This window comes from Battus philenor, unplaced genomic scaffold (assembly GCF_028537555.1).
Source record: "Battus philenor isolate CCGP_79_NKW_IND1 unplaced genomic scaffold, ilBatPhil1.0.hap1 SCAF_8, whole genome shotgun sequence".
Classification (NCBI taxonomy): Eukaryota; Metazoa; Arthropoda; class Insecta; order Lepidoptera; family Papilionidae; genus Battus; species Battus philenor.
Genome location: NW_027181748.1, coordinates 3,844,943 through 3,915,160, shown reverse-complemented (window position 1 = coordinate 3,915,160; position 70,218 = coordinate 3,844,943). Strand labels below are relative to the sequence as shown.

Genomic DNA, 70,218 nt, shown 5'->3' with positions numbered 1-70,218 from the left:
TGTTGATTCAATCTTGAACTAAGATTTATAAAAGAATAATTAACATATTTTCACAGATCGTTAACATCGAACATTTTATTTATCTTACTTCATCAACATATTACAACCTTTTAGTTTTTCGTTAATTGCAGCAATCTGGCGTATAAACATCAGAAGTATCAAAAACTTCCATGAGGCCGCTTCATTGAACACCATACCATAGCAAACAATCAATTTTTACTAAAACGTAACACATATAAAAATAACCGTTTTCGTTAAACGAATACATATAAATATTGATGATTCTTAATTTAAATTTTTTATTCCTTTCAAAAAACTAGTAAATATTTTAAGTTTATAAGCTTACAAAATACAATCACAAAGTACGGAATTATAACCTCAATTTAATTGTCACATATGTCATTTTTAGTCATATTTACTTTAAAAGTTAATTATTCTTTTAAATAAAAAAAGGTTTGTATTGGTTAAAAAAACGAATTGGGTAAGTAAGTGTAATACTTTTATTGGCAGTCATTAATTTTTGATTAAATATAAAAAACAATGGCAAAGAACTTGTTGCTTATTGGCACAGAGGGAGTGGAGACAGTCCACACATTCACTTACCTTGGTAGCGTAGTGTCGGAATCAGTAAGGAGCGAAGAGGCCATCGCTTCGAGAATCGCCAAGGGAAAGACAGCCTTCATACAGCTCCTTTCTATATGACAATCACGAAAACTAACTAGGAGAGTGAAACTCAAAATATTCCGGTCCAATATGAAAACCGTGTTGCTATATGGACGCGAGATGTGGAAGGTCATAAAAGATATCTCGCGTCGGCGCCCAATCTTCGTTAATAACTGTCTTCGATGTGTTCTCGGTATATACTGGCATGAGAAAGTCGCCGACGTAGATCTCTGGAAACGCTGCGGTGAGATGCCGATCGACCAGCATATCAAATACCGCAACTGGAACTGGATAGGGCACACGCTCCGATGGGACCAAGATCACACACCGAGGTAAGTTCTAGAATGGAATCCTCTAGGAAAGCGAAGACGTGGCCGCATACCAAACCTGGCGACGCACGATCAAAAAACTTGTGGTAATGTGGCCCGTGTCCAGCAGTGAGAATTCAATAACTAAATCGTGAATAGTTTACCAATGGGATAGATAAAACAATATAGATCGGTAACGACTTGTAAACGATGTAATGTCTGACGTCACATAGTCCAGCATTTTGCTGTCTTTACCCGGAAAACTTTTGGTCACCTTTTTAAACAATGACACCATCAGCTCGTATATACCCATAGAATAGAAAACAGCATGAATAACAGCACGAGTAGCAGGAAAATGCAGCGGAATAGCAAGGCATCTTTTGCGTTTCTTATGTCTCATATATAGCAAAATAATAAAGTTTTATTGCAATATTTTGGAATATGGATACGATTTCTAATAATTAACTTATTAGGTTTATATTGAAGTTTTCAGATTTGATTTTGTTTTAGCTATATGTTGTTAGATAATTTAAAAATATGTCTAGAGCAGGTTCTGCAATACACACTTACGTATTAAAAACGCAAACTATCAAAGAAATCAATTTAGATTCATATCAACAGGTATATCAGAAAATTGCATCATACACCATCACGATGTTTCTAATAGCCATAGCGTTAAAACCGATGTATGAATTAAATTTAGTCTACACTACACCAGTAAACTGAACAGACAACGTCAATGATGGTTTTAAATTCGTTTTGTGTTAATTCCGTTGTGGTTTTATACCTGTTGATAAATAAAATAAATTCAATTTCACATATTTACGAATCAGCAACTGCATCTTATTACTCCAGTTGCATCATTCAGTTAATGAATATCTATTTTGATAAACCTGGATATTTAGTTTTTGCAAGTTCATATAATGGAACAAGAACAACTGAAAGCATACGATCTGATCTTCTAAGTCACATTAATGGAAATAAATACTTCAGTGTGCAAGTAACGAGTCCGTTAAACGTAACTACGGTGTGTAGCTTTGATAATGAACGTATTGATGTCATACATACAAATCCATATTTTGAATATAAAGGAGATTACTATATTGCCATTGCAGAAAGTTATACTGAATTTACCTATCTGGCGAAAGTAATAACTCAAACGCCGAGTTGGAACGCAAAGGCGAAATTTATCGTAGTTTTATTTAATTTTGCTGGTTCCAGTAAACTCGCTATGCTTGGTGTAGAGAAGATTATGGATCATTTATTTAATTTTAATGCTATTAATGTAATAATTTTATCTCCACAACCTGAGAATGTACGAAAAATACCCATATACGCCTGGAAATTAAATGAATATTCAAAGGCTTGCGGATTTTTAAGTCAAAACTCTACTAACATGTATATGATTAAAAATGTTTGCTCTTTAGGTGTGATAGAAAATGATACAGATATGTTTACAAACAAAATTCCGTCAAGCTTGGAAGGCTGTAATTTACATATTCTTGCATTAGAGCGGCAACCTTTTATAAGTGAGAATGAAAATGATCCTAATATAGAGAAATTATACATTAATGAAATGGCTTCAAAACATAAACTGCAAACAAAGTATTCAATTTTAAAAATGAGCCGTGGTGAGCGAAATCCGTATTGGAACGGTGCTTTGAAAGAATTGTCTTTGCAAAAAGGACATGTGCTTTTAGGGGGAATTTTTCCAGACTATGATGTACACGAAGATTTTGAAAGCAGTACGACGTATTTGGGGGATTCTTATGCTTGGGTTGTTCCACGGGCTTCTTCTTCACCTAGATGGTTGGCGTTAATACACATTTTTCAAAAATATGTATGGTTTTCAACTATTGCAACATTTGGTTTGTGTGTTCTGGCTTGGAGGATACTTGGCCAGTTAAGCGGAGATTCATATTACCATATTAATATCTTCCATTGTTTACTTAACACCTATGTATCGGGATTAGGATTCCCTGCTTATGTACGACCAGTCAAAAACAGTTTGCGAGTTTTTTTTGCTTTTTTCAGCATTTTTTGTCTTATATTTGTGACGGCTTTCCAAGCGAAATTAATAGCCATGCTACGACATGTAACTTTTCAAAATCAGATTAAATCCGTTGAAGATTTAATTGACAGTGGACTAAAATTTGGCGGACCAGAAGAATTACATGACTTATTTGATAACTCCAGCGGTGTTGTTGATACACAAATTGAGAAGGAATGGATAAACGTAGAGAACGTGGCTAAAGCGTTGGTAGATGTAACTGTTCACAGAAACTTTTCTGTATTATGCAGTCGTCTGGAATTATCCTACCTTTCATCTGTGATGCCTGAATTACGTGATAATTTAGGGCACCACAAGTTCTTCGTGTTCAAGCAAAATACTTTTACAGTACCTATTGAAATGATTGCTAGGAAAGGTTTTCCAATTATGGAGAGAATTTCCCATACTTTTAATTTATTAAATCAGATTGGTTTAAGTGAAATATTACATAAAAAGCTTTACTTTTTTAATCAGCAGAAAAAAGCACTTGTTATATTGCCATCGAAAATCCATAAATCGAACGTAGCTGCGTTGTCAACTAAAGATTTGCAAGGAGGATTCTTTGTACTAGCATTAGGCGTTACTTTTGGTGTAGTTGTATTTGTAATTGAAATAATAATTGATATTATCTTTGTTAAAAATACACATTATTAAACTTACTATAATTAATGACAATAATTATATAGTGAGTTGATTTATTTTAATAAAAGTTTTAGCGGTTCAGGCCCTATAGCAAAGTTTTATATTCGATATCTAAAATTTTATTGTATTTACCTTCCAACAGTTGTTAATGATAAAATCTACTTGATAAAATAAATAAATACACCTGCTACAGCATGTTCTTCACAGATTTCCGATACTTATCATCCGAACAGGTAGTTGACTCCACTTAACACGCATAAATGTATAAAAAGATATGTAATCTGTCAATTTTTGAATAAACAATCTTGGAATTGGAAAAAAAATCATGTAGTACCTAGGTTTTACAATAGATTATCTTAGTTAAAAATAATAATATGATTTAGTTTAAGTAAGTCACTTTAACTTAAACGACAGAATTTGAACACGACATTTGTAAAAATTATTAATTAGGAGCTAAAACTAAATAAATAAATTGACATATGGATGAATGATTAAACGACTCGACCAATGAATGAACGGATGAACATATGAATGAAAGGAGAAACAAAGGTTAATTAAATAAAACCCTATGGAAGCTTAACGTGTGTAAAACAGTAACATGTAACAGTATAATGCTATCGATTTTCACGGGAAATATTGCAGGTGATCGTTACCTTCAAAAGAATCGAATGTCACAGGAATTGAATATTCAAGCTCCTATTTTATATTGAGAACCAGTAAAGTGCTACTTTGTAGAGTGCTAGACTGAAGATAAATTTAAAAGTAAGACTAATTATCTCGGTCTATCCTTTAGGTAAGCTATCCTTATATAATATAAATTAAACTTAAGTTTAACCCATTTTTACCTAAAATAAAATTCTTCGATCTTTTCAATCTATCAGAAATTTTATAACATGAAAAACACGTGCAAACAAAATATCTAATTTAAATTTTTAAGAAAAATGTAAAGTATTTTTAATTGAAGAATTTTTTCCGACATCTGCTTCCTGTATTAATATTAATTTAATTAATCTGTACTATTTTTAATTGAAAGTTATTAGATCATTAACAATCAAACAGTCTTCTTACTATTTTACAAATATTTAAAGTTTTGTTTGACTATTGAAGATTTTGTCAATAAAATTCCTAAAAATAGTAATAGTTTTAAATTTTAACTGGACCTCGGGCGTTACCTTTTTATTTGATACTTTGTCTAATAAATATAAGATAATTAAAATATGTTTAAAAAATGAACTTATATAGCTTAATCAGTTTGAAGCTACCGTTATTCTTGTTGATACATATTTATAATTAAGGCACACAAAAATAATATTTATTATTTTATGATCATCAAATGCACTAACGCTGTTATATCTATCTTATATGCATCACCATCACCATGGCAGTCTGTTTTTGCTTCTTCAGCGTAGCCGAGGAGAAAATTTTAACTGTCGGTAATACAAAGCCTGTCTTCTAACCCTCTGCGGTTAGGCGTATTTAGAATGGGGCAGCGTTGGTACTGCGGAATTTTGACTCAGAGCATAATTTAACCGGGGAGGATGATTCGTCATCATTTCAGCTGATAGGCACCAACTGCAAGGCAAAGGTGTCTCCCATAGATCGAAACGATGATCGATCTTGCTCTGCCAGCATCCAGCGATCACCTTCAACCTTGGTTATATCGTCGGTCCACCTAGTGACGGGCCTACCGGCACATGATCACACGAGAACCTATCTGTTAACAGCTATTTTACTTGCATCTAAAACTCGGAATGACATCTCTCTGTTTTACTGCTTACAGCAGTGATCTTGTTGAGATTTTTTTGAACCTATAGAAACCGATTGATACGTTACTTTCATATATCCACAGCATATCGATTTTCGATTAAAATTTAATGAGATAGTGAATAAACACGATTTACTATAGTTATCGTAAGACATGTAATTTTTGAAACTTAGAAATAGACCGTTTCGCCATACGATAAAGTAGAAAATCGCGTATAAGTTACGTTGCAAATTGTTGACTGACAAATATTTTCGCGCTTAATGTACATTTTCACTGCGGTTTGTCTATTTTTTAATTTGTTTTATTTATCCGTTTTTAATAAATATAGCTTTAAAATAAAAATAACATAGGAATAAATGTTTATACTATTATGACGTAGTTCATCCACAGATCATTCTCTTCTTCTTCTTTCTTTCTTCTTCGATTTTTTACTTGTCTTAGGGAGTCCACTACTGGACGTAGGAGTCTTACAGATTTCTATAAGTACCGGTTCGAAGTTGCCTGAATCCAGGGTCTACCTTTGCGGCACTCTCATTGTTTTTAATACAACACTTATGGTTAGGTCATGTTATGATATCTTGTACATAGTATGCAAAAATTACAAGCATTTTTTCATCATTTATATAAAAATAACATGAAGTCATGCAAACATGAAATGACGATGAGTCATCATCATTTTCATCACATGTATGACATATTTTCACATGTTCATAGAAATGTCGAAAGCATCGACTGAAAATCATATTTTGTTGAACTTACTGTAATATCATATTCGCTTTATCTTTACACATAAATTATTTTATAATCACAATTCCCAAAAAAAGAAGAGGAAAAAGAGGCATCTTTTTACATTCCAACTTTTATTTACCCGAAATCATACCTAAATGTTATGCTAAAATTAATAATAAGAATAGTGTGGTCTTATATTCCATGATTAACATGTCAGCCGATAGACGCCCACTGCCAGGCATAGGGAAACCAAAAAAATCCTCCCCCAAAGATTACCAAGATAACCAGTATAAAAACTTGACCTATATATATTTTGTTATTCTATTCCATTTTATCTACTACTATTAATGTTGTTCCTGTTAGCCTGAGGGTTTTTACAACTTCATCGGAGTTAAGTTCACGTAACGGAGGGGTCCGTGAACTTTAAAAAAAACATAAGCTGGTCGGGCGCGTACCTGTTGCGTAAAGACGTTCGCACGTAGTAAAGTGCTGTTTGCGTTGTTGTTGTGTATATGCAGCTTGGGGCGGCAGCGTGGACTACAGGCGAGCCGAGAAGGGATCCGGATCAAACCTCGGTTCACCCACGCTGTTCGTCGTTAGGGATCGGGTGGCCGCTCTCTAAAAACGAGTGTTGGGATGTGGTGAACAGTGTTTCGTTCTATTGTGTAAAACTCGGTGACGTGTGTGGAGTGTCGTATGTGCAGTGGATTTATTCTAACATTTCCGGGATATATATTGTCGGAAATACGATCAATCTAATATTCTAATGCGACAATGAAAACATACTTAAGAGCTGATAGCGCCGCACGTGGTCAATAATCTTATCGATTCTCGGACGAATGCGTCGCTCTCTAGATTATTGATAGCATGACGCCGTAATCCCTAAGGATAAAAATGATATATTAACTCTAGTAGACCATTCACATTACATAACTTGTAACAAACATAAGTGGCGCTGGAATTGTTAGTATTTACTACCTTTATTGTAACGGTATGAAGATATTTTTTATCAATGATCTGTAGGTACAAATAGTGTCCTTGTGATATATTTACGTCACAATTGCTGGTTTAGTTTACAGACTCTTTCATTCTGTGAACTCGTGTCAGACGTAACTGTTTATTGTATATATGTAACTGAATTACCCCTAGAGTTAATATCGTTAACTTCTTCGGAACTATACATACAACTATCGTAAATATTAGTTGTTTCTAATTTCTGGGTAATCCAGGTATTATTAAAATAGAGCCTAGTAAAGATTTTATTATTACGACTGCTTAGTATTAACTGTTTTGCAATAAAACCGTCACTTCAGAAAAGAACTGTTACTATTTGTTTCTATGGTAATATCAAGTCTTTTGGACAGAATTTTGTAAATTAAAATGCAGGCATAATTTTTGTTAATAATATTATAACGTTTTTTACGTAGTTAAGAAACTTTTTTATGTACAGAATGTTGTTCTAGCAAAAAATGTGTAAATACTTATACTTATAATTTAACTAGATGGGCCATTGGCATTATTTTCACCAACAAACTTTTTAGCCCTTGCCGACCTCCGCCTTTGTACAGTGGAGATTTATCTCGAATTAATCGGAAAAATACCTTTTTTTTTCTCTAGAGGAAATCCTGCACAATGGGGTATACCCTCACAACCGAACTTCTACTCAAACCCAAAAGTCACGTAACGCCTTTTTAGTTCTTACTGCGATAGCCTAATGCGTCTATTCCTTAGAATAGAGCTGCAGCCGAAATAGAGAGCAGCACGAGATTTAGCTTAGCGCGCCACCATAGGGGCCTAACATCCATGCGACGGATCAAAACCAGAGAACATTATCCCACCTTAATCTTCTTGAGCTAATGACTCATATTACGAACAAGCAAATCTTGGAAACATTGTTATCACAATCAAAACCTCTCGTTTTTTCTGCACGTTGTTGATGGCTATTAAAAAATATTGGCAAAAAATGATAACAACTCAGATTTTATTAGTATATTTTATTAACATCTATTAAAACAACTCAGAAAAGATGCACTTTATTCTTAAAAATTAACGGATGTCCTGAACAAATCTTTAACAGTAATTAATCTGGTCAATTTCAGATATGAGTTAAAAGGTAAATAAAAAATATGATACCAAAAACAGTCCCTAATTCAAGGAAAAGGAATAAGCAATGTTAATGTAATATGAAGATCAATGTATTTATATAATCTTTTACTTTCATTAATTACTTAAACAATTTTTGATATAATTATGTGTCTTAAAAAAATTGTTACAGTGTTTCATCGGACTATCTCAAATATGTGTGATGTAGTGAAGTCGTAAACGTAAAGTTATTCAAAGAATTCTGTCACCAATTTTTTTCATTTATATCCCATATATAATCATTTAAAACGATCACTCATGAATCAGAAGAATATCAGAAAAGTCCATTTCCATAGAAACTAGAAACAGATTGAACTCTCCAATAAAACATCATTTAACTTAAACTAAGGAGCGTTCCAAAACCGCCATGGCCTTACAAGAGTCCACAACAAATTCATACATGTTTTTAATAGTATCTTCTTTAACATAATATCTTTTATCATGAATCTAGCTGGTTACGTGTATAGCAAGCTGGTTATATCTGCTTATTATACACAGAGGGCTGTGTTCTACCCCGTAAATAATTTGATTTTTTATTTTGATAGATCTATCCCGGCACTGCAGTGTGTCAAGCATGTTTGCCAAAGCAAATAAATATTTTTTTTATTTTTACGCAAATAGAGGCAGTTCCTCAACGCTCTGCGGAGTATAGGGTTGTCTACATTGAATTCTAAAGATGATTGCTGGCTGGTATGATTTACCTCTTTTATGTGCGGAGATGTATATCTACCGTTCAATAACAAAATAATTTTGAAAATTATGTTACTTTAAAATTGCATAAGACACTAAACTGATACCAACATTATGTTTAAGTCAAAATTATTATTAACTTACAAGTTATGATTTAAATTTTTTGGACTCATTGAGTTTGAAATTAAATTTATTATTATTGTTATTGATAAAAAAACATTTTGAAATCACTGTGTAAATATGTAAGAGTATATATGTGAATATCTCCTAGAAGATCTAAAGTAATATTTATTAATTTCCATCTCTTACAAAATTTTCAAAATAAAGAAATTTATCTTTTGCATATGTGAGCTACACTATGAAACTTTATATTAGCATAAAGGTTTGAAGAAATATTTTAATACGTAATCGATTTGACGGCCACAGCCAATAGTAATTTTTCGATAACACGACCTTATATCTAATCTAGATTATTGTAGCTTCGCCTTTGAAACAACTGTTTTCGTACAGAAGTACGAAGGAGAAACGTGTCTTGTGCTGCGAAGTGTAAATAAACTCGAAAATGAACAACAAAATTATACATCTTAACTTGAAGTCCATGACCGTGACCTCTTCGAAGACGGCTGCATCAGAAGGTAAATATAAAGTGAAATTAATATAAAACATCAAATGTATGTAATATCTATGGTAATTTTATATAAAAAATCTGAATCACTTAGATTTCGATTGCACTTTTATTGTTAAAGAAAATATTTTTCTACATAAATCCTCATTTCCTACCAGGACTTCAGAACGACTTCGCCGATTTTATTAATTTTTTTTAAAAAATTAGAAGTCTCTAATGGAAAAACATCCGAAAATATAACGACTGCGCACTTTTGATTATTTGCCCTTAACTTCGCGCATTTGACAGTTCATGCGTTGCAATAGCTACTACTTTGATCAATACACATCTACAAAACAAAAGAAAAATTATTTATTTCACATTTAAGCAATAAATGAAGAGATAACTCCGTGATATGTTACATTTATTTTTTTATACTAAAATGCAGCAGGTCTTTAACTTCTGGCAGTATTTTTCGTGACTGCTTTAGAAAAATATGGTGAAGTTACTCGAACTAAAAATTGTTTTATGTATTGCCATTTATCTCCATATAAATAATAAAAAAATATATATTGTTTGAAAATGGTTCTAATTTATGACTGTAATTTCAAAAGAGGCTTTGTGATCATATTTAAATACATCGGTGTTTTTTAATATGATTGCCCAAACAAAAGTTAGACAAATTGCCCTCGTTGTTTTAATTCAGTGTAAGTTACACTTCGAATCTGTACCAGGAGATTATCCACCATTATATCGAAAGCATAGATTTAGACCCTTTATATAAAAGACAGGACTTGACCTTAAGTTTCATGGAACGTTATATACATTTTGACCTATATTTGCTACACCAAGTTTCAAACTGCTACCTACTCGTTTTTCTTTAATTATTTTATCCAAGATTGTGTAAATCTGTTATTCTTTTTACCTTATAAATAAAGCAGAACGTTGAGAAAGTTTCTTATTAATAGATAACTAACTAGAAAATGGGTTCAGTAGTGTTTTTCTTAAGAGAGCGATGTGAGCAATTTTGCTATCTACAATATTACTAGGTAGGTTGCGAGTTCGATTCCCGGAATACAATTTTATATAATTCACACTTTGTACATGCAACTGCTCACAAACAATTTTCCAAAGGAGAGGCTGCAAAAAACTCGGCGAACAAGAGTATCACGCTGCGATCGCCCGCCTTTCAAGTGTGGTGATTACGGTATATCCCCCCAGGAATATCTTTGAGAAAGACCTACACCTTGCGGTCGGCTTTTAAAGGCTGAAAAGACAACGATTACTACACACAGAATAGCATAGTTTCTCAGAATCTTCTTATATTATAATAATTGCGTAAAAATATCTTTAGTGATCTAAATGTTACGTTGATTCAAACTACAACTGTATTGTTATTGTGTCGTCAGTGTATTATAACTTACTTAACACCGGAGTTTATTTATTAATTACTGAATACGATGAGAGATTATCGTAAATATCTTCTAATAGAAAAGAGAAATAATGTTCCAGACCCAACGTATACTCTGCAGCTATTGTTAATCTTCAACCGATTCCTCGAACAACCCATGGGAAATAAAGGAAATTTCTATGTTATCATTAATTCTTATATTACTTTTGTTACGAAATTACGGCTTCTATTTTAAATTCAATAATACTACTTATCGATTTTATGATTCTATTTTTATTTCATACATCTTTCAATAAAATGCAAAATAGCATAATAGGGCTATCATTAACAAAATTCAAAACACGTATTAAAAATAAATTGACGGAAAAACTCAGTATTCAATAAATGAAAATTTAAATGATAAAAATCCTTGCCAATGATGTACCTTGATTATTTTGATTTCATTTAGGCTGTATCTGATGGGGTGTATAATGTATAAATTCATGTTATACTTTATTAAAAGATTTGTTGTTGTGGAGTTTCTTCCTGCTTCTTCTTCACAACTACAACACCTTGCGAAGCGGAATAGAGTCAAAAATAAAATAGATTAAAAAAATAAATAGATGATAAGATGACGATCAATAAGTTCTCTTAAAAGTTCTTATGTCTTTGAAGATTTTAAGAATGAAAAAATAAAACAGTCATCTTTCAAACCGTGCAGGGCCCTTTTGAGCTCTTGAGAAGGTCCGCCTTGCAGTGATGGATGAGCATAAATTCTTTTTTATACAAGCGTTATAAGTACTTTGTTGTAAGTGACACTTTTGTCACTTTATAAACGAAGTATTGCATTAATCGATGCGTTTTTAAACCGGTACTTAGTATATATCAGAGGTGGCCAAGCCCCCTTTATAGTGTAGTTTTTGAAAATTTTATAGCGACCCGCAATTGAATACGCGTTTAAAACACGCTAAAGAATAGGTTTTTTTTTTACAAAAGTTATATTTATTGAAATAAATAAAACAAAATATATATGTCATTATATCTAACTTTATAGATATAATGACACACGTATAGACAGCACTCGTAATAATACTTAAGATGCCGGTCAATTAATTATGTTCGGTGTTTGGATTTCGCTAATCTTATGGTGGAATAATAATTATTATTATTTGCACCAGTAATTTATTTCTATTTACCAGGAGCTGACATAGGTAATATAAATTTAAATATTGAAATAATTTGACAATCAATTTAGGCCAAAATAATCGAGAGAGCCACTTGTGACTCACGAGCCGCAGTTTAGCCATCCCTGGTATATATAGTAATCAGTATACTGTTTACATATTCTTTTTTAATGGTCCTGTTTATTGGAGATTTCTCGATAATATGTTCGCAATAAATATTTCACTTCGACTTTTTTATTTTCATCATCATCTTTTATTCTTCACGTTATCTTCTACAAATCTTTCTTTTAATTGTCACATTCTTTTGCATTCTTCTCCGTAGTTTTTTGTCTTTTTTACGTCACCTTTCTTACTTGGTCTTTACCTCCAGAGTACTACTTTTACATTTTTTAAACATTTACTTTTGTTTATTACAACATTCATTCATTCATATCGGCGATCTTTGGGGCAGTCTTACGCCTTGCAATGTGCAGCTATTGGCTGATATGACAATAGTACATATTCATACTACTGTTTAACTTATGTGGAACTTAGTGATGGTTTTTAAAATAACTATGACAACCTCGTATCGTAACTATCTCATATGAGATCCGAATGCACCGGTAACTATATAACTCAATTTTTTTTTTACAATAAACATAACAATTAAATATGACTCTACCACACAATAATATTTTTTTTAATAATCAAGCGAATTCAAGACATTATCACTCTTACATATATTTTTATATTTCTTGGATTATTCATGGAACCACCACAGGAATCCTTTTGACAAGTTTACAATCTTAAAGATTTTCTTCTCAAGAGCTTATGAGTTTTATGTCTCTGGGTAATAAAGGATAATTTGACCTAAAGCCACATATATGTACATTATATGAAACCTATATTTAGAATCAAAGAATGTTTGTACAAATTATATCAGAAATTTATAAGCCTAATATTTGTTAAAAATTATTTCTTCTTATTAAGTAACTAAAAAGTGTGTAAATTTACGCCAATAGTTATCATTAAGTAAACAAAGCAATTCAGACGAAATTTAACGAAGAGAAAACATAGCGTTCAATATATGGTGACTAAAAGAAAAATATCTAATAAAATTGAAGAAATTTGTTATTGATACCAGCCTTTTGTATGGCTGCCAGACGTAGGTCTTTACAAACAGCACTAAACATGAGATTCAAACAACACATAAGCCTACGTATAAGCACGAAGCGATACATACCTAGGGAAATAAAAATACACAAAATTAAATCAATTCTGAACGATCGTTGAACAGCCATTACTTGTCATCTATTAGCCTAAAATGGATTTCCTCCTGCAGAGCCTTTTTTATTTCATATATTTATAATATATGAAATAAACATATAATAAAGTTACACAAATAATATATAATAAAGTTACACAAAGTATAAAAAATTCACTTCACTTAATTTTTTATTTCTTAGTGCGTTATAATGATAAGATGAGAGAAAATAAGTATGAAGGTAAAAGTTTAGAATTGTTTTTATAAATATTAGATTACCTGTCATAACTGAAGTGATAAAATGCGTTATGTCACTGTCAATATATCAGGCTGAGATCCTTGAACTAATATGATGGACAGAATAATTTGCATTTTACATTTATGGCCGCTATTTATATTAGAGATACCGGAAAGTAATGTCGCTTTCTTAAGTTAAATTCACACGACTACATTTTTAACAAGTATTTATTTCTAATCAATAATATATACGCCATTGTTATCAAAATTTTTGCTAACTAGTATACAATTTTTAAATGCCGGGGCGGTAAAAATCAATCGATTTTTCTGTCAAATATGTCGACAAAGACGACATTACTTTCCAGTCCCCCTAATATTTGATATAAAATATTGCTTTCATACACGCGTAAATATAACGTGATTGTTTATAGGTGTAAAATGTTTAAAAGGGTAAATGTAGTTTAATGTGGGTTCTTAAAATAAAATTAGGAATAACGTAATGAGAGCCAGAAGAAAAACACAGTCGCTTTCAAAATTCGAATTACTTCATACTATAATTAATAAAATTATAATACAGTAAAATCCAATAAAACAGACCACAAATGAGCTTTACATTCACCTCTTAAAATCTTTTATATCTATAACCAATTACCTCGAATCAACATTAGAATATTTTTGAACATAGATTTTTTAAACACTAAATAACATTTCAATGAAAACTATACGGTACTATACTATGGTTGTTTCTTAGCTATCCATTTTTATCATTCTTAGGATTCCAACCTTATCGCAGTAGTAAATTTTCAATACAGATAAGAAAATATTTTACTTTCTGTTGTCATTTATATTTTATTAAATATGAAATATATATTTTTAAATAAAAGTGATTAGTGAGCTATCTCTCGATTTGTTTGGTGATAAGTAACATAATTAACTTAAAGAAATTAACGTCTCTTATTTTATTCTCGTTAACTTTCAGAGAAATTTTAATATATAATTTCTCTATAAAATTATAATTTACAATGTAACAATGTTCTGTTTTTCCTATACTCGTATCATGCTCTCTATATGAAAATAATAATCATAGCATGCAAATTGGCAAACCATATGAGTATTGGCGCCTTGGATGAATTGAACTTGAATTTGAAAAAGGAATGAAGACTAGGTCTTTTTAAGATCATCGGAAGACGCTGGTGGTTGCTTACTACCAGTCTAACTGGAAAGATATAAGCGAAGTCTATCTGGCAGTGAATGTCCTACGGCTAAATTGATGATGAAAATGAATAATTTACGTAATTCCAAATTCAAAATCTCTTGAAAAATTCAATAAGTTAAACAAGAAATATTCGAACAAGTTGAATAATAAAATTACTAGATTGAAAAAAATTTATCAAAGATAACGGGTAGATTATTAATAAGTTATTTAATTTGTCTTAACATTACTAGATAAAACACGTTGTTAATCGCATTATTTGCGACATTTATCAACACTTTCGCACATAACAGAATTTTATTGAATTATAGACAGTTCTTTTTATAAAAAAAATAAGTATCGACATTGATATTTCGCTCGGAAATCATCATCTACTTTCATGTTGAATTGTAATGATATTCCGATAGTCTTAGTATAATTAAAAAAATAACTTACTTTTTAATATGTGCTCTTTACCAAGCAGTTTTTTTTAAAACTGGAGGTGTTGCGTACTAGCCTCGGCTTTTCTTTCTGATTCCATAAAAGAAATTCTTTTAGACAGAATGCCACGCTACATGAATTTTCAGTCACTCATTGGTCGTCTTTAATATTTTGTAAGAAACTCTTGAATTTTGTAAAACGCGCACGTGTTTTTCATTATCGTATCTGAGCGCACAGGTAAATTAACACAAGTAGCAAAGGTTAGGAAAATATTTTATGACTCGTTGGAATTATCGATGCACGTGTCCATTTCGCGGGCTTCCCCGAGTTTACTTTAGTGCACGATAAGCCATCACACACCACGCCCGTGAACTTGAACTCCGTAATAATTTATAAAACGCACTGGTGCCTCAATACCTTACCTGAGCAGTTTCGAGAGTTTGAGAGTAACTTTAAACCTTTCTGGAAACCTTTAAATATCACTCGAAATTAATTTATATTGCTATAGTCCTTGAATTTGCTTTATTTATTTATTTATCTTTTTTATAATTTGTGTACTAGCAGACAATGCCTTTAGGCGTTTTTTAATAGTCAATCCAAAGCTTAAGTGAACAGTAAAGGCCCTCGTCGTCAAAGTGCGAACTTGAAAACACTTTTAAACTCTAACACTTCTAGCCGTTTATAAAAAAATTGGTAAAGTAACAATATACCGGTAATTTCCATGGCGAGACATACTAATAATTTTTGAATGAGCGTCACATTTACACGTCTCCTTACCTCTTATCCCTGCATCACTTTAGGTTGACTGCTAGAAAATACCTATAAGGAATTAAGTCCGTTATTTCAACAAGAGTCCTTGTGGTGTCGGTTCATCCCGTAGACGCCCAGTGCAAGGCATATGCCTTCCCCAAAGATATTTATAAAGGGATATATCATAATCGTCACCCTTGGCATACGGGTTGGCGATCGCAGTTTAGTAACGTACGAAAAGGACACCACTGCCCAACTTCTAGAAACTCGTTTATGAGAATTGGTGACCCTATATACGAAATGTGAATTATAAAATATTGTTTCACAGGAATCGAATCCGCGACCTAGGTTTGAAAGTCTAAATACTCTATCGCTAGGATACCACTGCTCGATACACTTGGTGTAGAAAGCGTAAATAAAAAATTAACATATCGATAGAGACCATATTATTCTACGGATGAATAATGAGTTGAACTAGCTGTATTAAATTTGTCGTCAAATTTATTTAGTCACTAATATACAATTCTATTTACCAAGAAAAAAATTTTTTTTTCAGCTGAACAGATATCGAAACTGAGAGCTTCGCAATCGCCGTTAGCAATTTCAGTACAACGCTGTCCCACGTGGTCGTCACTGGATCCGCTGCAATTTCGAGGATATTGGGATAACAGTGCTAATGGCACTTTACACAATACCGGGCAAACAGGTACACACCCATTTAACCTTCCTTATCCTTGCTTTAACCTTGGTGATGTCTATGACATCACAACAACGGCCACTGCACCTGAAACACATCACACCGTGTTCAACACAACAGAACAAAACATTTAGCATTAAACCGCACGATTCGTTTCCGGAGGCGGCCTCCCGCCCCCTAATCGCGAACAACGTAGACGATCCGAGGAAAGATCCGGATCCTCCCTTAGATTGACGAGTGGTCCACACTGCCACTCTAAACCGCATACGCAAATCAACACACGCGCCAACGTCATTGCATAGAGAACGAGTGCCCGAATTTAATTTTTTGCAAAATTCACGGAGCCTTCCCCTTTGTGATCCGTCCGTAGTTAAATTTCATAATCGATAAGTGTAACTTGTTTACTCTCTGTTATTATATTTATAAATTGCCATATTATCAATAAAAAAATGAAAGAAACAAGTGTTAACTTATCACAGTTGCAACATAAACATATACATGCAATATGAAGCGACATAAAAATAAAACCGGCTAGTTGCGGCTGTGAATAATATACTCGGCATAATGTTATAATGCGGTACAAATCAAAAAACAATGCTGATTTTCAGTAATCATATAGGGAGTCAGCGAATAGTAAATTACAAACTAGATATGGTAAATATACGACTAAACACAGCGTATACATTGCAAAATACGACCATAGCTGCCAGCGGCTTTAAGGTTAAAATAAGCCTATTTAAGCATAGCTTTAAAAAAATAATGATGTTAAACTGGCCAGTCAAAAATAGAATAACCATATAGATTTTACAGTAACTATCCATAACCTAATATAAAGGCCCTTTATACGAAATTATTATCTATATGCTTCTAAAAAAATAAAACGCACTGGATTTCGTTTCAAGCTAGAAAATCACTGAACTAAAATGACATGCTCCTGTGTTAAGTTTAAAGCGTAGTTTAACACGTTCACTGCGGGCCCAATTTTGAAGAACTTTCAGCTGGTGCGGCTGAGGTCGAATCAGCCTCAAGCTGAACTTCCTGGTAGTGCGGTTGAGGCCTTTTCTGCCTCATGTTTCAATCATTTTTTACAATATTGAGTCAATGCTTCGCAGACATAAAGAAAGCTATATTTGTCTTTGTACGCTTTGTACAACCTCATACGGTTGAGTGTAAACAGCCGCCGCACTAGAGAGAAAACACGAGTTTTACGCGCCGCACCAGTGCAAAGTCTACCATGAGGCTGAATCGGCCTCAAGCCGCAGTGAACGTGTAAAATTTACATATCTCAAACCGGCATTGACACAGGTTTACTGCAAATTTGTGTAGCCAAATTTTGTGTGCTAACTCAGTAATAATTCAACTTTGTAAATCAAATTTTAATCGCACGTTCATATAGAAGTGTCTTATAAATTAACGTCAAACAGAAATCGGAAGAGAAAGCGGACAGTATCTAAGCCCAGAATATCAATAAAAATCTTTATCGTGTATTTTTAAAGATTCAGTTTGGATGTTGTGATAATTTTGATTACGTATATCACTAAGAGTGCTGTTTTCTTTTAGGTCGTAGTAATATCTGTCTTTTACAGTACAGGTACGATAAAGTGAAAGTAAAAAAAATAGTAAAGTTAAGATTTCTCGTCATACAAATAAAAGCATCACATGACACACAGTGCATAAAATTAATATATTTATTTAATGGCAATAGTTTTTAAATTACATTTCAGATTTGATATTCTTCCGCTGTAGGGACAATGAAAGGATTAAGATTTGTACCGGCTTCAACACTATGGTATTTCATGACACTATTTGCCAAAACTACTAAAACGTAGCGCTTACTGTAGTATGTAGTGTTCAGTTTTAACGCCTTTGGCCTTATGCCTCAAGGTCTTTAGGTAAAGGTGATGCTCCTCACCCATTATTTAACACAGGCAAAGCTAGCTCGTATGCCACAAAGCTAGTACATACGTGAGGTAGATTTGTCTGAATCGGCCATTAAAGGGTTAGCCAATTACAGCGTGACGTTGATTTATAGGAATTCTTATATAATACGGTACTAGAACGAGTTTGAGATTTTTATTGTCTTCGAAGATATTGGCAACTGATGTATTTTTATGAGCCGTAAAGAAAAGAGGCGATCAAAATTTCCACATTACTATTCGCATTTTTTAATGAGATACAATCCAGAATTTTACACAAAATCAGCGAACAACTCGTTTTGCTATCGTGAGACATTAGAAGTTAGTTAGATTTAGTGGTCAATTTTGTTACTAATAATTCGTTTTTCAATTTACAGCATACTTTACATTTGATGCGGCGCCTAGACCACGTTTAAGCGGAGGCCCACTACTGGGAGAGTATATATTCGAACAAATGCACTTCCACTGGTCCGTCGACGATTTCACCGGATGCGAACACGTTCTCGATGGACACGGGTATAATTTATTTCGATAATAAATAATTTAAAAAATTCGGTTTTAATTACAAAAATAATCAAACTATATTGCATAAAGTATGTAATAAGAATAGTTAAGAAACACACTTCAATTGAAATGACGAAAAAGTAATTGGCGATGAAAGTCTTAAGCTATAAGTTTACAAAAACATCTCTAGGCACCGTTTTAAGATATCGTTATTGTTACAATAATTAAACAAAATTGTAATTACTTAACCTGTCTTTAAAGGTTCTGATAAAATGTCAGCAGTAAATGTATTAAAGATAGTCAATCCTATACATTCCGATGTCATAGTCAAGGTTGTTGGATGTGACTGTATGCTGGAAACGCAAGACCTGTCATCGTGGCAACCTTTGAACGAAGCCAATGACTTGCAGTGACCATTTGTCTGCTGACATGTTGATGGTAGATGGTGAAATGTATTAAATAAAAAAAGTAAACAAAGATAGTGTTTGCGCATAATACTTAATTTTAAATATATTCTATTAAATATCATAAATAACTTTTTGTTATATATATCAAAAATGTATTGATAATTTTATGTATTTTTCGTGTAAACAAACTAATATCAATAACTTCGCTGTAGTTGTGACAGAGGACGTATGAAAGATAGTCGCAAAGCCGTACATAGATAATTTATCAACTGTTTCATATTTGGGCGTAAATCCTATCATGAGATTGTGATCTATGGCACTTTGTGATAACGTCTAAAAGAACAGATTTATAAGGAAATGGTCAAATTTTGTTACTATGTCATATACTTAAAAATACTAAGATTTTATGAAAAAGTATAAGTTTTAAAATAAGCGTTAGTTTTTTTTGCCCTTAATTGATTACTTGTTACTCTTAAAATTACTTTAACTATTAATATGTTGTATTTTTAATCTATCAATAGTAATCATCATCGTCATTACCAACATCGTTTAAGCTCCGAGGTCATCTGCTGTTGGGCTTCCCTCCTATATTTCCACCATGGCCGGTTGGAGGAGGCCTGGATCCAGCGTTTTCCAAAGACCATGACAAGATCATTTGTGAATTACGAGTGGTAGTTGTGTTTCGCATTGTTTGCCGCCCGCGCATTTATCAGCGGGCTGGCGAGCAGTGCATTTCATTGCACGACTACTGCTGCATAGCGGAGCATATATATTAGTTTCTTAGTTAGGATGGGCTTCCGCAAGATAACGCCTGAATCCATTAGATACTTTAACCTACGTTGAGAGTAATACTTTTCGTAACTTATTGCAGATACGCAGCCGAATGTCACTTAGTACATTATAATACTAAATATCAATCTTTGGAAGCAGCAGTTGCGTATCCTGATGGCTTAGCAGTTGTAGGGTTCTTTCTCGAAGTAGCCGACGCACCGAACCCTAGCTTTGATGAATTCGTTGAAGGATTAGATAAAATTAAGAAACGTGATCAAGTTGTTGAAGTTTCATCAGGTTTGTACTTTATTTATATAATAACTCATATTTTAAAAACAACCTTTTATCAATTGCAAAATTAAGTAAAAACCAACAAAAAAAAAAATATTGGCGTTGCACAAAAGATAAAAGACAATAATAATAATTATAGATTATACAAGTTCAACGGTGGTATCACAGATTAAAAATCACTTAAATGAATTTCACCGTAATAAGATTTATTATTTTTATCTTATCCAAATTTAATCTGTTATCATATTATCTGTGTTATTATCTGTTACAATTTAATTAAACTAACTAAAATTAATATATTCATTAAAATAATGAACAGACAATCTCAAGTCTCCCAAAAAACTTTTTTGTTCAGAATCGCTCGCTTGGATGGATCGTGAAGACTTGAGTAGTGGAAATTACGTCACTTATAAAGGATCACTGACGACACCTCCTTACACTGAATGTGTTACTTGGATTATATACGAGAAGCCTGTACAAATTGGAAGTGAACAGGTTAGTACTCTAAATTTATAACTTAGTGATAGATAAATTAGAAATGATTTTGCATTTAAATTTCCTAGATAATAACTATTACGATTATAGTCATTTAAACCATGTTTAAAGCTTTTTATTAGTTTTCTTATTTTATAATGTTAACTAAAACTAAAACGTATAATGTTAACTAAACTTAAAAGATTATATTTATCTTTTTTAATGGTTTTCACTTCCCAGCGATATAAATTTAAATATAACGTAAAACAATTTGTATCTTTCCATTTTTAGATTTTAATTCTACTGCTAATGATTACATACGAAAAAAAATGTTAGTTATATTTATAAAACTTTGAATTTCCTAGTACAGAATACATTACTAATTATATTATACGTTTACCCTTACGAAACCATTTATTTCGCAGCTGGGACTGCTAAGGCAATTGGAAGGGCCGGACAGTATACCGATCGAGAGAAACGTGCGACCAACTCAAAGGCATCCCCCGGGCCATTCGGTCATTTACGTAAAACAAGTGAAAGCGAAACTGTGAACTAATCAAATGAATAGTGCATTCAGTAGCAAGATGTGTCGCTGGGACAATGTTGAAAGTTAACAAATGACAACGAAATAATCTTATTAGTAATTTTATTTTTGTATATATGTACAACAATTATTCCAAAACGCACTTAAATACACTTTCAATATTTATTTTAGATTTAAGTTTTGATTTCATAGCACTGTGTGTATTTATTGCGCACAATATAATTTTTTTGGAGTGAGCGTAAGAAATCTATTTTATAACTTGTAGTATTTTTAGTAAATGTTTATTTTATTTATGGCCTAACAACAATTAGTCTTGCCTTTAACTTTTTTGAAAATTGATCTATTTTTTTAATATTTTCTATTCGTTCTCGTTTTTGATTTGGTATTCATTTTGAACACGTAAATTTATTAAAGATGCAGAAAAACTCCACAATTTGAGGATTAATTATAAGGTAATTTTTAATAAATAATTATCTATTAATATCTTTTTTTGTTTTATTTTCTGTAACGATGTTTATTATAACATAAAAAAGTATTTGCTACATAAAATTAAAGACGGCTAACCGTCATTATTTTAAGCGCAAAAATCAAAATGAATCCATCTGTTCAAATCTAAGCTACCCATGACACCTGCGCAGGTTTCAATGGCGTTTTTGACATGTTCACGCATGCGCATGTGAAAAACTAATCTTGTTAATAATTGTAGATCCGTATTTACAGCAATAGATGATTTTGAGCCCGTAGCCGTTTCTGGTTCTTCAGTAGACTGATCTTTATCTTTGCCTTCGTTTATTAATTCAAAGTAAACCAAATCAAATTTATCAGCCAATTTCGACAAAATATACTTTACAGCAGATTGTTTCTGTATCAAATGGCTTTCTCCCTCATTCCAAGGTTTCAATAATTCTCTATACGATTGTTTTAATATATCAAAGTATCTCATTCTGTCGTCGAAATCTTTTTTCATCATTGCGTCTCTCCACGTACTCATAGATAAATCCCAGGTCTCATCTGGCATCATTTCTGTATAGACCTGTTTTAATTTCATCACTTCTGTTTGATGATAGAAGCATACTGGATTTTTCATTATAAAGAGTTCGGATTCTAATAGTAATTTCTTATATGGATATATATGTGGCTCCACAGTTGTTGCTTTCTCAAAGGCATCATTCAACATATCTTTTATCAGTTTTCTCACAGCTTTCCTATTAATTCTTACTTTAAGGATATCAATTTTACGTCGAATGCTTTCCACATCTTCTACAGTATCCGCTTGGAGATTTATAACCAGCATTTTACACTGGGTAGCACAAAATGATACGTTAAAGAAACTAATCTCCCATGATTCTCTGTAAAGGCCAATATCATTGGAAATAAAAGTAAAATACACTTCTCTGGATTGTCCTGGAGATAAAATATCTTCGTTTTTGTTAAAGAAAAACACTTGATTTGTGATTTCCTCAGGTATGAAAGGTATTTGTTCTTTTATTTTCTTCCAACAGTATCTAAGAGTGACTGTACCCAAATTTTGAAGGAAAAGTTTAGCTCTGCCTACTCGATTTTTCGGAACGTTAAAGTAATACGACCACGTTGAACATGACTCATGCCATTTTTCTTGCTGCAGTTTGCTCAACTCATTGGTTAAATGTGGCTTAGATAAATCTTTAATAAGAATTGTGTTATTAATTCTTACAGCGCAAACAGAATACGTTTCTTCGCATTCACATGCTGTTGATATTACAATTTCAGGTAATATTGGCAATGGTGGTGGAGGTGGTTTCGGTTTATTCCCCTTTACAAATAGTTCGCTGATTTCTGACCTGCAATTAGACCGAAAACTTAAAGTTTTAGTTTCATTACATTAAACATCTGTAATTTTTATTATGCTTTAATTTCAATGACTGACTGCCAAAAAAATGATTTTCATGCCAGCCTCATTAAACAAGTCTATCCACACTTTTTAAAAATACTGGGTGTAATTTTCATAAAAATGTTATTTATAGCTTATTATTAGGGGTACGGAAATTTCGTATTTACGAAATAGATGCGAATAAATGCGAAAATTACACATAAATGCGAATAAATGCGAATAAATGCGAAATGTATGGTAGTGTTCGTATTGATTATTAAATTATTTATTAAATATTTATTAAAATATTATCGTATCGCCCGAGTCGCGACTCGCGTCAATTGCAGTTGCAAATTTCAGTTTTATATCTTAATGATTATTTGGATTACATACTTGACTTTTTTGATGAAGTGGATAATCCAAATTCTAGTATTCTATTTTTGAAAAAATGTTACGTTGATATAACTTTCAAGCGAAAACTAAATATTCAAATAACTTTTATCTCTGAGTTCTGCCCCAAAATAATGAAATTGATTGATGAGTTAGAAGGGACAAGTTATCCAATTGCACTCCTGTTATGGAACAAATGAGAGGATTTAAAATCATTGCTTGAACGGCAACGTCAAGGTTATTTTGATGAAAAGACGTCACCATGTCTTAAAGACTATGAAGGAATTGATGAGACAATGAAAACTATGTTGAAATCAGCAAGCGACAATAGTTTCAGTAAGCTTTCTTTCACATTGGCCAATTGTTTACTCCATCTGTGGCTGCAAGTTCAACCACATTAAATATAAACGTATTGCTGGAAAGCTTTTCGAAAATTCCTTTTTTCCAAGGATTTCCTCAAAATGAGCTAATTGATGGATATGCGCACTTTCATAGGATAATTCTTCGGCCTATTAATATAAATGAAAACTCCAATGTAAGGGGCATATTGTTGGCTGTCAAATGCAACTTCCCGTCCTTTGCTGAAGCAGCATTACAGAGTATTTGGAGTCCAACCAACAGCGTGGACGCTGAACGCTTCTTCAGCATATACATTGATGTCGTAACGGACCGAAGAACGACGCTTAAGGAGCCAAATGTTGAAATTTTTACAATGTTATCTTTTAATTAATTAAAATTGTTTAATGTTAAGACTTGTACTTTGAAATTTTGTATTTTGTTAAACTTTACTTTCATATTTAGTAATAAAATTACTTACTACTAAATACCTAATTTACACAAATTTTATAATTTCAAAAATATAAATGCTAAATTTATGCGAAATTTTTAAATTTTGAAAAATATAAATGCGAAATTGGTGATTTTTTTTGCGAAATTTCCGTACCTCTACTTATTATACTTATTATATCTAATTTATGATTTCTTACTTACCTATAGGGATCAATTAATTTTATCTTATCTTTGAGCTTATTTTCTTGACTCTCTTTATAATCTTGAAACTTTTTATTTAACAATACACATTTGTTTCGTTCAGATGTACCGTGAACACCTTTTTCATTTTCCAAAATATATTGCGGTACTCCAATATGTTCGATAATACCTGGTTGTCCGATATCTTCAGGTTTTCTATGTATTTCGTAAACCGGTTCACAGTAACATTTTTGTTTCAATCTTTCCGGCTGATCCCATAACGCACCTCTTAGCGTTGCTTTCTTCTCGATATGCGCATTCTCCAAAACTGTTTTCCATTCTTTATCTTCCCGAACTCTCTCATGTAAATTCATAACCATATCAATAGGTTGTCTGCCTATCTTTTGACCGATATTCACCAGTTCATCCTCTCTTATCTGGATCCATTTCTCCCAGTTCATCAAATCGCGATCGGGTTCAATGTAAGATGCTTTTTTATCCATTTTAATTGCATAAATCTTTTTAATTACGTTTTAGACATTTACTAACGAATATTTTAATCATGTCATCGGTGACAAGTAAATTTTACGTTGAGTCTGTCGATAAGCGATTATAAAAATACAAATAGGTTTAATTGTTATAAGTTTATGTTTTTGGTCTGATATTAATTTCAACATTTTAATACATATGTTAAAGTGACAGAAAAGTACTGTTGGCTATCAATGTATACTTATTACATTTATAAGTACCATTTTTTGCGTCCTATGTTCAGACACACACACAGACAATCTTAACAACGCTGAACTTACCGGCGCTGATCGCCATTCCAGAACCTTAAAGTTTAAGTTCTTCTACTCTACACACTATGTTGCTTGCCAACTGCCATTTGCCATTCCGAATCCGATAAACTATTACGGGTACTTTCGTCGATTTACGAATCTCCTCATTATTGATTTGAAATAATATAAAAGATAAATGTAAACGTGACCAAAAAAAATTCCGTCTGAGAATATTAATAGCTGTTCACAGCTCCTGGCTTGTTTGAAAGTTTCGTAGCTTTAAATTGAAGGTTGACATTATATGGGAGGTCCGTCTAATTATAATCTTTATCAAGTTATTTTAGCTTTTTATATATCATTCTCATGAAGTACAAAAGTGGTTACTGTAATCGATCCAAGTGAATAATAATTTGAATAAATTAAATTTTAAAGTTATAAAGTTGATACCTTAATATTAATCACACAAGAAATAGATTAAAAATTTTAATGTAATCTGTTTTAAAAAATTATATTTATAGATTCTATGCACTATTGACATAACCTCACAAATCAAGACCGTTCAAATGTAAACATGTTTTAGCAAAAATGTAAAAAAATCTAAAGTAAATGAAGACATGCCTCCTAAACAAGAACCAGAAGGTAAATTATATCAAATAATTTATGCATAATTATTAAAAAAAATTAAAATGTAGATAAGCATAAAGAAGTGTATAAGATGTATGTATGTATATCCAGGAATGTGAGAGATTTAAAAAATTCAACCACCTAGTTTTTCGAGTTGTAAATAATAAACAAAATCAAATGACATCATTTATCATACATACATGTAAACTTTGGTTCGTAATTATTTTACCACGTTTATTCCTATAAATCACATGTAATGGGACACATGAAACCTAATTTTCCATCAGGTAAACTAAGTTGTAGTTTAACTGTTGAATTTTTAAATTTGTCTAAAAAGTAATCACAGTTTTATGAACAATAGGTTGTGTGGCAAGTTATATGTATTTTTTATGTATCGCTGGTTACATTAAGATTCATCAAAAATTATTATTATTGCATGGTTAGACCCACATACCATCAAGCGTACATCGTTGTCATGTCGCTACTATTTGTTACTACAAAAATACCAGAAACAAAAAGTGTACCTAAACTATAACTGACCCGTTTTTGGAGACCCCTCGTATTATTTATCTTAGGCACACAGAGACTATTTAAAAAAAATTGTCATATTTTTGCGTTCCCATCTTTTTACTTCTTAATGTCATTTATTCATTTATTATTTATTTTTAACGTTTATACATTCTCTAATTCCTTCCATTTTTACTAATCCTTTCATGTAAGAAAAGAACCAATATTTAGCCACTTCCGCACATGCAGTGGTAGTCGTACAACAAAGTGCACCGCCCGCCAGCCCGCTGATAAATGCGCATACGGCAAACAATGCGAATCACACAACCGCCACCCCCAAAATACTCAACACCACTACTACCACCGTCAAATCACTCAACACGTGTTTCACCCCTCCACGGGGCATCTTCAAGAGTTATGTTACACCGATTAGTGCCAAACACAGAGTTTTTCTGATTTAATTTAAAAATAAAGCATTCTTTCTTTGCTTTTCTCTTATTTTAACATATCTTTGCTATTATGCATTGGTATTTATTTTGACAAGTCTCATAAAATTTTGTTTTTTTTTTTTGCCTATTTGTTCCTGTTAATGGTCTCCACTTTCTGCAGTACTCTACAAAAGTCACGCGACTCTCCTCGTTATCCATAAGTGAGGCGATGTTTTTTTCTTCGAAACCTTGCTGCAACCGAATCCGATCGCCTGTGCCGAACTTGTAGACTCAGTTTAATATTTAATCCATCGTGTATTGAATAAACAATTTTATAATTTAAATTTTAGTGTTTGAAAGGGATTTTTAATCTTGCAAATCTTTTGTGTGACTCAATTTATTGAAGATAGATAAATGGATTCAAAAGTTCCGTTCGACTTTATATGTTATAAATCAATCATTATTCAAATCGATCTGTTTATATGGGTGATCATGAATACTGAACGCTTTTGTATTTCAGAAGACATGTCACGTTTGTTGTATTAGGATGATAGTTAAGCCGTATCTGCTAGCTCCACATTGTTTTAAATCAAGTTTTGACTTTGCATCAGTTCCCTATTCAACTATGACAAAGCTTTTCAATTTTGTCATTAGTCAATAATCTTTTCATGTAATATGTCAGGTTTTGTTTCTGATATTAGCATCGTATAAATTTAAAACGTTTATTATTGACGTTATGAAATTTAAATCTATAAATATATAACAAAAAATTCGATGACTAAGAAATTATGTAATAAAAATGTGATATAGATATATGTTATAAATATTAAAAGAAAAATAAGTAATTAAAGAATTGTAATAGATATTAGATTCAGGCGTTACCTCGCGGAAGTCCATCCTAACTAAGAAAGGGACTAATTACGACGGAACACAACTACCACGGTTAATTTACTCTACACGAGTATGATATAAGAAGATGGGTAAATAAAAAAGAATGTGGAAAATTATTAAGCTGAAATTGTCCCTGTGTACCCAAAACGAAGAAATGTTCGAGAGGTCCCCCAAATATGGAGGCCACGAAAAAAAAAACGTAAAACTTAAACTTTGAATTCCAGTAAAGTATATTAAATCGTCATTTATAATTTTTTTTTAATTGCAAACGTATGTTATAGTTTTAAATTTGGTGAATTTAGAACTATAGTTACCCATAGAAGGGGTAGGCGAAAGTAACAGGAATGAGGATATCCGTAGACCAAGGAAAGTCAATGACATCTTGACAGATTGACGGGTTAAACTTCCAGTAGGAAGGCCACATAACGCGGAGTGTAGATCGCCGCTAGAGCCTTAAGATTCTGGAGTAAAGGCTACAAACCACGGCAAGTGTAGTGTAAGACGTCCACTCATAAAGTAGCACGACGACCTTCCTAAAATTGTCGAAACACACTGGAAATTTATGAGGTGCCCTATATTCAGATACGGACATCCTGTAGCTGTAATGATTAAGAGATCTTTGTTTTTATTTTATATGTAGACAGTTAAAGAGTTGAATTAGTCAGAAAAACTACTTGGAAGTTCTGTATACCAAATATCTAATTATATCACCAATAAAGGTTTAAAATCTTGTTTTAGAGTAGGAAATAATAGTGGGAAAACCAATAATAATATTTTCGTTTATTCTTTCATTCGGTATTACCTTTTCAAAGTTCGCATTGTTGAGAGTCAGACTGCCTCTCAGCAGGCTTTGTGCTCCACACGGCTTTGTGAGGATTAACGAATGTCGCATTTTTCAATTTTTCTTCAGGCTAAAATAGGGGTATGTACAATACTATGTGTACTTCATATTTTTTTCACTTGTGTGTGAGCAAGCTATTCGAATACAATGTTGTAGTTCAAAATTTCTATATATGTTATCATGGTTTATATTGTCTCATATCTGCCTCTCTCATATAACTCATGTCATTTTATAAGACAATTTCTCTCAACTATGTGGGTATACGCTTCAAATAAACAATAATGCGTTGTTCGGAAAACAGAGAAACGATATTTTAAAATTTGTTATTTAAATTGTCGATTCCTTTTAAAAGTTTATCCTGCTATATTTTAAATTATCACTTTAACATCTCAAAACGAACTGCTTTACCGACCGGCGACCGCAATGGACGCGATCATAACACAATTATTAACAGCGCCATCTATGAAGTGTAATGCAAATAAAATTATTGAAAAAAACTAGCTTATTTATAATTTTATTTATGCATATGTGCCCTCCTTGTAGATTTTTAGCCCAATGTCTTTTAACGACTTTAAAAATGGTCGTCTGTGTATCTTATGAGTGGACGTCTTACGCTGCGCTTGCCAGTCCGTGATCTTTACTCCAGAACGTTAATATGCCAGGTCACTGAAGCCATGTGTTTTGTTTGCTATGCTGCTTAACTATTGTCACTTTAATTTTAATAATACGCTGGACTGTGTCGATCACTTTCGTTTAACAAATGACGGATTTTATACATAATTAAATAAAAACATATGCGTGTATTTAAAATAATGTACATAGATAATATTTTATGTATTTTACAGCCCCACCCCCGCGCACAGACAGCGACGAGTCCATAGTAATACCACCATTCGGTACACTTGAATACATGTACTTCTTCAGCCAGACTGATGGCCTGTTACCAACGCCTATAGAAGTATCAATCACAGATTCCATTATCTACCAATGTCCTGAATTGAAATGGTACAATTTCGATGTCTTTCCGCATAAAGTGAAGATAACTAATACAGGATATACAGGCATGACCATTATTTATTAAATAATACGCTTTAAATATAACTATCATCATCGTTATTTCTTATTTATAAAACGATTACTTTATATAATGTATAATCTGAAACTTCTCCGAAAACAGTCTTTAATAATTCACACTTTTCGCAATAATTATATAGGATTGCCAATGCTCACAAATAAATTTCCAGAAGGACAGCAGCGTCCTCTGCATATCGTAATACCATACTGCGATCGCCAACCCACCTGCCAAAGGTGGCTATTACGGTATATCTCCCATAGATATCTTTGGATAGCCTATGTTTTGCATAGAAAAACGACAAATACAACATTCACCCCTTTAAAGATTTCACACTTGTAATCAATTATTTTGACATGCTGTAAACTTGTAAACTATTCACACTGTAGTTATTTAACCATCACCTTTATTAACAATTTTCATTAATAATATATTTAAAAAATGCCTTCAACTATGCAACTTAATAAGTGGCCTATTGTTGTCGGCAATATAAAAGGTAAAAGGACTAGTGTACAATTACCTACTGGCAGGATTGACACAGTTACAAAAGCGTGCAACACCTAAATAAACAAACAACAAAATATAGAAAAAGTTGTATTAAATAGAAAATTATACAACACACCCTATATTAACGTAAAGGAAGAAAAATATCGGGACAAAAATGTACGGTTCACGTAATTTTCTTTTACGGACTCAATAAATACGGCCGGTTTATTTCCAGTATTACTCGGAAGTAAATGGAAGACCGAGAGACCTTATTTAGAGGGGGGGCCGTTTTACGAGAAACACGTTTTATCACAAATACATTTCCACTGGGGTCCCGACATGATGAAAGGCAGCGAGCATTCAGTCGATAGAAGAACCCACCCAGCTGAAATGCAAGTACGTTACTTTATTTTTAATATAAATTCAAATATCGCGGTGTTATTAATTTAAATGTATACTTTTTTAATTTAGTAGAGATCTTCTTTAATTATTTTTCATTTACAAGGTGGGTCGTTAAAAATGTAACAGTTTTAAATGACGTGAATGTAAATCTCTTTTGTCAGCAAAAAATTTACAAATACACTACTTTAATCTCCCTGTATAAACCTTATTTTATTGTTGGAGTGCGACAGGCCAATAACTTTTGGTAGTAGAGAGTCTAGAGGGACATAAAGTAAACAATTATTTCTTCTAGCACAGTAATTCGAATCTTAATAAAGCTTTTTCCAGCTATATTATCGTTACGTTAATTTTTATTTCTGAAACCATCGGCTTTCGATAGAGCGTACTGTATTTTAATTGACAGCAAAGGTGCTAAAAAATCGCCCCCTTAAAAGTTTTTAAACCAATAACAACTCTGTATAGTGACGTTATTCTATATTGAAATACGATTACCAGCGCATCACCCTCTCTGCGTTTGTCAATTTGAAATTTAGTTTAGGACTAGCTATCCCGATATTAAATGTAAAATATTTAAGAGTGAAAACTTTACATATTGATTAAATGTTGAAAAATAATCTTATTTTATAATAAATACGTTACGTATGTTATTAACCATAATAAATTTGCAGCAATTTTGCATTGCAAACTTTTAAAGTTTTATTGCCATAAGAACTTTCTAGAAAGTATTAGGAAACTTTTAAATAAAAATTAAATAAAATTATGATCTGTGTTAAGATTTGTTAGTCTCTGGTTCGCGTTGTATAAACAGGAATCGGCGTTCATTCAAAGCGAAGGACTTCGGACTAACACCATTCGTTGCTTGATAATTAAACGGAATCATCACAATATTCAGATTTTATTGTTTATAAATCTGTTTAAATATATGTCTTAGCTTCGGCATTAAGTTCGATGTTCTATTTTGCATAAGAAGTGCTTGAATTAATAAAGATTTATTTTTATGATATTGCATAAATCATTAGCTTAAACTTGTTGACTCTATTTAGCTACACAATCCTTCATTTGAATGGACAAGAATCGTTCACACACCTTTTCGGCTACACTAACACTACAACTCAAGCTGTCTGGCTTTGCAAGATACGGGCCGGTCATAAAATTGTCTAGACTGAGAGAGTAATTTGTTTTTAGAATATAAAATTTAAAGAAGTGAATAACATATTACATATTCTAAAATGAGTTCTTAATTCAAAATTTTTCAATTTGAAATGTATGAGCAATGTGCGTAATATAACGTAGGTGCGGTATCTTTTATGTTCAGCAAAAATTCACCGACGATAGAAAATAAACTGGTTAAAGTCGTGTGAAAAGCTGTGTTAAGCTCACAGTTAAGCTTAGAAAGTAAGCAACTTCACTCCTTGAGTAATTAAGCAAACAAAAATTCAGTGAGGGAAGGTGACGAAAGTAAGGTATGAACGGAACAAAGAACAAAAATGAATGAGAAAATATGTGAGGAATAAAAGAAGAAAGAATAATGGATGTTAAGAATAAAGAAAGATGAAGATGTAAATAATAGAATTCTGTGAATGAATAATACCCCAAGTGTGTACCCAAGACAGGGGAAAGACCACGTCAACATTAATAAAGCGTATTTCGTACTACTAGCAAAATTAAGTGTTCAGGTTAAAGTTTTGCGATCTAAATAGTGAAATTGCTGGAATAGTGTTTACAGTTTACGGTTATTTTGCAGTAAAATAATATTTACGTTTATAACCTTAGTTAAGACAGACACTAATCTATCTATACTTTCGTAATGTTTTAAGACAGACACTAGTCTATCTATACTTTCGTAATGTTCATGTTTTTTGTTGGCGACGCATGAAAAATCTGACCTGAAATATTAAATTTTTCAGGTGATTTTTTTCCGAGCCGAATACATGACGCAACAAGAAGCTTTAAAACATCCAGACGGTGTAGTTCTAGTCTGCTATCTTATCAAGGTGAGTTTAAAAGTTATGAATAATTTAAGAAAATTAATGGGCAAATTTGTACAGTTGAACAAATTTGAAATGCATTTAATTAAAACTAGAAAAAAACCCTACTACTCTGTAAAGTTTCTAATTGACAATAAAAAATTGAAATTAATTTTATGATAATTTCTAACAATTATTTTTAAAATCTCAAGATCTTTATGATAATTCAGATATTACGCGGGCATGTATTCTAAATTTTACACCCATAAAGGTACTACTTATTTTTGTTACCTAGAAAAATGTATAACAAGCTTATCTTTATTTCTAGTTTTAACCCTGTATATAGATACACAATTTTACTCATCTCCATTTATAGGTATTCTCGTGTACATATACAGAACGATCATGTATATATATGCAGATTAAAGATAAAAATATTTTTAACTTTTGATTTACTAATTACTTATAAGTTCATAAACCTACTTGGGGACTAACCGTCAAGTCAATATAATGTCACGATAAATATAAGAGTGAAAAGATAGTTACGCTGTTAAGAATAAAATATAGACCTGTGCCACGACCGCAGCCTTTATTGCTTGACAATCCCACATAATGTCGACTATTGTAATATTTTTTTCTTAACGAAACATTTTTCAGAGTCGTTAGTTCTCATATTATAGATTGCACGAACCGCCTTTTTCAGTAACACATAAACTGTATCGATATTCAAAAGGGACGGACGTCTTACTTTCAGCTTATATCGACACTTTTTTTGTTTGAAACACATATAAATACGTGGGAGCAATAGCCAAACAAGTGTTTTTAAAAGTTTCGTAAAACGTCTTGTATTCGACTAAAAGCGTAATGTCTCTAAAAATGCGGACGCACTGGCGGATCAAGTGAGAACTATCTGTCTGTGCTGCCTGTGAGTCGTTATTTATAACCTCAATAATTGTTTTTTAACAATCAAGAGGTTTTACAGCGATCACGATGACATGTATACAGAGTGATGGTTATAGTCAGTTATAGCAAGAAAAAAAGCTTTGAAGGGATAAACATATAAATATTTTGTGTCAATTACATACATAAATATTCAAAAATTAATGGTGTTAGAAATAATAAATGACGTAATGATTGATTATATATTTAATTGAATCAGGCGTTACTTTGCGGAAGTCCATCCTAAGTAAGTAAAGGACCAATATTTAGCCACTTCTGCACATGCAGTGGTAGTCGTGCAACAAAGTGCACCGTCCACCAGCCCGCTGATAAATGCGTATGCGACAAACAATGCGAATCACACAACTGCCACCGCCAAATCACTCAACATGTGTTTCACCCCTCCACGGGGCTTCAGGAGTTATGTTACACCGATTAGTGCCAAACACAGAGAGAGATTGATTATATAGCGAGGCTAGATGTGCCTTTGACTTCGTCCGCATGAAATTTATCAAAAAACTATATTGTATTTTAATTTTTATTCTTTAAGAATTTTTCTTAATGAAGGTAGCCTAAGCTACTCCTTATCACATCAGCTACCTGTCAGTAAAGTCTCGACAAAATCGGTCCAACCATCTCAGAGATTAGCCGTAACAAACAGACAGACAAAAATTTTAAAAAAATATATGATTTTGATATATGTATCCTATAAATATTTATAAGCCAGTGGTAAAAAGTAGTGATTTCGATATTACAAACGGACAGTTCAATTTTATTTACTTGTGTATGTATAGACAATGTTTTGAAAGTTCGAATTACAACATGTTCTAATTAATTATTGTTTAGTATCTGTCTCTGCACACTTTGTATTGACAGAAATTAATGATATGTTGCTTTCCAAAAAGAAATTAATGCAACGTATTTCAGTGGCTGTTACTGTACTGTATATAGAATTGGTTGAAAATAAATGTAGGTTAGCTTTTTGTTGAAAGATGAACTAGACATTCACTCTTTTAAAGCTTTTACACCTGTTACCACTGTATGTATTGTATTTTTATTAAGGCTCTTCCTTGGTACCTCTGCATCTATGAACGATTTTCATTTGAACCATCGAATATAGTACCAAAACTAAAACCATGGACATGTAATTGTACATGAATTCTTCTTTTGTCCAATGCAAATTAATGACTAAAAAACCATGATTAATAAACGTAACGCTGCTGTTTGCCTGGTCCTTTGCATAACGCTTATGGAAAATTTTTAGTTTAAAATCCAAATTTTGTTATCAGATACACTGTATGAAGTTGACATTTTTTATTACATTGACCTACAAACTACTCTTTTCTTTTTTTACTCTCTGGTTGGCTCTTCTACTTCAAATAAAAATATATTTACTTCCAGTACGGCGTAACTCCTGATAAACGACTAGAATGGGTCATCGAGGGATTTCCTCGTATAAGGGAAGCACAAACACACACACGTGTCGGACCTTACCCTATGTCTCAACTCATGCCGATGTTTTACGAGGATTATTTTCTTTATTGGGGAACACTGCCCACAGTGACAGGAGAAAATTTTGTAATACGATGGATCGTACCGAGGGTTGTTTTATCTGCGTCCTACGAACAGGTTCGTTATTTCATAGTTTATTACAAACTGCTTTTCACAACAAGTGATTTGTACATATGAATTATATCAGAGAAATATTGAGATCGAGGAACTAATTTTTTTATTTTCAGCCTGTTTCAGTGTATTTTTCCTCAGTTTCATTTATAGGTAAATGTTTTGTACGTTTAAATGTGTGTCATTGTGGTAAGAAGTAAATGTTTATCTATCTATCTATGTATCTATATATTTTTACGGACTCCTGCTTCACTTCTACGGATCGATATTGTCCATGATGAGGAGTTCATTTACTTTGATATTATTTTTATAAGCATTAAAAGTGTACATAGCGTTCAGAATAGATTGTCGCTCAATCCCTAAAGTTCTAGTGCAGATCACAGACTAAAAATCGCATCGTAAGACGTACGACCAAAAAGAACACAGATGACATTTTTAAAATCGTCGGAAGACGTTGAATGCTGACAGCTTTCAGGCAGTCTTATTGTAATCCAGTGGATGTACTACGATTGAAATAATGAATGACAATTATGGTTATAAATTATATTTGCTACATGCAAAATAATAATTTCATATATTTTCTGAAATATATTCTAATATATAAAATTCTCGTGTCACGGTGTTCGGACTTGAACTCCTCTAAAACGGCTTCACTGACTTTTACCAAATTTAATATGCATATTCAGTTGGTCTGAGAATCGGCTACTATCTATTTTCTATACCCCTAAGTGATAAATGTTGTTCAGACTTAAAATTTTTTTTTTATTTTTTTAACGAAATTTTTTGTTTTTATTTTTTTATGATACAGCATATAAGAATACATACAACCATAAATTTTCACCCCTCTACGATCAACCCTTATTTTTTATTTGTAAATTAAAATATCAATTTTTTTTTGCAAAACAACGTTTGCGGGATCAGCTAGTATTTACATAAAATTTTATTTTCGTCGCAAAATTATAATGCAACAGTATTTTATAACTATGTTGGTTATAGCATTAGGGGAACCGAAAAGTAATGTCCCTTTCTAAAGTTAAATTCACACGACTACAATTTAACAAGTTTTTATTTTTCATCAACAATATCTTCACCTTAGTTATCAACAACCTTTTGCCACCTAGTTTTTAACAAATTTTCTATAACGAGGCGTAAAAATCAATAGATTTTTTTTAGAAAAATATGTCGATAGAAACGACATTACTTTCCGGTCCCCTTAATATTCGGTTTTATAGTATATTTTGTGTTACAATATTTTTGTAACTGACGCTGATTTCTTTGTCATCAACATTTAAACCGCAAAACGCTTGTTAATGGCTGTAAACGTCTAACAAAGATTTCCAATTGGGCCTTAGTGTGGTAACGCTGGTGCGTTTCAATATTTAATTAACTTATTCAACGAAAATCCAACGGAAAATGATTATAAATATTTATTAAATTCGTTTTAGATGGACGAATTCCGGAAGCTATGGGATCCGTGGGATAATCCAAATTTAGGAAATTTCCGACCACTGCAAGACAGAGCAGACCGAAAAGTTTTCTTTATCAATCCGCATTGGAATCAGTACAATTCACTTTTGCCTATACCACGTGTACCAGAGCCATCAATATCTTTTCTGTCGGCTTCGTACATAAAATATCCATGGCTCCTTCCACCACAGAACAGAGAACCGGAACCAAATGAAGAGGAAAATAAAAAAGGAAATAAGAAAGAAAACGATAAATGATATTTTGGCAATTGACAACTTTGAGAAAGTATGAAAAATAATTAAAGATTTGAAAAATATAATAGTTTTATTGTGACCAAGTTGCAAGGTTAGCTCAAGAGATACTAGCCGTTCAGTAGTGTAGCAACATTTAGAACTTCTTTAAGCTCTACCGTAAGGTTTATTGGTAAGGCTTTATTTGACCTGGCTTAAACAGCTGCCTGGGTGGCATTTGCAGATTGCGCGAGTGCTAGCGGCCAGTGCAAAGAGAGCGCTTAGTCTAAAACCTCTTTTAAGGTAGCAAAGCTCGAGAAATCCCTAGGGAGCCCCAGCACAGGTACCTACGTACTACAGTGTCATCTGATTGCCCTGTCTTGTCGATAATACCTGTTTAGTATTCCGACTCAAAGGCCCCCGAAAGCGTCGAACTTCAACTTGGCCAAAAAGCATTGGTGCCGGGAGAAGAAGCGGAAGAAACTCGGAACAAGGCTTATATAAACAAAGATTGGAATTTCGCTATCCCCGTGATACACGATTTGATCGAGATTCCGATGAGGCAGATTGACTTTCGGACGGCTGGATGGTACGGCGTACCGTTTCCGCATTAACTCTATTCATCATGCGAAGGATAAGGAAATCGGAATTCCGTTGTATTATATCGATACACAACGTATATTAGCATTCATCCTGCCTCTGTAGACAGTTTGCCGAGATAAATAATTGATACCGTTATTGCCTGAATAATTTATCCCTCGGATTCATTTATTGGATTCCATTAATAATAATGTTCCACAAAATATATCTACAGTATATGTGTACAGAAACATTTTGTTACTTTTATGGATTGTAATATAATAAAATAAGCAAAAAAATATTCAACGAAAAAGCCAAAATAAGTGATCTCTTTTCAATGGTAATATTTTTTTGAATCGTATTTATTCTGCCGCAATCGTATTTAAGTGGCATGCAGTCTTCGTTGCTAAAAATTTACGTATTAGCTCTTTTCTTAAGTCAACCTACGTAATATTTGTGTAACCACGGGAGTAAAAAAAGACTGATCAACATAAAAACCGTTGATTAATTTTTAAAATAGTACTTTATTATTACTGCTTATTGTAATGTTAAAGAGATAAGTCATTTTTACAATATGTCTCGAGGTACACGAACGTGTTTAAAGGGGGGGGGGGGGTTTCCAATACTTTTAGCTAAGACAGCAACAAGCTCTTCTGCTAAACAATTATAAACAAATTTCAGTACGCAACAGTAGATATTCCATTGTGGTTTTGTAGAAATTCTATTGTGGTTTAGTAGATATTCAATTGTGGCTTGGAAGTGTCGTCGTTCCACTGAGTCTCATTGAATAGAAATACTCAAATAGTCATTGTAATCTATGAAATACATAAGGTTACTGGATGCTTTGATAACTCATCTCAAAGTAGAATTGAAAAAGCGACATCTAGTTTAAACTTGAAGAACCAATACCATAACGTTGAATAAGAAACACTTGTGTTTTATCAAATTAAACTGTTTTATTTCTCTATTGAAAAAATGAAAAGGAATAAGTGTATTTACACAGATATTCAAAATTCTTTAATTAGAAATTAGAAATAAATAATTGTTAAAAATAAACAAGTACTGGTATTAAGTAATATTATACAATGACCTGTGTTAATTTCTTAGCAGTGTTCAACTTTTCTTTTTAATTGTCAGCTGAAAAATGTCAATGTCTTTTGTCAAATATCAAAATCAACAGTACCGTATCGACGCTGTTCAATTTATTTAATTTTATAAATCTGTAGTTCTGGTAAAATGTTTAGAAGCATACTTCGTACCAGTCGGTGGCTGGTACGCAGACAAATCAATAATTTTACCCCAGTGTTATTAAATCAACGGACCTTCGCCAACGTCTTTAATAGCAGTTACGTATTTTTAAGTCAAAAATCATTCTCAACAAATACATCTAGTACATCGCAACCATCTCAAATAGTTGATCCATTAGTTTTTGAAGAAATATGTAACGAAACTTTAGAATCTTTATGTGAATATTTCGAAGAGATCTTAGAGAGAACATCTAACCTTCAGGGAGCCGATGTAACATTTAGTGTAAGTAAAATTTTCCGTTATTGTATAGTACTAACTAAGAGTAACATTCGTTCAGTTGCTGGATTTATTTTTGTTGGAATAATTATGTTCCAAGTTATTTAGCTATTATTAATTAAATGGTGTAACAAGAGTTCCTTAGTTTATTTTTTATACTTGTTATATTTATGAAGTATAGGGTATTTTGACTTTGATTTTGAATTAAGCATTTTTTTGATCATAGTACTTTATTTATATGTTTAGCTAAATTATAATGATTAAATAATGATTTATAGCTTATCTTCATCTGGTACATGTTCTGTTTATACCTTTTTAAGAAGAATTTTTTATTCTTTAGAGAATATGACATTAGAATATGTGTTCTACATAGACAGTTCTTGTGGTTTTGTTAGAAGAAAACTACTAATATTTCTTTTTCAGTAGATAATATAGGTAGGCACTACTTTTGCATCTTCAGGTTTGAAGGTAGTTAACAAAGCTATTGCACTAATAAAAATATAATTGTGATTCTGGGTTTTCCATAGTCTTGTGTTCCAAAGACTTTAGAAACTTTATGGGAAGAACATATAACTACTATAAGTTAAGTGTTCTGTTCATTCTTTCACTATTTTTGTTTATTTACATAGGAGCTTAACAGTGTAGTGTAGTTTACTTATTGTATCATATCATATAGCAGTTATAAATATTACAGCGGTCAACCAAAATGCTTTTTTACATTTTCTGCCTAAAAATATGTAGCACAATTGTTATTGCTAACATAAATAACTTGTTTAAAAACTTTAAGACTCAAATACTTCTGTGCCTAAGGTGTTTGAAAGGAATATACATCACAAATACAAGAGAAATGTTACTGCTTATAGACACTTTAAAAGTTAATGCTTGTTTGCACAATGAAACTTAAGATTATTTACAATAGTACCATGTATAAAACTACATTGTGATGCAATACAAAAAAAAATTAAACTTTTAAATTTTACTGAATGAAAAATTTGTGGTATTAGAATCGGCACCTAAATACACTAGATTTATTGCATATCTTTAAATATAGCTTAAGTTTTTTTTTTCAGGATGGAGTTTTAACAATAGCACTAGGACCAGAGCATGGCACTTATGTTATAAATAGACAGAGTCCGAATAAGCAAATTTGGCTTAGCTCTCCAATATCTGGACCCAAACGATATGACCTCATTTTACAAGAAGGAGGATATTGGGTTTATAAACATGATGGTGTGACGTTACATAAGCTGCTACAAGAAGAAATATCAAAACTCCTTAAAACCAAAGTTGATTTCAGAATTTGTGCGCATTCAATGTTATAAATTATTTTGTTTTTAATTTTTTGTTCTGTTGATAATTAAATAGGTTTTATTATTTTCATTTTGTTTTATTTTTCAAAAAATGGAAGTTATAGAAGATGGGAATATTATGGATAGAATACCTATTCTATTGCAAAGAGATTTTCAGTATTATCAGGTTGGTATTGAATTGAGTAAAATTTATTTTATGCATTGCTTCCAAAACTCTGTGATGAGATTTGCATATGAAAAGTAAATAACAAAAAAATATATAATAGTTATTTTAAAATAAAAGTAAACTGTGTTTGGGAGGACTTTTATGTTTATATTAACACTGCACATTTATGTATCATGAACAGGAAAAAACTTGGAAATCACAAGCATGGAGATAACTGTGTAAATCCATAATCTCAATCTACCAGTTTAGCATTAAAATTAATCATTAAAAAAATTATTTTTGCAAACAAATTTAACATGGATTACTGCATCTTCTTCCCTTTTATTTCCTTAAGATTAATAATTATTGGTTAATAACTGTATTCTTGCTATCTGAATATCCAGTTACTGATCATTTAAATAAATTTAGTATTCAAATTAGTTCATTTTTTAAAAGTGTATGGTAGTGGTGGCATTATAATCTACCTCATTGAAAATACTTGGTATTAACTCTGTGTACTTTGTTTTTATTAAATAATCTTTATCTTACACATTAGGATACATTTCAATAGTTTCATACTAAGATACAAAAAAGTACAATGGGTGGTCTTATCACATAAGTCATTCTCTTGCAGACAACCACAATATGCAAAAGGTAGAAGTACAAATAATACTTAACATAAATACTTATAACAGAGTATATAACATTCATTAATAGATATTAAAATATAATAGAATGTACCAATAAGTTGATTTCAAAGGTGCTTTTTAAAATCTTTCTTATTCTATATGAATGCTTCTTCTCTACTCCTTTCATAATCTATTCTCTCTTTATAATAATAAATTACAATTATAGCAATATATATTTTACAATTCTGTTAACTTAATTATTTCTCGCCATTCGGCATGCCTGTTGGCACTTTGTGTCCAAGTCCTCACAAAAATTGTCTTCTCATCTCGATTTCTAATTTTACCATGCATAATGTAATAATTCTTTTTAGGAGAAACAGACAGTTCTATCAGACAAAATATGTCGAGGAGTAGTTGGTGGTAGATTGGATTTTCCACGAAATGCTTCATTTGCTGCTGTGAAGATTGTTATGTGGTTGGAAGAAGAATTTGAAATTGCATTCAAGTATGTCACAAATGTTAAATTTCTTCTTTAAACAGCAGAATGGATGACCATTAAAGCCTTTATTCTGGAGTAGAGACTGCGAAACCACCCACAAGGTGGGCAGACAACCTTGTCAATGTCATCAAAAGACGCTGGATGCAGGTTACTTCCTTAACAGGTCCTACTGGAAATCTTTGGGATTTAAGTCCAGCTGTGGACATTCAGTGGCTGAAATTGTGATGATAAATATACATTGTCTTTTGTTTTGTTTATATTTTATCTTATTAAACAAATAATTTTTTCATACCAGCCATTGGTAACAGGCTATGCTGATATAGTATATATTAACATTGTGTCAATACCAATATATACTGGATCAGCATAATCTAATAATATATACTCATCATCCCTGTGACAGGCTTGTCTCACAACAATAGTAATAGTACCAGGCTGATAGTGATGTTACAAGGTTGATGTCACTTGCAACATATGAAATTCGGATGGCTCTCTCTTTTAAAAAAATTGTGACATATGTTTTTTTTTAATATATCTGATTATCTTCTTTTCAGTCATGCTTCCGGAATGTTTGTAACATTGAATGGTGACAAAGGCGATGGGGGTGTAGCTAAAACGTCTGATCCTGACAAGTTTGTCCAGTTGGCAATTAAGTCAAGTGATTCTCTGTTAGGTTATTTATTGAATACATTCCTTATTACAATATCAGTGCTTTTAGATTTTCAGAGTTTTTTTTGTAACGCTTTCTTATACGACTTTGGTCACCAACTCGCCTGATGAAAAGCGGCGATATGGTCGAAGATGAAGCATTAGGGGAAAGTAATGTCGTTTCAGTTGACATATTTCACAGAAAAACCGATTGATTTTTACCACTCCGGCATTGAATATTTGTGTACTAGATGGCAAAAGGTTGTTGTTAAGAATATATTTATGATTAGAATATATTCACCTAAATATATTGTTGATTAGAAATAAAAACTTGTTAAAAATGTAGTCGTGTCAATTTGACTTAAGGAAGCGACATTACTTTCAGGTCCCTCTAATAACAGTATCCATTTGTTTTAGTTTCGTGTTATGTTTTTTGTAAGAATTGTATAATAAAAATAATTTTCTTTAGTGTTTAAATAAACTATTTTTAAAATCCAGGCACGACAAAAATTTTAATTTTTCTTTTTATATATTATTTCAAGTATTTTGTTTCGTTATCATAAAAAATTTAAAGTACCCAGCGACAAATATTGTACATCGACCTTTTGGAAAGAGACAACCGGCTAGTTTCGGCTTTGTAGAGCGTTATCTCTGTCGCACGAAATACAACGACTGTCAAAATATCACAATTTATTTATCGCCGGGTACTGTACAGTGTTGGTTTCGCATGTACATACATACATACAGAGTCTGTTTTTTATTTTTATAATGGTAAGGGTAACGAAAATAAGTCATAAGTTTTTTTCAGAACATCTACATGCACTAGCGCAAGAAGCACTTGATCACGCTGATCTGCCAGTGTTGACAGCTACTCTTGGAGCAGCAGCATTACTTAAAAATAGCCTCCATTGCTATGTTCAACACGTCGAAGACACTGGCAACCCAGAGAGACATTCACGTTTGCAAGTAATTTACTAACAATTACATTTATTCATTTTTAGCTATGATAGTTAGGTTTACTATCTAAAAACATATGACAAGGAGTTTTGATGATTAGAAATTGAGCAGCAACGTCCTTTGCGTACCATAATACCAGACTGCAATCGTCAACAATCCTGCCAAGCATAGCAATTATGGTATAAACCCCAATAGATATCTTTGACTTTGCCTTGCAGTAGACGTCTAAGCGCTGTTTAGGTGGTAATGCTTAGATTTTTGTTACTTGATTAAAGATTTAAACACAATTTCGAACGTTTTATTATTAGTTTTATTTATGTTTTATATAGGCTTGCTACAAACGCTACGTAACTATGTCGGAAGCGGTGGGCGAAAGAGTGTTGGATCTTCATAATCGAGTCCTCTCCCTGTACATTCTGCAAGACTCCGGAGGGCGACCGATAGAGGAACAGAAGCCTGATTATACTGGCACTCCCTCCGTGCAAGGCTGGTGGCTTTATATGAACGGTAATTATTATTTATAATAGATTTCCTTCCGTGACTGTCAAGATATGTCTGAAATCACAAGGCGTAGAGACTTGAAATTTTGTAGGAATATTCTTTTCCTACGAAATTTCACCCTCTAAAGAGGTTAACAAGGCTTTCGTTATATAATGCATATCAAACTAGCTGTTTTAGGTATAAAAATAGTTTAGAATTTTTTTTCTTGTGTATTAAGAATTGTTAAGAATATTATCAAATTGTATCCATAAAATGCAGCAAGACAACGCAAAGTAGGCGTGGGATAGCTATATATAGTTAGGAGAATGCAGTTTCTAATATCGCAAATAGGATAATTGGCCCAAAGTTCGTACGTCTGACGTCATTAAATGTGGAAAGAGAATCCTTCACATTTACTCTAATGGTCGTTCAGAAGAGTAACACTGCACTCGTTTGATCGTCAGTTCGGCCCCGGCTCGCGTTTCGGGAACATCACGAACATATATGACGTATTGAATACCACGCAACATTAACAGTCTTATTTATCCAATTCAACCGACGGATTGCTTCAATTCTATGTTTTTTTTACAGTACAATTGTTAGTAAAAAAAAACATGGCTTGATATTTGGATTTTAATGTTCACCTAATTTTGTATGTTAATGTCTATTTAACATCTCTTTATTAAAGTTGAATGATATTATTATAAGATCTAAATTTGTCATTAGTTATTTTAATTGCATTCCTTTTGACAAACACAAGTGTACATTTTTTGTTCATAGAAAACTATTAATTTCAAATTATATGAGAAGTCATACATCAATGATAATGCAGTCTATATATGAAGACTTAGTAAACCATAATTTTTTATAACACATATTTTACAAAGTATTTTTAAAAATGCAGAGATAGTCTCGATAGAGGATTGAGACTTGGGATACTAGGACGCGAGCTTGATCTTCGCAAGATCTTATATAATTCACGCTTGCATTAATTGTATATAAGATTGCCACTGCTCACAAGCAAGTTTTCAGAGGATGGGCAGCAGCGTCCCCTGCGTACCATTATACTACCCTGCCATCTCCAACCCACCTGCCAAGGGTGGCGATTATGGTATATACCCATTTAGATATCTTTGAAGAGGTCTTATCCTTGCCTGTGCCTTGAAGAGGATGCCTATAGACTGAAACGACGATGACCTTTAAAAAGTGTTCTGTTATTCTTTACATTATCTTTTAACTATTTACAAACTTTGCCGACTTTAATTTTTATTTATAATTTTTTTTTCCAGGTAGTCGTAAAGATCTATGGGACACCGTTCCACCGAGAATGGCGCAGAGAATATTTGCCGGTATGCTTAACGAAACATTGACAATACTTACTGTAAGGTACTGTCAGGTATGTTTTTATATATATGTTAATATGTAGCTGTACATTATGTAAAAACTATTAAATTAAGCAGTATCAGTTTATCAGTTTCAATCACATCATTTACATTTCAGCCGCAGGAGGTTCAATGTTAGAAAGAGGCCTTTCGCATAGATTTACAATAAGACCGGTTAAGCAGCCTATTGCGCTTGTCCATTTTCACTCCAGATTCTTAAGAATCACTTTTTAATAACGTCAGTTTTTAAATGTAGTTTATTAACTTTGTTGGTTGTGAACTGTATCAGGTTCGAGATGGAAGAGTCCTGAAGGTGCATAGCTTAGACCTCTTAACAAAGCTCGAAGGTTCTTTAGGAAGAAAACCTCTTCTGGGACTTAAAAACTAAACTTTCGATCGGTTGCTATTATTAGCTATAATGTTATTTAATTATATATTTGAGGAAAAATATTATGACTTACCAGTGTAAGATAAAAAAAATATGTATATATACGTATATGTATATATATGTACACGTATGTATGACATGTGGAGTGAAACATAATTAAGTCAAATATCACGCCAAAAGGGCGCGAAACCTTACAAAAAATAAGAAACCATCGCCAAGTTTGACAGGCGGGTTGACGATCGCAATGTGGTATTATGGTACGCAGAGAACGCAGCTGCTTCGCTAGAAACTTGTCTATGAACAGTGGCATTCCTATGTAATTAATACACAAAGTGTGTTTTATGTATATGACTGTATTACGGAAATTGAATCCTCGACTAGTCTGTCCTTTTTTAACCCATAAGGAAGGACAAAGTAATAAAAGCTTATTTGACGATTGTAGATATCTCTCTTGATTTATATAAAAAAACTGTCAATTATTGTCTATAGTATTATTTTGAAATATTTCCGTATTCCAGACGAATACTACAGATTCCACAACGCCGTTGTTGTTAAACGATATTCTGAATATACTGCTTTGCGTGGCCCAATTGCTGCCGTCTATATGCGCTAGTGGAGCGGATCTTGCTGGGCTGGATGTGCCGAAGCAAACCAGAGATGTGAGGGATGTCCACGCTAAATGCAATGAGCTCTTCAAATGCATGATTTATAGAGGAGCTGAATTGCATTTCCTTCATCAGGTACATTCGATACAGGATGATTGATTAAAGAAATAAACTAATTTGCTCTCAATTTAATTATGTTACACTTAAAAATAGAATAAGAAAAGTGTAGTAATGTATTAAGAAAGCACAATCGAAAGAAAACTGTGATAAAAAAATAGAATAAGTCAATAATAAAATAAAGAATAAAAAAAGTACCTAGCCACCTAAGAGTAATAAGATGATGGAAGGAAGGCGATGAAAGCAAGAAGGAATGAAAGAACAAAATGAAAGATATTGTAATGGAAAAGAATGACAGTGAGTGAAGAATAAAGATGAAAAATCTGAAAAACTTAATTGTAAACAAAGACCCTGATCCCAACTAATTAGGGGTACGAGAGGCCTCCAATAGCGGGGACCATAAAAAAATTATGTTACCCCCTATCTAAATATCAATGGTTTCGGGAATAACAATTTACGTAATGATAATATTAAGAAAGAATTGTTTTCAAAATTAAAATATTAAGCAATTATTTTGAGGGTTCGGTAATCATGCAATTCAATTATCTGACCTTTTTATAATTGTTTACGAAAGTGTGGTTAATAGGGCAATATAAACATAACAATAATAATATAGTATTAAACCTTTGCGACGAAAATTTATATAATTTAACTAATTTGCAATGATAGGAGCATTTAGAATAAGGTAAAGATTACTTAAGGTTATGTAGGCATTTAGTTTTCTAAAAACAAATGTCTAAATACTCGTATTATTATCTATGTAAGCATGTGTCCACATGAAAATGAAAATTTATGCATAGGCATAGTTAAAACAAAAAAACTATAGACAAATGTACATATAACAGTACAGTTGAAACTCAATATAGTGTCGTTACATGTTCTACTAGTGAGAAATGAAGCAAAGACTAATCAATATGAAACTTTATTGAGTTTATTTGTATTGGGTAACATAAATGAACTGAGTCTATAGTGCGTAAATAAAAAATATAAAAGTAAAATCTGACATTACAGGAATTTAAGAAGAAAGAAGAAGATAGTATAGTAAAAGATTCTCCATACCCGTGGTTCACATTCGTAAGCCCTAATTTATTTGATCGGTTCGACGACTTCACCATCAAGCACACCAAAGACCTACAGGACAAGACTGCCATAGGTCTAGAACTAATGGTTTTGCTTGCTCAACCCCAACCATCTTGGACCTTATTGGTAAAGGTAATAAGATTTAAAATTGTGATTTTATAACCGAAACGACGTGTATTAGTAGACCTCGGGGTTTTGTTAGCTAAATATTTTGAAATGCATAATAAGATAATACGCTCTAAATGCATTAGAGTACATTGAATAATGAACCGTATTATCTTGTAATAAAGCATGCTTTCGATGATGCTGATTTTTTATTCACTAACTATTGTTTGTATTCGGGATGAATTGTGATCGAAAATATCTGATTTTTAATTTCAAAAATTCGGAACATGCAGTGTAATAATAGCATTAGTTATATCACAAACAGACAAGGTACACAGCGCCCTATAGCAATAGAATAAATGATAGATTTGTTTGATCTTTGCACAGCTATTTGTAAGGAATAAAGCGACTATCATTCGAAAGAAAATTGGAATAAAATTTCTGCAGAAAAATTAGAAATTTGTAAAAAAGTTTGAATAAAAAGATGCAGATATGAAGGTGTGATTACAAACGAGAATATTTGAACAGCTATTTATAAAACAATTTCAGTGTGAGAACTAATTTTTCTTTAAAGGATCAATTAAAGAATTTTTTTGCGTTATTATCGACATTCATAATCGTTCAACTAGCCACAAAGAGAGAATTTGTCCCTCAGAATTCTCTGCGAGATCGAATTAGAATTGGGGGGATCTATACTGGCAAGTTGAAGTAGAGGGCGTTAGTGCGCAGGACTATTGGCGGCTACAACCATAAGATTCTGGAGTTGAGACCACTATAGGATGTCCACTTACAGGGTGAACAGACAGGAATGTTAAGGTCTTTGGAAGATGTTGGATAGTGGCTACTTCCAACCGGACTTTCCTTTTAAAAATATGTTGGAAGGTTTATGTTCAGCAGTGAACATCCTAGGGGTGATATGATAATGATCAATTAATTTTAATTCTAGTTACTTAGGATTGACTTTTTTGGACTAATGGAAATGTGTTGTGTGGATGTTTTATAGATAGCAGCATTTAAAACTAACGGCTTCTCTGTTAATTTTAATTTTACTGAAATAATATAACTGGCATAGAAGACACAAGCTAGATCTAATTTAGACGCTAGTGTTGAAATTTACGGTATAAAAAAATCTCCAAGGTGTCAATGAAGGAAAGTGAAGAAAACTTTTGAATTAAGTAGGCTTTATATATTAAACATATAGTCTATATCTTTAATAGGTAATTATGATGCGTGACTGTCGTCTTGCAAGGATTCTGCTGAATCATGCCATCTGTAATATGTCAGTTGATAATGGGAGATGGCCAGCCGTTGGTTTGTGGTACAACGTAGACGCACACCAAGAAAAGTGCGAAGGTTTCTTGTGCACCGCCGACGGGTTCTGCAGGTTTACAGGGAACGGTGACGGTTAGTGGTCTTGGACAATATTGATTTACTTACTACGAATTAGTGTTTTAAATTTTTTCGAAATTCTTACAAAGTTTATTTGTTTTCATACTACTTTTTTAAACTACTTACTTAAATAAAAAAAAATTGTAGTCGGTGAAGAATACGCCAGGAGTGCCGGTGCATTAACGAATATATTGGCGACTGTTGGCAGCAAAGCAGAGCTGAAGTCCTCTTTATGTTATGCCTTGGAAATTTCTGGAAGGGATTGGGCCTCTTGCTTTGATAAACGTCAGGTGAATATTCGTGACTTCTATATATCATTTATTAAAAATTTACAATCTATTTCTGCCATTCAAATAAACATGCACGAGCAGTTTTTTTTTTTTAATTTCTTAATTAGGATTATATTTGTAGAAAATCTCAAGTGATATATATATGATATAATTAATTTTACTGCCGGTAATGAGAAGGATGAAGCTTCACAAAGTGGGTTTTCTGAGGTCTATGTATGTAAGAATAGCCCGATATATGTATGCCTGTGACCAGGAGAAAATTAAAAGAAAAATACACCTAATATCTGAGTATAATGTACACTAGGGATACATACTAAGAAATAGAATTTAATGTAGATGCACAAATTTATTCACAATTTACTAAAGATAGATTTTGATGGATTTTATAAATAAGGTAATTAATTACGTAGCCTCATACGATACGTCCAATACTGGACATATAAGTGGGCCACCTCATAGAATTATAAAAGGACAGGTTATTTACAGTACAGTACAGTAGTTGGACCATAGGATACCCAATGCTGGACATACAGGTAGGACTTCCCCATAGATTTCGATTATTAGCGGATCTAGGATTTGGCCATCAGTTCTGCCAGAATCTCGGAAAAATATTGTTTTTTATCTTTAAAGGTTTGGTGCGATCGTCGTCCGCCTTGGTTGGCGGGTATATTAGCTATAGTAGGTACGGCGCTGCAATTCATTCCTCCTATATTGGTCAACGCAATACAAAGCGGCGCGTCAATGTATCAGGTTGGTTTTAAAAATTAATTACCGCCTTTTGACCCACGGAAGTTTGTGGAAATGTTCACGACGTTTAATTAGAGCGATCATGAATTGTAAAAAAACCCGAAGATGTACGTTTTTGTTATTGGTTGAGGTTATTAGTAAGAAAATATTTTCAAATTTACGTTTAACTGGGTAAGTTTTATATTAGACTTTTGATAAAACTCCATAGATGTTTCTAATATTATGGCAAAACTACAGGAAATATGTAAACTTGGAACTCTTAAAATACTTGACGAACTTTAGAGCTTCGGTAGATGTTGCCAGATAAGAGAAAAGCCTTTTCCTGAAGAGGATTATAACCTGTGAAATGTCTTGCCTCAATGAATTTTAATGACATTTTTCATCAAATATTTATTATATCCGATATTATTGCAACATATGTATTTTAAAATTTTAATTAAATAAGGGTCCTGTAATGCTGTTTTAACAATCATTATATTGTAGTAAAAACAAACATTTTTTTTTGGTTTCGGGGAGAAATCTTAAAGATACCTCGCGCTCTGGGAGCAGGATAATGTTACCACTATAACTCCCTCGGATACCTTACTGCCTTTAAAAACCTCAATGTGGTATTATTATGATTAGAGACTTCGTCCATATATTTCCACAAAGTGCATGACAATAAATTGTCCCAAAGCAATAGTAGATTTTTATAAAATAAACTTCTTTTTTATTATTTTACAGACGATGTCCCTTTGCTTGAATTGCATATCTAGATCCTTAGACTGTATACCTCGATGCTTTATTAACGCCGCGTCAGTTATAGAGGACACGCTACCAGCCAACGTTAACCCTGTGGGCGGATCCGTGATGCTTCAGATGCTGGTCACCATCGTATACGAGGAATTGCAAAAATGGGCCAAAAAGGAGGTTATTAGAGAGAAGACTGGTATGATTAAATTTATTATTTAGCAGTTCTGAATGATTTATATTTTTCAATATATTTACCGGGTGTATATTTTCAATAATACCGCTTGGAAGCGTATCGTTTTCCAATGAACTTAATAAGGTACTCTATCCAGATCATGGGTACTCGCTCACACGTTCGGTCTTACTCGCTAAGACTGAAATAGAATGAATGAAAAATATACTACTTGTATATGTAGGGGTAGCTAGTAATATTAATATATAATTATATTTCTTCCAAAAATAAAATTCCTTGTTCTTATTAATAAATTGTAAATTCTCCGAGAACATATCAATGACGTCATCTAGATCTGACTTACTTTTTTCTCAAATATTGAAACGTGTAATAGAGTTTATGGTTTTCTGGTAATTTAATATACCTAAAGACCACATAAGGTAAACAACTAGTCAACCTAATCAACATAATAACTAGGAATTAATGTCGGTGTAGGTGCATACCAACGCATTGCAAGAAGGTCTAAGATGGTATCCTTTAATCTGTGAGTCGGCAGCCCTATGCATCGCAGCCAGCATGCAGTAAATCCATGGAATTTAAAGTTTTTGGTCAGTTCCAATTAAGACGATGGAGCCTTAAAGTTCTCGAGTGACGATCATGTGTCCACTTGATGAACCGGTGACATAATTAAGGTCGCGTTAAGTTGCTAGATGCGGTGCAAGAGTGGTGATGGTAGCGATCTTTGGGAGAGACCAAAGCCTTGAAGTGATGATGAATTAAAACGTGATGTTTTTCAGTTGCAAACGGCGAAGCTCACAACTTGAATGCAAAGCAAACTCGACCGAAATTGAAGCAAGTAAGGATACGCAGTCTTGCTAATACAAGTAAGATTAATCTTTTATATTGAACTCACGTTGTATTATTTGCAATACAGTTGAAGTTAGTTATTGGCCAAGCAATTACATTCCTGCTTGGCAAACTTTACGACCAGTTATTTTAACTTCTACAGCAACAACATCTATATTCCTACAACAAAACTGCCAAGGTGGCACAAATTTACTTATAAAAATGAAACTAAAAAAAAATGTTTTGAGTTTTCATATAAAATGCGAAGCAACTTTTTCAGCTACCTGTTATATGTAACTGAGAAAAATAAAAAAAAAACATTGTCATGATTTTAATTTTTGAGTTACTTTTGGTGTTATGTGCCATGTTCCTAAGACGTTATAATAAAATAAGACCCATGTTGCAGCCACTTCGAGCTCGGTCAGCTTCGATGGCTCGCACAGTGCACCGTCGTCCGTGGCCCTCGCCATAGCGGAGGCGCTCTGCTCCCTGGACGAGGATGACAAACATACGCAAGAGATTCAGGCTCTGGTGGATCAGTCTAAGAGAACTTTTACACTTTCTGACCAGTTCGGTTTGGAGGACTTCCCCGAGTTTGCCGAGTTTATCGAAGAGGTGGTAACTTTTAACGCTTGTTGGCATTAAAATAATACTTTATAGAATGAATTATCGTTTTAACATAAAGCACTAATTAGATCGGAGGATTGTGATTCATGGTCGTTTCTATACGTAGCATTCATACAAGTTAGTGACTTCGACGTCAGTCCAAAGTAAGGAATTTCTCCTCGGCATAATCATAAGGGGTATCAATAATAGCACTTCTCTTTATACATTAAATTGTAGATTTTACTCAGACTGCTTTCATATCAGTGTGCATTATTATTGTCTTATTAAAATCTTTTCGATGCATAGGCAAGGTTAAAAATTAATAATTATTTGAAACTGGATGCACAGAGCTCATTCTATCAAAATTTATCCCTCTATATCGTAGTCAAATAAAAAACATTTAAGTCACCTTTCGGAGTGATCATTTTATTTATCTATTTTCCAAAAAGTCTTTTCTATTTACACTGCAAAACTTTGATCGTAAAGTAATTATTTTTTGGTAATGCTTTTTTTATAGGTTTCTAAAAATTGCCCTATTATTTATGTCTTTAAAAAGATTCGTGAACACTTTGTGAACGAAAACTGGCCTTAGCAATGCATTTGGCGATTCCATTTTATATATAAACATGTGATTACCAAATTACATCATAAAGTGACGCTATGTTTACATTGACATTCACTTGGTGTTGTAATTGAATTTGAATAATATTTCCAGGGCAATGTGCCAGCCAGCAATGCTGAGCGGGCTAGTGACGCCGCCATTTTGACTAATCAAATATTGATGACGTCATCGGGCCGCGATAGTCTCAGGGTATGTTGATAATGTCTCCGTTTACTTAAATGGAATATAAAAAGCTGTGTTGCTATGCCGAAAAGATAGCTTCCGTAGTTTTTTTATGAAACTGTGATGTCAGCTTTGCCTGCATAAGTATACATATAAGTGTATATATATACATACATATATATATATATATATATATATATATATACATACATATATATATATATATATATATACATACATATATATATATATATATACAGAATTCAAATTTAAACGGCTATTTGAAGTCATTAGTGATGTGGTCACTGCAGTTACGGTAAGGTCGTGTTAATTGTAAATACTCTATGTACATATGTAAATACACCTTAGATCGCTACTGGCTACCATATTCTTCGCCAACGTGCTTTGGGTGATAAATCGCTTCTACCCGCGTATTATGTACAAAAGCATTTTTTTATCTTCTATTAGCGGAGCATTTGAAATATGTCTTGCCTGATGCTAAGCAATGACGAGGTCTACGATAGCACATGCTAGCCAAGAAGAAACTTGTTTACTATTATCTCGAAGACTCCTCAGTTATAATTGGCTGGAAACAATGACGCCAGTAGGTTGTTTCACTACTTGGCTGTTCGCATTAAAAAATTATTAGCAAAATACTTAGTGAGGGTGGAAGGAATTTTAACCGTTTACGGATGTCGTTAATCCATGCGTCTTGTCCGATGGAAGAAAGGAAATGGGGGAAATATTTTGTTTTATTCCGCTGCACACTTTCCAAAATAAGTAAGAGTTAGTACTCTGTGTTTGGCAATAATCGGTGTAACATAACTCCTGAAGATGCCCCGTGGAGGGGTGAATCACGTGTTGAGTAATTTGGCGGTGGCGGTTGTATGATTCGCATTGTTTGCCGCATGCGCATTTATCGGCGGGCTGGCGGGCGGTGCACTTTGTTGCGCGACTACCACTGCATGTGCGGAAGTGGCTAAATATTGGTCCTTTTCTTACTTAGGATAGACTTCCGCAAGGTAACGCCTGATTCCATTAAACACTTTCCAAAATGCAGTTTATTCATTTAGATATATGATAGAAATGAAATAGAGATAAGTATGTGATATAATAACAATTTCCAGGTGATCTACGACCATCTTCGCTTGCACGCAGAACGGATTTACAAAGATCTAGGCGTCCAGGAAACATGCAATGCTGAAATACCTCTAATTAGAGCACCTTTACTATATATCATGTTTCATATCGGTCGAAGGCCCTTCGATCAGGTGATTTTTCAACCTTATTCTTCTTTGCATATGGTCGAGTCTATGTTGGTTGGACTTAGGACATTTTACAAATGAAATAATTACATTTTTTTGTTCTTCATTTTACAGTTTTTGAGAGGAGAATGGCAAATGCCTTGGAGCAGATTGGTGACTGTAGCAAAAGCTTGGTCAGGTATCGAAGGCGCAAAAGTCCACATAAATCGTCGAGCGGATGTGAGAGACGTGAAAACACACGGAAAGTGTAACAAGCAGTTGTTAGAGTTATACGGGATATTCAAGGCACCGTATGAAGGTCTTTTGTAGTTTGAAGATTTATCTAATCATAATGCAATGGATGCGTTCATTTAATGCAATCTTTTTTTTTGCCGGCCGCTTATCAATAACACAACTTGATGCTACCAATAAAGGAACTAATATAGGAATAATATGTGTTATTTTTTTGATCCAATCAAACGGAAGTTCAATATATCCTGCCTCTGAGAGACAGGGTTATTTGCGATTAATAATAAAACTATTTGGGGCCTTCTGAGTTGTGAGTTTTCAGGGTTAGGGCCCTAAACTCCCACTAGCTTCACTGACTCTGAGGCTGTTGATGGATTGACGTTATGGGTTTTGGGGGTAACGTGAAAAATACGTGACCCAGGGTATACCGGAATATCCAAAATAAACCGTGAGTTACTGCGGTCCCTCATAAAGCATCGAAGGCAACACCGGGGGTTTTTAGTGTGGAGTAATATTATCTATAGTAACTTAAATTATATACCGCATTCTGACTTATTTATTGACTAGCTCTGCGATTATCAAGCAAAGATATTTTTTCTGTACAAACAAAAAACCTTTTTGTAAGAAAAATGCTGTTTAAATCTGATACGTCTTATATCCACCACGTCAGCTGATAGATGCCCACATCGAATGTTGTATTTTTCTGTTAAAAAAATTAATTCAATTAACAATTTTAGATATTCGATTTGCCTCCCAACATCAGATCGTATTGTAAAATACATCGCACACGTAATAAAGGACGAAACTCTGTGCTAAAATTATAATTAGGTGAATTTTTAACATCTGATTTAAAAGACTTCGTATCATATGCTATCAGATAAAAATCTTACCGGTACTTAGTACTTAATAACAATAATAAAAAACTGTAGTGCTTCTTTTAAACGATCCTAATAAATTTGTCAACGTAATACCATAATCTGTAGCTGATATAATTATTTGTAAGAATAATTTTCAATAAGTCATGTAGAGGGGATGTTACTGTTAAATACCAGTTGTTTATATAGCTGTAGCGATCTCTCTGAAAGGAAGTAAATTGAATGCTTTTGTAAGAGAAACATGTTCCAGCGATACTCTCTAATGGTCATGTGAAAAGGAAGAGTTTCGCTTACCTTGACTTATCATTAGTCCGGCTTGGCCCGCGTACCGTTAACGTCACGTATTTAAACTTACATGCAACGCTGTACACCGATATATATCCTCAGTATATATATTGTTAAAGATGCTTATATTTACGGTATTCATAAAAATGACGGCATGCGATTTTTTATTCGTTAAAATCAACGACGTACCCTATAGTCTAAATTTTGTTAGTGAATATTTTTAATGGTCCTAGTGTTTGTGTTACTTGTTATTATTTAATAAGATATATATTCATTAAAATCTTTATGATTTAAATTGTAAATATATAATACATGATATTATAAATGTACCTTTAACATGAATAAATATTACAGAATTTTTTTGTTTAATTTATATTCCTAGTTTCTAATAAATCTTAATTAAATTCTTTCTTGTGGATCTTCAGAATGTTAACTTCGATGCAAATTTCTTATAGAATTGAAGTGAAAGCATATAGTAGAGTAATGTTTTCCAAAATGCTCCAGGCAGACAGAGGTCTACATTGCCCTATATATATATATATATATATATATACCATACATAATATATATATATATATATATATATATATATATATATATATACTATGTATGGTATATCGGCTTCTGCTTCGCTCAAATAAAAACATGACAGTTAATGTTGACTTGTTTAATATTATATGCAACGTAGGTATTTTTTTATAGAATAACCCCTGGTTTTGCGGGCCTCTCATCACGCCTGCCTTGTATTGGGCATTACAAATTCGGATAAAATGAGTTATTTTAATCATACAATCATTTTCGTCCTTCACATTATTTTTTATTCATTCCTTTTATGCTTTTACGTTTCAGAAATTATTAATAACATATTGCGTAAAAAGGCTTTTTAAAGTTTAGATTACTATATATTATAATTACTTATTTTTACTAAGTCTCTGCTGACTCTGTACTGCCAGAGGCATATAGCATTCTAATAAAAAAATTAAGTATAATTTTTTAAAATGATCACTTTGTATTAAGTGATTGGAAATAGGTGTAATAGCTTTAAAGTTTTTTTTTTTATAAATGAGCCTAATAATTAAGCAATATGCATACATATAGACAAGAATGAAACAGAATTCAATTCGGCTTATTAGTTAAATAGTTAATAATGTACATCCAATGTACTCCAAAGTCGTACTATCATCACAACTAATTTGTTATTGCGACTCTTTCCCACATTTACGCGAAAATGACGTAGTTATGCACGCGACGGAAGACTTACATAATGCAATGATAACATCGCGAAGTTCAACCGGCGTCGCGTTTATCTTTACCTACAAGTAAGAGTGGTGTTAGTACGGAATAAGTTTAGGCTGAATGCCAGGTACTGAAGGTGGATCGGGGAAACATAAACATCGCTGACGTCAGGTTATATCGCTGAATTTCTTCCGCGTTAATTTCTTTAACTTTTATGTATTGTATAATAAATAAGTCAACTGAATTTAAAACAGTAAACAGTTATTTGATTTGTTTGGAAGCGCTGAGGCTTTTATTTGAACTGGCAAGAAAATTAGTAAATACTTAAAAATGAAAAGGGGATTTAGGTAAAATTAATTTCACTTTTTTCATTGATAGCCACTGATGACAGAAATGTGCTTGTTTTAAAGGCACAGTTTCTTGCAACAAAATATTGTAGAAATTTTCAATTTTATGTCATTTTCGGATTTTATTTATTTATGAGTTTTATTTGCGCCAAAATAACTCTATAGTGCTGTCGTAGATAGGCAATATATACGCACAGCTTTGGAAACTATAGTAATCTCTTTTTTTTCGTCCTGTCTTACAGTGTTGCTCAAGTTACAATTGCAGATTCCGCAGGTTCAAACGAGCAGAACATAGAGGGCGTTCAGCATAAAATCTTTGAAGGTGGAGAAGGTTGAGGGCTTCTCAGAAATCCTCGGCTTGGGTCAATAAAAACTAAAGTCTTACCGGAGGTCGTTGAGCTTTAAATTGCATAGGCATACGCTCTGTGTTTTAATTAGACTTGAGGGACCTTTCGACGGGACCTCGGCTTGAGCTGTTACTGATAATACCCATTAAGAATATACGTATAGGTGCCCAACAGGGCCTAACTTCCACTTAGTGAGATATTACTTGGTTTACCTTTGTACCGATTCACAAAGCGTTAGCGCAGGGATAAGGTATAGGGGAAGAAAGTCCAGTAACGCCTTTACCTTTAATGAACGGGATTTAGCGATACGTTCAATACTTGAGCCGACTTCTATTCCGATGTGGCCAGTTCGTTATCGATCAGCTGCATTATATTACGTATGTATATAGGTATAATTATTGATGTATATAAACATAAGCGTAAATAAATACATTTAAACTTAGAGTAATTGTATTTCAGTAATGATTACTAATTTACAAATCTTAACCATACTGTTTCGATATAAAATGTTTTCGTGTGGTTGAAATCGTAATCAAGATTTGCCTTCCAAATGCGAATGGTACTCTGAATGTGTTTGTTTAATGCTTAGAATATGTCGCTTGCAATTAAATTAGCATATAATTTCTGTGGCTTGACAACATTACGCGTAGTCTTTAAGTGCATGCAATAAGGTTTAAATTACATTGTGATTGTACATGAGCGGTATTCGCATTGCGGAGTACATCCCGTCTCAAGTCTTTCCTGAATACAAAGCTTAGCTCTCTGGCAAGTTGTCCGGTTTCCGATGGAAGCTGCGCGGCATTGCATTGTTCGTGTCAATTTATTTGTATGGGATTTACGATCGTGGCGAATTTGGTAGCTAGAAAATACTTACATCTGTAAATAATGTTCGTTTTTTTTTTTGTATAACACATATATATCATAAAAGTTTAACATCGATTCTTTAAAATCTATCTAGTGAATTGAATTAACTAGTTCTGGATGATAATTTGCGACTAATTGAAAACGGTTTATGGTACGCGACATTTATTTTTTTATAGGGTAATTTAATTGTTTTTATTATTTTATTTTATTAAAAGTAATTTTAATTGAATGTATGCAATTTTTCCAAATTTTTACTCCATAATAATGTTCTCTTAAAGAAGGTATAATAAGAAATAAAAACAGTGAAAATCCCTACATTTTATAGTTTTGCGGTAAGCGACATGACTAAAAATGTTTACTTATATCATAGTTATTGATCATAATTTTTAACTTTTTTATTATCGCAGCTTAAGTATGTACGAGTATACAGTGACTTATAATAGGTATGAAAGCTTTGAAGGCTTGAATTATGTAATCCTCTTGCTAAAATATTTAATTTTTCTATTCGAATTTGGCAGGCCAATAACCTCAGGCAGTACAAAGTCTGCAGGGAAAGATCACCATCACGTAGCCGATAGATGGCCTGGTTGCCAGTCAAAGCATAGGCTTTCCCTAAAGAAAGTAAAGATAGAAACAGATAGTAAATAATAATTCCTCATAATGCATAAATGCATTTTGAAAAAGATTTTTCTTATTGTGTTATTATAATGTTGTTTATTATATCTAAAAAGAAGGATCTTTGATTAATATCAATGGTTTTAGAAATATACCATAGATTAAGTGTATTAGTGTGTGTTTGTATCACGTATTAATTGAGAGCATATGAGCTGTAAATCGCCAGCTTTAAAACTTTTACACCTATAACCAATCATCCTGTAGAACCGGCTTCGAGTTAAACAACACAAACGTTTCGCGCTGCCACGTATGGGATGTTAATTCCATCCAGCACGGCGCTAATGCTCAGATAGTGTTAAGCTTTTGCCGTTTATACGGCGCGTGAGTCTGGTGCGCTTTGATGCAGAACAGGTTGGAGAGAATTTAGTTATTTAGTTAAGCAATTTGACTACATTCGAATCTAATTCACATTGCTTTATATCAGTTTGCAGCCCTAACGTTTTTCGTAGTAGTAATGTTTGCTATAGAAGTTCTCCGCATAATGTGGATGAAGCTGTAACATTTGAATATGTTAACATCCAATAGCCAATACGCAAGTTTAGTATTAAATGGAATCAGTTACCTTACGGAAGTCCATCCTAAGTAAGAAAAGGACCAATATTTAGCCACTTCCGCACATGCAGTGGTAGTCGTGCAACGAACTAATCGGGGTAACATAACTCCTGAAGATGCCCCGTGGAGGGGTGTAACACATGTTGAGTGATTTGGCGGTGGCAGTTGTGTGATTCGCATTGTTTGCCGCATACGCATTTATCAGGCTGTGCGCTTTGTTGCACGACTACCACTGCATGTGCGGAAGTGGCTAAATATTGGTCCTTTTCTAACGCAAGTTTAGATCGACGCCACGGTTTGAAAAGAGATTATTTGTCTTGTGATATAGGTCAGATTTCGAATAACACCCATTGTGCAACAGAACGACATGTTTACACGTGTCGGTTAAACGAGACACTCATAAGCCGTTGCTTTGCATCCTCCGTGATATTGTTCCCTGTGTATAAATAACTACGTAGCATCAATACAAGCGTTTCATAAGGAATTAAAATATTTGTGCGAAGCAAATCAGACAATTGCGGTGGTTGCGGAACAATATGAGCCGAGTTTTTGACGATTTCCCCCCAAAAAATGAGCGATTTTAGCACCAAGACCAAGAATTGACGCATTTGGTACAGAAAACATCTTTCAAAGTGATTAGGGATGAGCCAAATGGTATTCCAACCGTTGGCAAACAGACGCTTGGCAAATATTATAGACATTCCTACCAACCTAGGAAAAAATACCTGCCTTTCTAATGCTAAGGAGTTTTCAATGACAATTTCACGTTACTTTTTGATCACAGTGTAAATAGCAGAGTCTTGCTGCAATTTTCAATATAAGTATAACAGACAATATTTCTTGTTCACATCAAAGAAATATTTTACAAAAGGTCATAAATTCGTTCGTGCGAAACGGTGGGTAACTTCGGGCTGTGTTAGAGGAAGACGCGGGCGGAGTTGTGTGGAGTTTTGACTTGATGTCTCTATTCTTACGAATAAGTTTTGCGCAAGTTTCTGCCGCGCCGGACGGGTGGGCCGAGGTTACACTTAACTTCATTTAACTTTCCACTATTACTTTCCAGTTTAGTTAAACCAAAAATACACGATATCCGAAATCAGATAAGTAATACATAAATCATTTGTATTTTATTCTCATATTTAAAATTTACGGAAAGATTATCTAATTGTTTATTATATGTCATTTCAGCCCATAAGGGCGTCTATTAATTCCCGCAAAAAATATTTAGGCGGATATATCATAATCGCTAAGACTAGCAGGCGGGTTGGTGATCATAGCGTGGAATTATGGTAAGCAGAGTATCTTGCTATCTATAATCTGTTATCTATTAAATAAAATTGCATTCCGGGAGTCAAATCCGGGACCTATGATCGCAAGTTTGCAAGTCTCAGTCCTCTATAGCTGTGCTACCAATGTGATATTATATTTACTCCGCTGGCTCAATGACCCAAAGTGGGTCTTGGCCTCCGAAACGAGAGACTTCCACTTTCCTCTATCTTGCGCCATCGTCTGCCATTGGTTGACATTTAATTCGCGCAAGTCTGCCTTAACGCGATCGATCAGCAATACCTGGGTCTACCCACTGGTCTTCGACCCCTCGGATTTTTCAGGTACGCTACCTTCACGCTCCGATCCCGTTCGCTCCAAGTGACCAAGCCGGATTCGTTGAGCTTTATATTCGCCAATAATATTTGGCTGAGCTACTAAAGTCTCAATTTCTTCAATTAAGAAGACATTTTGAAACCCATAAAGAATAACAACATTTTTTTTAAATATACACTCGAGGGTGTCTGTGTAGTCCCTAAGCCTCGTGGATGGTGAACGTCTTTGAACCTGTCTCTGCACCGTAGCCTAGTCTGATGAGAACTAGTTTACCCGCGTGAGTGGGTAACTTCTTTTTCCAATAAATTGAAAAATTACATGGTGTTAGTACACAATAAAAATATGAAAACATGGAATTCTTATGTAAGTTAAGCTCTTAAGTAAATTACTTAATATTCTTGCCTGTTCCTCCATCAGAGCGCGCCACAATCACGCGCCGTCTGAACAGTAACTACTTAATGCAATCTAAGCATTAGCTCCGTGCTGGAGAGAATTAACATCCAACACATGGATGAATGCCGCCGGACGATGCACCGTTTAAATTCACGCCGTTTCTGTATTTTCCCAGATATACTTTTTAATAAAAAATAATCCGACTCTATTGCCAGTGTTTTTTATAAAGAAATTTCTTTAAGTTTTTTTTTTATTCGATGCAGACACGTTGTAGCATTAATTTTAAAAATATTATATTTTATATTTGCATTGTTAATTGCTGTATTTTTTATTTACTAATACTACTATTTACTATTTTTTTAAATATCTTTTTTACCGCCAATCAAGGTTCTAAAATTAAAAGTCAACAAATGACTACACTTGCCCAACCACACTGGTAGAAAACAGAAGATAACGCGTCTCTTTCGCTCTGTGAAGCATGTTCCGTGGCTTTTAAAAATGTTCTTTATTTGGAGATGGAATGCGGCCAGTAGTTTTGAAAATTTTTCTTCAAAAACTTCTTCCAGACATTCTTTACTGTCTCTTAGATATGTTCTTTTGACGCTTATTCGCTAAGTTACCATTATTATTGCATAACTGGCTAATTGTTTTATAATTTCGTCTATACATATATGTATGTATTCTCAACACTTATCATCTGGAAGTAGATATATTCTATAGTGGTTTAACCACTTAACTTTCGTTATAATGTTATAGGTTAACCGACTAATTGTTTAACATATCCGTCTGTACATCTTCAAGATTTTTCCTTCAATACTTCTCTCTCTATTCTTCACTTTACGCTAGAAGAATTGTTTTCTATATCCTTAACTATGAATCTATTACCGTAATTTATAGCTTAACCGACAAATTATTTACTACTTTGAACTATTTATGTGTAGTAACGGACCAAAGAATAGCAGGTGTGGTGTGTTTAATCAAACTAGAGGCGGGACGCTCCGTTAATGTGAGAAGCCGCTGCGCCCAGCGTTCTAGCGCTGCCGAAACGCAGTTCGCTTAATTTATAGCTTTAATTGAAAGCTGCTCCACGCTCAGCGCGCTGGAATTAAGCTCGCTTTTGGTTGCATTTAAATGTAATTGTTTTAGATGTACGTGTACCATGCCACACATTTATTTAAAGCTTACATATAGAACTTAAAGAAATAGATATATTTAATTATATTTTCCCACTGTTGGCCTTCTTTAATTAGGCATGAAATTCGCACTAGATATTATCATTGGATAGTATATAACTTTTAAATAAAAATAGAAGTATCACTAAATGTAATGTAGAGGGTAATGTAAATAAAAATATTAACAAAAATAAAGAAAGTACATCGAAAATGTGAAAATGAAATGTGAACAAATGCTATAAGATTGATAGAAAGGGAAGAAATTGTGACGGAGGAAAGAGAGTGTCTGTGTATTAGAAGAAAAAGATGAAAAATTTATTTGTAATTGGCCCCAAAAAAAAAACCTTGGAATAGGTTCTTAAATACCTGTGTATTTTGGGTAAATTGAATTGTATATATTATTTGAATTCGAATCGAATCAGGATTTAATTACTAGAAGTACACATTATTCATAACGCTAGAATTTTACATAGTTTTTACGCAAGCACATTTCCACCATTTCCTTAATATTTTTATTAATTTTTTTTTTTATTTGCCCGTCGTGTTAATAATGTTAAAACGGACAAAAATATGATTTTTAAACACTAGTTATTTTAATATAAAAACATAAAATACTTGATCTTTATTAACACAGATACATTTTTTAAATTATATTTTAATCATTGGTATAGATTAAATATATGTAAGATCAATGGTATCCCAGTGGTAGAGTACCGAGAGATACGATCATTAGTCGCAGATTCGATTCACGGGATACAACCTTATTTAATTTATACTTTGTATTTTAATCATGTAAGATTGCCACTGTACACAAACAAGATTCCAGAGGATGGGCAGCAGCATCTTCTGCGTACTATAATCCCACACTGCGATTATCAAACCGCCTGCCAGTCTATGGGCAGAAACGACGATCGTTGATTCGAAGATAAGTAGGGTCAATATTAAAAAATAGATTCATAAGATAATCAATGTCGTTTAAATCAATTTATATTTCGTGAAAATCCTACGTGGAATAACTACCGTTGCAAGTGTAACAAAAGAATTACGATGGACTTTCACCGGATAAAAACCAACGTACTCCTTTGACAATTTTTGCTTAAATAATGGGAACGCCTTCGTATAATGCAGTAACTAACAGCAGTGGCACATCCTAAGATGATATATATAGAGATAGAGCTGCAGCCCACACCCGCAATCATAAAAACGCAGAGCAAGCACGCAACCTAACAACCTCTCCAATATTCAAGTTCCTGGCTGATAAGGCTGAGCTCAGATGGAATTAGCATTACCTATACTATCATTCGAATCAGTTTTGACGTTAATTTATGGGACGCACATGGACAAGTGTTTTTACTGTGTTCTGTTCTAATTTTAACCACGCTAAACTGTTTTTTGAGGTTTTAGTAGGTCTTTTAACATTGCTATAGATTTCATGATAATATCACGAATAAAAACAGATTAAAAAGATAATCTATTTCTGTATAGACGACATTAAACCTCTTAAGGTTTTTGCGCCGCTCTCGGCATTACAAGAGTTGCCACTACATACCGTCTTTAAGATAAAAATAGCTCCATCTTGACGGCCTCTGATCATATCAGCATTTCGCTAGAGAAAAGTTATCGTATATCTTAGTTTACACATTTCAAAATAAGAAACATAGCTCTTAAAATTTGAATTATTTATAGTGATTACTTGTTTAAGTCAATAAAAGAATGCTAGAAATGCTCAATACGACAGAAACTACAATGAAATTGGGCTATACAGTCTGCAGGAATAAATGCTTTTTATGTATATTGTATATATTGTATATATTCATTACATTTTTTATTAATTTTTTAAGCCATTGATTTTTGTTTAATGTACCATATATGACTCTAAGGTTACCCTTCAAAGCTTTTATACCTGTATATAACTAATCTTCCTGTATATCATAAATAAAAGTTTCCGATTCCGATCCCATTTCCCTTAAATACTATCTAGATCTGTATGTGTCTTACTATATTATTAAAACGTTATTTATTATGTCTGAAATCACTGGCTTTTGATAGGATGTACCATACATTAATTACCAGCAAATTAGCTATATTATATATATAAAAACAATCCCTTTACATTGAATATATGTGTGGGAATGGGATTCAATTTGAACACAATCTTCAACAACGGAAAATGCTTTATTTTCTTCTTACGAATAACATGACATCTGTCCTTCATCACATCGCGCGTACACCTCACCTAACGTACATCGTTTTTTGACAGTCGTAGGGATACCACTCTCATAAAAATAAACCTAACTAATCTATAACATAATAATGAACTATAAACTTAAATGTTCCCACATATATTGTCATAATATACAATTCGCTAAACTTAACCATAAACAAAAGATATCATTTATAAGAACAATTATACAGAACAGTGCTACTGGTATAAAATAAGGATAATAAAATATCCGTGTCGAGCCTATCACTGAGAACTTTATCGTCGACGATTCATTAAAATGGATGAAGCTTGAACTAAGTTGTTACAGCCCATAAATATACCATGTTTTCCATAAGGGGTTGGCGGTGAACTTTGTATGCCTTCATGTCTATTGTCATCAACTAATGGCAAGTCAAATCTTTTGATATTGATATCTTATCTAGGTTTGATGTAGCAGTTGAGCTAGTGGCCACCACAACCTTTGGTTGCTTAGGTAGAAGTTCCATGGAGTGATAGCGTGCAAAGAGTATTGTCAATATTAAGTATATCTAGTACTGTAAATGAATTATGTTGGTTATTAAGGATTATATAAGTAACTGTTAACTTGGCACTACAATAACTTATGTGTTTTATTGTTCATTATTAATTGAGTAACGAAAACGTTTAGTTGTACAAGAAACTAAGTATCGAATACACTCTTAGTTATTATATAAATCTTATTAAACACTCAATATAATGCTTTTTTACAGACAGACATAGACATTCATTAGACATTCTATAGAAGCGCGACTCACGACACTTTATGAACGGTTTTTTGCAACACTAACGCCCCTTTTGTTAAGTGATGTTCACAATAATATTTTTTTCAAGAATACTAACAACGTTTAACCACTTTGGTTCAGCTGTGAGTTTACTTATTCAGTTATAATCATTCCCTTACCAACCAATACAATATCTATACATCATTGTATAAATACTGTGGCTACGCTCTTACAATACGAGCACTGGAATAGAATGCCTAATAAAGCGTCGTATTACTAGGTCTAAAATAGAGCAATAAATTAATAATGAATATTCAGCTCACGCTTCGAGCTGTACTTGAAAATGTATTACATTACTCTGTCCTGATGGCAAAACAGTAACTTGCTTCATTGGAGAAATTTCAATTCGCTTTTTTTTGCGAAGTTTTGAGATGAACAGGATATTTATTTGGTAATATATCGCATATGCTAAACATAAATTAATGAAATACATCCTTTACGTTGAGCTTAATTTTGATGAGGATTTTTAAAACATACATGAAATTGTTTTGTAATGGCCTATCAACCGTCCTCTTGTAAGCAAGCGAAAAGAAATTGATTTCAGTGGACATGCCATAATTGTCAAGAAAATGTTTTTTTACGTCACTACTTTGCGGATGTAACAATTTAAGTTATTCAACAAAGCGTTCAGAGGGCCGCTTGATTCTTATGGTTTTGAAGTGGAGACCAGGGTTAGGCAAGGGCAGCGCAAGACGTCCATCCAAGGAGACAGGGAGACATCCAAGGGAGACAGACCTTGTCAAGGTTGTTGGAATAAGCTTGCGGTTGGCCGCTTGTAATCGGTCGTATTGAAAGTCTAAGAGGGAGGCCTAAGTCCAATGAACGACATTGGGATGTAATAATAATTAAGTTGAGTGCAAAAATTAATGGCTGAGTGAGGTTTTACACTATTTTTTTTTCATATTTTCGATGTTTTGCTTCATGGAGTTCTTGTCGATCTCCACAACATTATTGATTCTATTTTTCCAATCAACGTTTTCAATTTTAGAGAGTATTAGTATATTGTTTGATTTTAAATTATTTCAAGGTTTCTGCTACCATAACGCTCTGCACGAGCCGGTATTATTTCTTTAAGAATGAGTGAAAAAAGCTTTTTATAAGAGAAAATTAATATTGGTAGATATAAAAATTTCGTTCTAGCTCCTTTGAAAATGAGTTAGTGAACAATATTCCAAGTAAGAATAAAGTACAGCGAAAGAATTTTTTTACAATACTGTTGTTTACTTTGTATTTATAAGATACCACTGATTTTAGTTCTAATTCAGTTTAAAGTTCTGATGCCGTACTATTCACTGCGTATATATAAAATGCTTGTCACAAATGCGGCTCAAAAGTGTTCGGTACATTGTAATCCATTTTTAAATTTGACAATACACCAAACGCTAACGTACCTGTATAATTATATAAATGAATGAACCGATTATAAGATAGATACGGTAAAATATCATTTAAAATAAATTTTATCTTAGTCAGAATGAGTATATAAAGTATTTTAATTTGACTTTGAATTCGTGTCTTACCACTTTTATAATTAAATAAACTGAACCATAAATAAACCGAAATATGTATTAAGATATGTATAGGCATGCAGGATTCTCTCGAATAGGGTGCAACCGGATCTTATGCAAATACATTATCAACAGTTTACTCTGAGCGGAAATTGAATAAGTCACTCTATACAATAACAGTGGAGACAGATCGCAAAAATAATTTTTATTTTCGAAAAACATAGTAACTTTTTTTGGGTCTCACATGGTCAGATAGACAAAAAGGCAGGTTACATACCATACTCATATTTTTATTTAAATCCACGTACTTTATAGCGTTAAATCGCTATAAGTAAAAAGCTTGTATCGTCGTCGTTTCAGCCCAAAGACGCCCATTGCAATGCGTGGGCCTTCCATAAATATCACCACGAAAAACGGTCTTGTCCATCCAACGCACGTTGCGAGATCAAATCAGAAATGAGGAGATTTACATAAAAACAAAGATCACCGACGTGGCTCGAAGAATTGATAGTCTGAATCAGCAATGGGCGGGGCACAACGCTCGTGGAAGCCTTGCCCGTGGGTCTGAAAGGCTCTCGCGTGGCGACTACGAGCCAATTATAAACACTCTTAATTACTTTCGATAAACAATTTTGATGAAATGAATATTAGATACTTAAACTTAACTTTAGTGATGGCTGTTCAAAAATAGCGAAATAAATATTGTAAGTTAGACCGTATTAGTAAATAAAATACTTTATAACATTTTTTTTAAATTAACATTTCTTGAAGTTTACAATAATCTTAAAAGTTTTTATAAATTAATAAATCCTAGTGTATTGCTAAGTCAACAAATCAGGATCGGCCTTTTCGGTTAATATGCAAGAGAAAAAAAGGCATAACATCAAAATCACTACTTTATTTTTAAAAATCATTTATGTACGTTTACGTCGATTAAAATAAAAAAAAACATGGATAATTTTTTAATTCTACTTACTATTTGCAATTTATATTACATTGCATCAAAGTGAAAAATAAATAAAATGAAACCCCCGCTGTGTTTTCACGATACTAATGAAATTTTTCACGGCGCTAAATAAGCCCCGCGGGTGGCTGACTGCAAATGAATTCATAACAAGGTAATATGCATGTAACGGCAGCTCCATGCCTTTTGTTTTCTGATTTGTTAAAATAAAAGAAACTCGTGTATATTGTTGGTTAAAAATATTTAATGACTAACAAAAGCACACGGAGATGTCTACGAATTTATTGTGATTTACATTTTGATATTTGGTACAAATGTTTCATTGTGAACACTGTTAATAGTTTAAAGTTTATCTAAATAAAGCTGTCAATATTTATTTACGAACATTTTATTTATTAAAAATAAACAAACCGAACCTAATACTTGGTACAATTATCTCACTTCACCTTTGTGCTGCAGAAAGAAGGAATAGTCTCTGAAAATAGGTATTCATTCACTCCCATATTTTTATATTTATATAAAGAATACTTCTGTTTATAAATAATGGTAATCCTTAATACTTTACATCGTATAAGCCCAAATAAATCTATCTATTTATGAGGGTTATACCATAATAAAAGTAATTAAAATAAAGTGCTAAACTTGCAACAGTTTAATAGGGTGAAGATATAGTAATCTTCTTAAACATAACCAACATTAATACGTAATTTTAACGTAATAAAATAAGAGAATCGTGTTTCATGTTTTGACTTAAGTTCGTACGTGGCAAGGTGGCAGTTTTAACTCTTGTCAGATTTACAACGCGCATCCGTTCTGTGCTAATTGTACTTTAAGCTGCTTTGTATCACACGACTGAAACTTCATAAACCAGTTTAAGACTGGGAAATGTTTTATTTGTAAGATATTTTAGTTACCGAGCCCGTATTATTATAAATGAATAACAAAGTCATTATGAAACCATAAAGGGACATAGCAAGTATAATATTGAAGAATCTAATATGACGCGAGAAATTGATCTCACAATGGCACCTCTCTATTTGAAAATATGAAAGAAATTTACAAATTATATTGTCTAATATTCAAATACATTGCGTTTAAATTTAAAATTGAAATTTTTAATGAGAGTGTAAAACAAGCGTTCAATTTGTTCGAATCAAAACACTTTCAACTCTCTAATCCTAAGTTTTATTTGTTTGGGCTGATTGGTTGACAAGTTAATCTGATAACATGTGATCTTTGCTCCAAGTTTAAATCTAAGTTAGTTTAGTATTTAAGCACACTATTTGTTTATTCAAACGCTCAATGAACCAAATCAAATTCACTATTAAAAGATTTAATATAAAATTTACTTATGCAACATTAAAACTTTTAACTGGACTTTTATTGACTTTTTTAAATCTATTTTATTTATGACTTTGCGTCGTAAAATGTTATATTTGTTGGGAAGAAACAGGAAGAAGCTATGTAAGTTTACCATAATTTAACAATATCGATTTATGCACATTTCTCTCAAACAAAATAATCAAGCGACATGATTGGCAAGGTCATTTAAATATTCCGTTATTGAATAATATGGCTTATCCGTCAATATACTTTTTAGATGCGCTATAAATTTTATAAATGGCAATCCAATAGTTTTGCGGATATTTATATAAGAAATCTTATTTCGTTTATTATAAACGACATAGAGATTTCTAGCAGTCAAAATCCATCAGCGGTTGTCCTAGGACTAAAAGAATTGTAATAGGGCATAAAAAAATAACAGATGTGGA

The 70,218-nt window shown here is 32.8% G+C and overlaps 6 protein-coding genes across 6 annotated transcripts; 5 read left to right on the top strand and 1 right to left on the bottom strand.

The window, feature by feature from the left end:
- Positions 1-753: 753 nt before the first annotated feature.
- LOC137931810 (ionotropic receptor 21a-like) lies at positions 754-3,675 on the top strand. The gene is made up of 3 exons (XM_068775319.1): positions 754-995; positions 1,517-1,521; positions 1,805-3,675. Exons 1-3 carry the CDS (start codon positions 754-756, stop codon positions 3,673-3,675), a joined length of 2,118 nt encoding a protein of 705 aa, XP_068631420.1.
- A 5,835-nt stretch (positions 3,676-9,510) lies between these two features.
- Positions 9,511-21,926, top strand: CAH3 (Carbonic anhydrase 3). The gene is made up of 6 exons (XM_068775191.1): positions 9,511-9,624; positions 16,587-16,736; positions 19,021-19,159; positions 20,426-20,622; positions 20,972-21,111; positions 21,516-21,926. The coding sequence occupies exons 1-6, from the start codon at positions 9,552-9,554 to the stop codon at positions 21,639-21,641; spliced, it is 825 nt and encodes a 274-aa protein (XP_068631292.1). The 5' UTR covers positions 9,511-9,551; the 3' UTR covers positions 21,642-21,926.
- Positions 21,927-22,208: 282 nt separating this feature from the next.
- On the bottom strand, positions 22,209-25,345 carry LOC137931809 (uncharacterized). The gene is made up of 2 exons (XM_068775318.1): positions 24,864-25,345; positions 22,209-23,454 (listed from the first exon to the last, which is right to left on the bottom strand). Exons 1-2 carry the CDS (start codon positions 25,343-25,345, stop codon positions 22,209-22,211), a joined length of 1,728 nt encoding a protein of 575 aa, XP_068631419.1.
- Positions 25,346-26,235: 890 nt separating this feature from the next.
- On the top strand, positions 26,236-37,125 carry LOC137931808 (carbonic anhydrase 2-like). Its single transcript, XM_068775317.1, has 6 exons — positions 26,236-26,260; positions 29,758-29,973; positions 30,706-30,866; positions 32,780-32,866; positions 35,180-35,407; positions 36,847-37,125. The coding sequence occupies exons 1-6, from the start codon at positions 26,236-26,238 to the stop codon at positions 37,123-37,125; spliced, it is 996 nt and encodes a 331-aa protein (XP_068631418.1).
- A 1,720-nt stretch (positions 37,126-38,845) lies between these two features.
- Positions 38,846-40,555, top strand: fh (frataxin). The gene is made up of 2 exons (XM_068775234.1): positions 38,846-39,207; positions 40,272-40,555. Exons 1-2 carry the CDS (start codon positions 38,914-38,916, stop codon positions 40,521-40,523), a joined length of 546 nt encoding a protein of 181 aa, XP_068631335.1. The 5' UTR covers positions 38,846-38,913; the 3' UTR covers positions 40,524-40,555.
- Positions 40,556-40,602: 47 nt separating this feature from the next.
- LOC137931746 (uncharacterized) lies at positions 40,603-54,774 on the top strand. The gene is made up of 17 exons (XM_068775241.1): positions 40,603-40,677; positions 41,657-41,790; positions 42,339-42,457; positions 43,241-43,398; positions 43,719-43,896; positions 45,159-45,265; positions 46,158-46,379; positions 47,373-47,573; positions 48,764-48,950; positions 49,083-49,225; positions 49,856-49,975; positions 50,696-50,900; positions 51,671-51,757; positions 52,126-52,334; positions 53,041-53,136; positions 54,237-54,380; positions 54,489-54,774. Exons 1-17 carry the CDS (start codon positions 40,603-40,605, stop codon positions 54,681-54,683), a joined length of 2,580 nt encoding a protein of 859 aa, XP_068631342.1. The 3' UTR covers positions 54,684-54,774.
- Positions 54,775-70,218: the final 15,444 nt, after the last annotated feature.

Excerpts from the sequence above, each read along its gene's own strand:
- LOC137931808 (XM_068775317.1), top strand. The coding sequence starts at position 26,236 with ATGCCTCCTAAACAAGAACCAGAAG. Across the intron at positions 26,261-29,757 it reads TCCTAAACAAGAACCAGAAG|CCCCACCCCCGCGCACAGAC; the intron begins GTAAATTATATC and ends TGTATTTTACAG. Across the intron at positions 30,867-32,779 it reads CCCACCCAGCTGAAATGCAA|GTGATTTTTTTCCGAGCCGA; the intron begins GTACGTTACTTT and ends TAAATTTTTCAG.
- LOC137931746 (XM_068775241.1), top strand. The coding sequence starts at position 40,603 with ATGGAAGTTATAGAAGATGGGAATATTATGGATAGAATACCTATTCTA. Across the intron at positions 43,399-43,718 it reads AGAGACATTCACGTTTGCAA|GCTTGCTACAAACGCTACGT; the intron begins GTAATTTACTAA and ends TGTTTTATATAG. Across the intron at positions 43,897-45,158 it reads CTGGTGGCTTTATATGAACG|GTAGTCGTAAAGATCTATGG; the intron begins GTAATTATTATT and ends TTTTTTTTCCAG.
- CAH3 (XM_068775191.1), top strand. The coding sequence starts at position 9,552 with ATGAACAACAAAATTATACATCTTAACTTGAAGTCCATGACCGTGACC. Across the intron at positions 19,160-20,425 it reads CACGTTCTCGATGGACACGG|ATACGCAGCCGAATGTCACT; the intron begins GTATAATTTATT and ends AACTTATTGCAG. Across the intron at positions 20,623-20,971 it reads AGTTGTTGAAGTTTCATCAG|AATCGCTCGCTTGGATGGAT; the intron begins GTTTGTACTTTA and ends TTTTTTGTTCAG.
- fh (XM_068775234.1), top strand. The coding sequence starts at position 38,914 with ATGTTTAGAAGCATACTTCGTACCAGTCGGTGGCTGGTACGCAGACAA. Across the intron at positions 39,208-40,271 it reads GAGCCGATGTAACATTTAGT|GATGGAGTTTTAACAATAGC; the intron begins GTAAGTAAAATT and ends TTTTTTTTTCAG.
- LOC137931810 (XM_068775319.1), top strand. The coding sequence starts at position 754 with ATGAAAACCGTGTTGCTATATGGACGCGAGATGTGGAAGGTCATAAAA.
- LOC137931809 (XM_068775318.1), bottom strand. The coding sequence starts at position 25,345 with ATGGATAAAAAAGCATCTTACATTGAACCCGATCGCGATTTGATGAAC. Across the intron at positions 23,455-24,863 it reads AAATTAATTGATCCCTATAG|GTCAGAAATCAGCGAACTAT; the intron begins GTAAGTAAGAAA and ends GTCTAATTGCAG.